We start from the raw sequence: 72,089 nt of genomic DNA, 5'->3' as shown, positions 1-72,089 counted from the left end.
AAGATTAAAGTAAAATGATAACATCAGTGTAGGTTTCAGTGCAATGTTGTAAACAGGCAGCCTGCTTACCATATTTTGCGTAGGCTAAATATTTGCATAGGATAACCCTTGCCACGGGGGAGGAAAGGTTACCCTTTAGAAAACATTTACTGTTCAAAACTGTAAATTAGAGAAAACAAGTTGTTGCAATTCATGTAAGAAATTCCACTATTTTCAAAACTAGCATTAAGAAAGTTGTCTTGAAATACAGTATCACATTTTCAAAGGCAAGGATTATTTTCGGTATATAATTCCAAAACAAAGCTACCAGAGACAGACCTGTGTGAGATGACAAAGGGAATCACACAAACACACACTGGAGACAGTTTCTTAGTTTCAGGTGCAATTTATTTAAAGTGATGAAATATATATTTTCAAGTTCACTTACAACAGAAACAAATCAGTACAATCCTGTTCAGATTAGTTGCTGTTTACATACAGTTTAACTCATAAAGTCTTCTAAAGGAATACATCAGTTTCTGGCAGCCTACACCACTGGACCTCCAAGTTAGGACTGTCTCAGACCTCTCAACTGTACCAGTTTTGGCACAATGTTCCTGTTTTCAGGCCTGATTTGACCATTCATATGATGTACCTATTTTTGGAGGTATGTCCCCTTTACACAGTTTTCTGAATCTCACCATCACTCAAGATTTTTGAAGCTGCTTAGCACACAGAAAACCACACTGCATGACCTACATTAGTACACTACATGTTCAAGTGTTACCTACATTAGTACACATGTTCAAGTGTTACCTACATTAGTACACTACATGTTCATGTGTTACCTACATTAGTACACTACATGTTCAAGTGTTACCGATAATTTAAGGAAAGAGGTCCCACATCTTACATCTTACATTTTCAGAAGCAAAAGTAAGTGACTTTATGAGGTAGATATTTGCAATGTTATTTAAATTTACAGATTTACTATGTGTCTTTGAAAATAGCAATAACCTTGATAATAGTTCCATCTCATTTTTGACACTCTCATTTTTTGAAGTTGTATTTCGGAGTAGTGTCCCACATTCCTACTGAAAGTGGGAAGCGTTATGCGTTATTTGGTATTCAGCTTTTGTGTTAATTAGGCATCCAGATTTTTTTTTTTGGGATGTACGTACCTTTCAAGAGCCCTTGATCCTATTTTCAGTGTCTGTAGGTTGAGAGGTTAGGCTGGCAGCCCTGCATCTCTTACTACATTCACACATATGTCCTTGGTGCTCCTTGAGTATCCACAAATAGACTATTGGCACTCCCGGAATAGATCCTCAGGTAGGTTTCTTGTAGTCCTCACCTCCTTTTGGTCAAGGTTTACCAAGTTACTTGTCTAGAAAATTCTTCTCTATGAGAGGCAAACACCTCTATGATTGCATGCTGCAGGCTTTGCACTTCACCAGATGATTCACATTACATAGCTTACAACCGTATTACACTGAATAGGTGTGCAGCTGTCAGGTTTTACTATAATGTACAGAGTATGCAACACCTCAAACAATGTCTCTAATTTTCTGTTTGTGAGTGCTCTATCCGAGCTTTTCTGTACATTTTTGTCTGTTACAGTTAAAAGCATGCTCGAGTCTGCTCCTTGATCTGTTTAAAACTTTCATTTAGTGGATACAGCTAGGAACTGTAATAGTGTGCATTACTATAATTGCTTTTTTTATTTAAATTATTAAATTGTAAACTGCTTTTTCATACTGAGACTTGTATTTTCTCTGTGGGTGCTCTTTCTATGCTTTTAAAGTGAGGTTTCTATGTTCTGCTCAGCTGGCATAATCTTGATAGAGGCCTGTTGTCTAGGCTGGTAGTTTTGTTTGAGTTTCCTGTGTTTCTGGCAGCCATTTTCTGCTGATTGTCTTCATTATTATTGAGACTAACAAGGCCTCCTGACCTTCTGTAGTACGAGTGATTGGGTAATAGCAGGTGCTGAGTAGTAATCTGATCTTCCAACTCTTCCACTCTTACTGCTATATAAACCCTGTGTCTTATAAAGGTTCTGATTGTATTGTCAGGCTCTGGATTGCATTGCATAAGTGGAAATTCCTTAAGATTCCAAGAGCAGGCTAAGTTATTTCTTACACTTATTTCACTGAACTGCACTTCTGAAACACTTATAATTGTGCTATACAGTTGATCTACTATATTTTTGCACTGTTATAAAGCTTTCTTTATTGTTTCATTGCATTTATGTACTGTTTTATACTGTTTTAACATTACTTAACTGTAAACTGCTTTTTCATACTGAGAGTTGTATTTTCTGTTTGTGAGTGCTCTATCCGAGCTTTTCTGTGACTTTTTGTCTGTTTACAGTTAAAAGCATTCTCGAGTCTGCCCCTTGATCTGTTTAAAACTTTCATTTAGTGGCTACAGCTAGGAACTGTAATTGTTCCTACCCACCCTTCCTAGTGTTGTGTTTGGTGGCTTTGCAGTTGCCTGCCCATACTGTATATTTGATCTGTGACACTCCTCCCAGTTTAGTGTCATTAGTTCACTCAATCTAATAGAGAACATTTGTGAAGGCCAACCCACTCAGATTCTTAACGTTGAATTAACTTCTGTTCCAGCTTTCTCCATTTCCACTTTACTGGAAAAAAAAATTCTAAGCTTGCTTCCCCCCTTTCCTGTGGCAGGTCAGATACGGATTTGCTGTGTCCAGTACTGTTTGTGAGCTCCTAAGCCCCCCCCCCACTTATCTGGGGTTAAACTATTCCTGGCGCCATAAAGTCTATTCTTCAAAATTTCCCTTGCAACTAGCCAGCTTTTTAATTTTAGCACTCGTCTGTTTCTTTGATCTCAGCACTTGTTCAGAACTCATTGTAAGCACTAAATAAGTTACAAATTACTACAGCACTCAACATTCCTCACTTGTCTAGAGGAAAACAGTTTTTAGTACTTAATAAATAAGCACCTATTCAGGCATGTCTAACAGTCAGCTCCCGGTGTTTTCTCCTGTCTACCTGATGAATCTGGGCATCTTGGGACAATGCAGCAATTGTCTCATGTACACAGACAACCCTCTCCTCCTACCACCCAACACTATGATCTGTGAGAGATGCACTTATATAGCCAGACTGGAAGCAAAGCTCTCTTCATCCAAGACTGGACTAGACAGTCAAAAGGAGAAGGTAAACACTTGCACCACACCACACTCATCACATAGTCCTTCAAAACCTACACCACCAAAACACACACATAGAAACACAAAACACACACCTACATTCACGGAGGCTCTCAGTACAAATCTGCCCAAACAACAGATACCTCCAAAGCAGAAATGCAAGCAACCTCCACCCCGCAACACAACCCAAATGACACATAGCCCACATACTCAGTGTGCCACTCAACTACAGCTCATAAGGCATAACGTACCCAACACTCTAGTCATAGGTGACTCTATAGTCAGGCACACTGATATTCCACTCACCAGGCTAAACAAAGAAAAAGTTGCTGTCAGCTGCCTGTCAGGTGCCAGGATCCGCCACATAAGGCACACACTCAGGTCACTCCACAACAAGTACAAATATGACTCTGTCATTGTCCGTGTTGGTGTGAATGACCTGAGATGTACCTCCCTGGACTACATGAAAAGAGACATGGAGGAGCTCTCCGATCTTGTAGCCCAGGCCAGTATGACCCTAGCCCTGAGTAGCATCCTGCCATCATCCAGAATGACACCACAGTACAAGGGCAAAATGATTGACTTTAACAATTGGCTAAGCTTCTGGTGTCATTCTAAGGGAATCTAGTATCTGTCTGCCTGGGATGACATGATCGACAGACCACGCTGCTTTGCCAGAGATGGCCTGCACCTGTCGCCCTTGGGATTCTGGATACTGGCAAAGGCTCTTGCCACCCCTATAGTGCCTTTTTTAGGCAAGGTTCAAATGACAAATTCACCACCGTAACAGGTACAAGCAAGCAAAATCTGAGGGTAATGCTACTCAATGCTAGAAGTCTAAACCTCAAAATGCACTCACTCGAGGCACTCCTTAAAATGGAGAATATTGACATCTGTGCAGTGACAGAGACCTGGTTCAAAGCTCCAGAGAGCACCCCTGCATTACCAGGCTATAATAAAGGTGGAGGCATGTCCATATTCATTAAGGATATCCACACCTCCAAGCTAGTTGCTCAGCATAATGCATCTGAGATTATCCAAGTTCAACTAACTCTGGGCAAAACCGCAATCCAGATTGTAGCTTGCTACAGACCCCCCACCATGCCCCAGGATTCCCAGTCCTCTTTTCTTGATACACTGGAAAATGTTAAGGTACAACCCAGCACTCTAATAATGGGTGATTTCAACTGCCCTACCATTAACTGGGAAAACTACCCATGTACCAACTCTTTTGCTCAACGTTTTCTGGAAATCATTAGTTCCAATGCTTTGGATCAACTTATCCACACCCCCACTAGGGGCAGCAATATCCTAGACCTGGTCATCACCAACATGGGTGACCGGTGTTCCACACCAGAGGTCAGCTCCTCGTTGGTCAGATCCGACCACAAGCTAATCACCCTAGACATCCACATCCCGCTCCCACCCCCATTAGGAAAACAACTGTAAAAAATTTCTCCAAAGCCAACTTCATACTTCTTAAGACAGAAGTGGCAAACTTCACGACACCCATGCAGATGGACAATAGTGGTACAACTGTTGAATCCTACACAAATGCATTTTAAGCACTTACACGAGTGCATGGATCGTGCTATCCCTAACAGAACCAAGATGCTATCCTCCAAAAAAAGGAAGCCAATTTGGTGGTCTTCTGCCATAAACAAACTCTACAACAGAAGAAAGAAACTGTTGCAAAAAAGAGTAAAATCCCACGATTGGAGGAACTCCCTGGTCAGCCTCAGTAAAAAGCTGGGATCCCTCATAAAATCCTCCAAAGCTAGTTATGAAAACAAAATTGCCACTGAATTTAAAGACGACCACACAGCATTCTATAGCTATGTCAAAAATCTCAATGGCAACACTCAGATCTGCTCTGAGTTACAGCACAATGACACTAAATATACAGAACCAACTGATATTGCCAACATCCTGGCAAATAGGTTCAGTGCTAACTTTACCCCCTCTCACCCCCTAAAGGGCCCATCTTTATACCGGAAGAATGCAAAGTTCCTGTAATCATGGCTGCACAGGTAAAAACTTCACTCTCCAAAGCCAAGAACACAGCATCCATGGGACCTGACAACATCCCAGGCTGCCTTCTACATGAACTACAGAATGAATTGGCACCCCACCCATTGAATGGCGCACCATGACAGTTATCCCACTCCACAAAGGGGAGGCCACAACAGAACCCGGGAACTACTGCCCCATTAGCCTGACGAGCCTCGTCTGCAAGGCCATGGAATGTATCATCATGGAACTCATAAACAAAGACATTGGAGATCTCCAAACTCTGGACCCCACACAGTTTGGGTTTGTAAAAGGCAGATCATGTCTCCTAAACCTGATAGACTTCTTTGAAGTAGTCACAAAAGCCATAGATAAGGGTAAGGTGGTTCACACAGCCTATCTAGATCTCGCCAAGGCATTCAACACCATCCCCCACTCTGGAATTATAGATAAACTCACTAAACTAGGTATAAATCCCTATGTCATATGATGGGTTGTCAACTGGCTTACTGACAGAACCCACACTGTCAAAGTAGCAGACTCCAAATCAGACTTCAGACCAGTGACAAGTGGAGTACCACAGGATTCAGTCCTGGGTCCTCTCCTGTTTGGTATCTACTTCTCTGAAGTACAGGCTAACACAGAAGGTCTTTGGCTAACTAAATTCGCAGATGACTGCAAACTAGGAGCCATAATTGAAACTCCTAACGATGTGGACATCCTACAAAAGGGCCTCACTGAGACAGATGCCTGGTGTCAAAGACATGGTCTCAAGCTCAATGCTAAAAAGTGCATTGTCATCCCCTTTGGTAAAAACTCTGTACCCATGAACTGCCACATAGGTGGTAGTCTACTTAACACCAAAAGTGTGATAAGAGACCTTGGGACACAGGTGGACAGTAGTGTCTCCTTTGATAATCACATCGCCACAGTGGTCAGGAAATCCTTCTACATGGCACACCTCATCACAAAAGGTTTCTCATCCAGAAAAAAAGAGGTCATTGTTCCCCTCTACTCATCACTCATTAGACCCATTATAGAGTACAATGCCCCTTTTGGTATGTACCTCACAAGACATCTACAACAACTGGAAATGCCACAAAAATACATCACAAAGAGGATTACTGGCCTCAAACAGATGCCTTACACAGACCATCTCAAAAAACTCCAGCTTTACTCCATCACATATCGCCTATTCAGAGGCGATCTCTGCCTAACATACAAAGCTATGTCAAACCCAGAGCTGTTGGAGATGCTCCACTTAAAGAAATCCCAATTCCACTGAGCTACACGCTCTAGGGACCTAAACCTTTTCACCACAATAAACAGAACATGCTGGAGGGATAGATTCCTGTCCCAGAGACTTCCCATACTCTGGAACAGACTACCTATCTATGTCAAACAGAGCTCCTCATTAACACTATTCAAGAAAAATCTTGATGATTGGATGGGTAATAGTAAATTCACCCCGGGGATCACTTCTGTGGTTCTGCTTGACAGGGGCACAGGAAAATAGTGTATTTTGAATTTTGGCGCCAAAAAGTTTATTTAAGTGCTGAGAGGTTTGTTTCAACTTGTTCTGATGAAGCTTGCCATTTAGCAACTGAAAGCGCTTAACCTTTTTGGATTATTCTGTGTTTCATTTAATAAAATTACAGTTTGGCTGAGGATTTCACTGGATTTTGAAGACATTTGTTTCATTTGTTCCACTGGCTTTCTAAAAAGTTTAACTGCTGAGAGTTTAGCTGTGGATATCGCTGGTTTTTGGAAGGCATTTGTTTTATTTGTTCCACCGGCTCTCATATATACTTTTCAGCTGCTGAATTGCCGGTTTCTTGGTGAGTTTCGTCTCAAGACATTGGGACTGTCAACGTTCTATAACCTTAAAAGGGATAACTCTTCTTGGTGACTGGGTGTTCAGATATATTATGTGTCTGTATAAAAGGGCAGGCTTTGCAAAAAACACATTTCCAGGTACCTTTATGTTGGCTCCGTGCACTATATCTACTAATAGTAAGGCCATCATGTTGACACAATAAGTGCTTCAGATTATTCTTGTTCCGAAATGCAAAGCTAGGTTTATCCCCCACTATGTTTCGTAATTTCTCATCCGAAGTTAGGACTGGCCAAAACTTCCTAATAGTATTGCAAATGAATCCATTATCCATGCTGTAAGTCAGTGTGTACCTCAAATTAGCTGAAGGCCTATTATCCTGTGGTTGTCTGGTCTCTTTATGCCTCCTATTAGAATATAGGGGATACCTCTTCTGTGTTCTGAGGTGCATGGCTTCTTCTCTACTCATTCTGGTATCTTCTTCCTTATATCTTCTTCGCTTAAGGGTGTTCACAAGAGTTTCTTTTTCTTTTAAGAAGATGTCATCTCTAGAACATAATTTGGGGATACGTGTGACCTGATTTCCCACTAAATTCCAAAAGATGTGCCTTGGGTGCATGCTGGTCTGATGTAACAAATGGTTTTGCCATGTAGGTTTCATGAAAATCATGGTTTCTATCCCTTTACCCGGGGTCAGACAAAGTTTCACATCAAGGAACTCTATCTCCTGTTTGGAGAATTTTAAGTCGAATCATAAAAAACTGGTTGTGTGAGAGAGAAACATGACAAATTCCCGTAGACTAGTGGCATCTCCTTTCCAGAGGAGAAAGACATTGTCCAAAGAAAGAATGGAACATAACAACCTATCTACCACAGGAGGAGTGGTTTCTGGCCCAGAAATTATAGTTTATTGGCTGTTTGGGAAGCTTTCCATCTCTTTCAACCTTCTGATTTAAAAGCCTGTGTTTGTGCTTGTTTCCTGCCTTTCCTGTAACTAGTCTAGTCCAGGTACAGATTTGCTGTATCCAGGACTCTTTGTAAGCTTCTGAGGCCCCCAAGCCTTTCCGTGTTGGAGGGAAGCTTTCTAGCTTATCTGTGGGAGTGGTAAGCATCAGGTAGCCTATCTACCACAAGAGGAGTGGTCCCTGGCCCAGAAATTGTAACTTTTGGCTGTTTGAGCAGTTTTTTTTCTATCTATTTCAACTTTCTGGTTTGAAAGCCACACTTGTGCCTGTTTCCTGCCATTCCTATAACTAGCCTAGTCCGGTTACAAAGTTGCTGTATCCAGGATTGTTAGCAAGCTTCTGAGCCCCCAAGCCTTTCTGTGTTGGAGGAAAGCCTTCTAGCTTATCAGTGGGAGTGGTAAGCACTAGGTAGCCTGTCTACCACAAGAGGAGAGGTTCTTGGCCCAGAAATTGTAGTTTACTGACCATTTGGACAGTTTGTCCATCTCTTTCAACGTTCTAGTTTAAAAGACCACATCTGCGCTTGTTTCCCATCTTTCCTGTAACTAACCTACTGGGTAGCACTAGAAAGCCTTAAACTGATACAAGCCTTCTAGCTTAGGAGAGAGACTTTGGAGTGATTAAGTATCAGTTTTCTGTACTTTCTTGCTGTAATTAACTGTTTTCCGCCTAAATGCAGATTTTTCCAGAGTTTATTGTGATTTAAAAGCTTGTTTTTTTCACATATTGTACTTATTTGACTTCCTGCATTTTTAAAAAGTTGTTTTTTTTTAAATAATCTGTTTAACTGTTGCAGGCTATACACTAAAGTGCAATAGCCTTTTCTGATCGTTTGTAGTCATTTAAAGCTGTTTTAAGTGTATTTTTTTTCTGTTTTTGCCTTATCTTTTCAAAACAAACAAAAAAAAAAAAAAAACAAAAACATTCATTGTTTCCCGCCTTTCTAAGCTAGTATAGTCCAGTTTTCAGGTTAGTGCTGAATTCAGGGCTGTGATACTAGTTTCTGAGTTGCCCATACCTTACTTGGATAGAAAGAAATTTCTCTGTTCACCTGTGAGAGAGGGGAGCTTTGAGCAACCTATCTGTCCCTGGAGGAGTGGTTCCAACCCAGAAGTTAGTAGTTTATTGGTCATTTTGGGTTAATTTCTATCTCTTTCATTTCCCTACTATAAAAACCATGTTTGCATGGTTTTGCGCACAGGGCAGTGCCAGTTTTCTATGGTTAAATTATTCCCGGCTCCACTAAGTCTCCTCTTCAGTTTTTCCCTTGAAACTAGTCTAACTCTCAACCTAAGCACTGAAAAAGCATCTTACAGCCCAGCACTTGCTCAGACCTAATAGCAAGCACTAATATACCCTGACACTGATTGCCCAGCAGGGCATGGCTCTTTATTCACCCCTCACCAACCAAGCGACTAAGCAGCTCACCCTACTATTCAGGCATGACCAAAGGGCAACTTCAGGTGCACTCTCCAGTCCAGCTGGTGAATCTGGGTATCCTGAGGCAATGTTACAACTGCTCCATGTACACAGACAACTCTCTCCTCCTACCACAAAACATTAACATATGCAAGAGATGCAGTTGTACAGTCAAACTGGAAGCTAAGCTGTCTCCACCCAAGACTGGAACAGACAGTCAAGAGGAGAAGGTTAACACTTGCATCACAACTCCAGCCGCACACAGACCTACTAAAACAGCACTGGCAAAAAATACACATAGATACACACAATCATACTCAGGGGCTCTAAATAAAAACCTGCAAAAGCAACAGAGACCTCCAAAGCAGACACCCAAACAACCCGCACTTCCCGTCACAAACCAGACAACACATAAAACACAAAATCAGTGTGCCGCACAATCACAGCCCTTAAGGTGAAATAACATACCTAACACACTAGTAATAGGTGACTCTATAGTCAGGCACACTGACGTCCCACTCACTAGGCTGGACAAGGAGAAAGTTACTGTTAGCTGCCTGTCGAGAGCCAGAATCTGCCACATAACACAAGCACTCAGGTCACTCCAGAACAAGTATAAATATGACTCTGTCATTGTTCATGTTGGTGTGAATGACCTGAGATGCACCTCCCTGGACTACATGAAAAGAGACATGGAAGAGCTCTCTGATCATGTAGCCCAGGCTGGTATGACCCTGATCCTGAGTAGCATCCTGCCCTCACCAAGAATGATACCTCAGTATAAAGAAAAAATTATCAATTTCAACAATTGGCTAAGCTTCTGGTGTCATTCAAAGGGGATCCAGTGTCTGTCAGCCTGGGATGACATGCTCGACAAGCCATATTGCTTCACAAGAGATGGCTTGCACCTGTCACCCCTAGGCTTTTGAATACTGGCCAAGGCTCTTGCTGCCCCCATAGTTCCTTTTTAGGCAAGGCTCAACAGTCAAACCCACCTCCATAAACAGCACAATTAACAAAAAAATGAGGGTTATGCTACTCAATGCCAGGAGTTTAAATCTCAAAATGCACACGCTCGAAGCATTCCTCAGTATGGAGAATGTCGACATCTGTGCAGTAACTGAAACCTGGCTCAAGGCTCCAGAGAGCACCCCAGCACTACTGGGCTTCAACTCATGCCACACGTTTTGGCCACAGAACACGGACCAAAACACAAAAGGAGGGGGTGTATCCATATTCATCAAGGATACCTACACCTCCAGGTTAGTGGCACAGCATGATACCTCTGAGATCATCCATGTGCAACTAACATCAGGCAAATCTGCAATGCAAATTGTGGCCTGCTACAGATCACCCTCCATGACCCAGGACCATCACTCCACCTTTCTGGAGACACTGGAAAACATGAAGGTGCTACCAAACACCCTGATATTGGGCGATTTCAATTACCCAAACATTAACTGGGAGAACTACTCAAGTACTAACTCCCCTGCCCAACACTTCCTAGAATTTATAAACTCGAACGCCCTGGATCAACTGGTCAACACCCCCACCAGAGGTTACAACATATTTGATTTGGTCATCACCAACATGGGTGACCGGTGTTCCACACTGGAGGTCAACCCCTTGCTGGTTAGATCAGACCATAGAGTAATCACTCTGGATATCCACATTCTGCCCCCACCCCCAATCAAGGAAACCACCATGATAAACTTTTCAAAAGCAAACTTCACATTACTTAAGACCGAGGTGGAAAGGTTCACAGCCCCCATGCTAAAGGACAATGCTCTCCAAGCTGCTGAATCCCTTACAAAGGCACTCTATGAGCTTCTGCAAGAATGCATGGATCGTGCTATCCCAAGCAAAACCATGACTCACTCCTCCAAGAAAAGGAAACCAGTCTGGTGGACCCCTGCCATAAACAAGCTATACAATAGAAGGAGGAAACTAGTACAGAAAATAGTAAAATCCCAAGAAGGAAAGACATCCCTGATCAGTATCAACAAGAAACTACAATCCCTCATAAAATCATCCAAGACTTGCTTCAAAAGAAAAATTGCCAAGGACTCCAAAGATAACCACAAAACGTTCTTCAGCTATGTCAAGAACCCAAGTGGAAACTGTCAGATCTGCTCTGAGTTAGTGCAGAATGGCACAAAATACTCTGAACTGACTGATATTGCCAACATTCTGGCAGACAGGTTTAGTGCAAACTTCACCCCCCTCTCACCCCCTAAAGGGCCCATAACCATACCAGAAGAATGTAGACCCCCAGCAATCACTGACACACAGGTTAAAACAGCCCTATCCAAAGCCAAAAACACAGCTTCAATGGGACTGGACGGTGTCCCAGGTTGTGTCTTACACGAGCTCCAAAATGAACTAACCCCTCACCTAAACACACTGTTCAAACTCAGCCTCTCTACAGGCTATGGACCCATAGAGTGGTGCAGAGCAACAGTTATCCCGCTCCACAAAGGTGGAGCCACAATGAACACCGGGAACTATCGCCCTATAAGCCTGACTAGCCTGGTCTGCAAGGCTATGGAGCATGGAACTCATTAACAGAGACATTGGGAACCTCCAAACATTGGACCCTAACCAATTTGGCTTTGTTAAGGCAGATCATGCCTCCTAAACCTGATGGACTTCTTTGAGACAGTTACCAAGGCTTCCGATGAGGGAAAGGAAGTCCACACAGCTTACCTAGACCTCGCAAAGGCTTTCAACACCATTCACTATTCTGGCATTATATACAAGCTCATCAGCCTGAACATAAACCCCTATGTCACGAGATGGGTTGCCATTTGGCTCACAGATAGAATCCACATGGTGAGAGTTGCAGGCTCTAGGTCCAACTCTAAACCAGTTACAAGTGGCATCCCCCAGGGCTCAGTCCTGGGACCCCTCCTGTTCGGTACATACTTCTCAGAGGTACAGGCAAGCACAGGAGGACTATGGCTGACCAAGTTCACAGATGACTGCAAACTGGGGGCCATAATTGACTCTCTGGCTGATACAGACATCCTCCAGAAGGGTCTCACTGAGACGGATACCTGGTGTCAAATCATGGCCTCAAGCTAAATGCCAAAACGTGCATAGTCATCCCCTTTGGAAAAAACAAAGTACCCGCAAACTACCACATACGTGGTAGTCCCCTAAATACAGAAAATGGAATAAGGGATCTCGGGACCCAAGTAGATAGTAATCTCTCCTTTGATAATCATATTGCCAAGGTGGTTAGAAAATCCTTCTATGTGGCCCACCTAATCACAAAAGGGTTCGCATCTAGAACAAAAGAGGTTATTGTGACCCTCTACTCATCACTCATCAGACCCATCATAGAGTACAATGCCTCATTTTGGATGTACCTTACAAGTCACCTGCAACAGCTGGAAAGACCACAGAATTACCTCACCAAGAGGATTTCTGGCCTCAAACAGATGCCCTATGCAGCCAGACTGAATAAACTCCAGCTGTACTCGGTTGCATACCGCTTACTCAGAGGTGATCTCTGCCTGACATACAAGGTCATGTCCAACCCAGAATTGATGGACATGCTCCACCTAAAAAAAAAAAAAATCCCTGAGAGCCACACGCTCTAGGGATCTAAACCTCACCACAACGATAAATAGTACATGCTGGAGGGATAGATTCCTGTCCCAGAGACTCCCCATGCTTTGGAACAGGATTCCAATCTACATTAGGCAGAGCCGCTCACTAACACTCTTCAAGAGAAACATTGATAAGTGGATGGGAAACAGAAAATTTACCCCGGGGATCAGTGCAGTGGCTTTGCTGGACAGAGGCATAGGGAACTAATGGCTCTGCTGGACAGAGGCACAGGGAACTAATGTAAAGGGGCAGCAAAAGCCAACACATTTTGGCTAGGCTTATAGATGCCCTCAAGCAGATAGCCTAGTACTTACCTATGAACCTATGAACCTAAGAGGAACCACCCCTGAACAGCATGATTGGTAAGAACACTGTTTAAAAGTTTTGCCTTGATGGGAGTGAATAAAGGATCTGAAGAAGGTTTTACTGAAAGCGCTTATCCTACATTCTCTTGATTTGTTCTGTCCTTTAAGAGTTTTATTAAATCACAGATTTTATCATGTCTATGGTGGTACGTCTACATTGTTTTTTTACTTTGGTTCTTTTTTGGCAAGGATACCTTCAGCAGTGTGAACTTATTTTTTGTTTCAACACTAAGGATCTAAGGCTCAACATCCTGCCTGTCTACTGAACAACAATTAGCAATAGTTAGGAATAACAATGCATCAGTGCTAAGGTCCCTATTATTTTAGTGAATGCAATGAATTGTGAACGCTGTTTAGTCAAACCTCATTACGCAAAATGAAAAAATAGTGAAAGCACGAAATGTGATTTTATTCCTAGGGACATTTTGGGTTTTCGGGGATTGTTGGTCAGTTATATACTGTTTGTAATTCAGTGCATTCGCATATATAATATAGACCCAGTGCTAAGCAACAATAACCCAGCCAGTAATAAGGAATAAGCATATCTCCAAGTAAGGAACAACAACAGTATGCCCAGTGTTAGGGAATAGGAACCTAACAAATGGTGAGAAACAACAAGAAATCGACTGCTGTTGTGGTGCAACAACTTCCTGAAGCAAGAATGATAACAACAACAGCAACATATGCAGTGCCAAAGAACAATAAAAGTGTACGTAATGCTAAGAGCAATCACCACAAACGCTCAGCTAAGATATAACAACTTCCTCCTGACTGATAAAGAATATACTGTATCTCTCAACCTCTTATTTTAATAAATCTGGACAAATCCTAAAATGATGGGGAGACAAAGACCTAAAAGTAGGGATGGATTTTAGATATTGTGCTTATTAACTTAGAAAGTTCCTTGAATAACAGGATTTGTATTAGCATGAATTTTACAAGGGGTATGAAGTCTGAAACTCAAATGTATGTCATTATTTAGTGACTTGAGTACTCAGAGATTTGCTAGAAACTCTCAAAATTTTATGAGGAAGAGACCAAAATGATGATGCAAAACTCTGGACAGGCCTGATAAGGAACAACAGGAATCTGTCCACTGTAAATGGTGAGCAAAACAACAGCCTACACATGGCTAATAAGCAAGAAATAAAACAAACAACAAATACAACAACCTACCCAAATAGTAAAAACATCTGCAGTGCAATGGGACAAAAACCAAGTTTCTATCATGCAGCAATTTGACACAAAAAACTATTTGTTCCACACTTCCTCAGTGCAATACATTATTTTGCAAAAAATGTTTTGTCTATAATGAATGCAAAGCCATTTGCTTAAACATTTTCCACTTTAAGATTAGATACCCTAATCACAAATGTGAACATGATTTTTCCTGCTCAAGGACACACAAGGAAAGAATCTGTCATTCTTTTTCTTTAATGTAATGAGGGACAGTTATCGTCTGCTAACATTTCTTATAGTGACCACTCGGAAACTTTGCAAAGAAACAATAGATAAGCAGCTAGACATTTGTGGTCGGCCTACATCTTAAAAACCAAATGAACATTTCAGAGTTGTTAACTTGCCTCTTATCAGAGTGATCTATGTTAGTTTAGATTTCACTTTATTTTTTGAAGTTTGCAGCATTCTACTACAATGTTTTAAGGAGGTGATATATATTACTTAGTTTTCCACTTGTTTTATTACACAAGGGACATACATCTGTTTTATCATTTGACGTTTGTTTTATTTTGTCAACTGCTACAGAGCTGAGGGGATGGGGGTGCACATTTGTCTGTTGCTCTTTCATAAAGACCAGCAGTTCTAAAGCAGATCTGTATAATATCAAGAAGGCTGCTTTCTACTTTTTATATGGCTCTTCTTGGTTACAGATTCTGCTTTTAGAGTGATGATCTCTTTTAAATGTCTATATAATATGCCTACAATTGTTTTCACATTACAGACACTAATAGGAAATAGCATTAGGAACAGACGAGAATTACATACACTAATGGGTATAATACAAGAACCTGATCAGCATTACAGACACTGATAGGTATACTATAGGGACTAGATCAGCATTACAGACATTAATAAGGATTGTATAAGGGCCTGATCAACATTACAGACACTAATGGGGATAGTATAAGGACCTGATCAGCATTACAAACATAAATGGGGATAGTATAAGGACATGATCAGCATTACTGACACTATTGGGGATAGTATAAGGACCTTATCAGCATTACAGACAATAATAGGTATAGTATAAGGACCTGATCAGCATTTCAGACACTCATAGGTATAATATAGTTTCATATGTTCATAGATTAGTAAGAGGCTAACTGCCCTTGTGAGCTATTATCAGCTTTGCCATTTATCCCTTGTGAGACTCAAACCCTGTACCTTGTATTTGCAAGGCAAACACCTTTACCATTAGGCCACCCTCCCAACCCTTATAAGGACCTAATAAGTATTACAGACACTAATAGGTATATTATATAGACCTCATCAGCATTACAGACACTAATAGTTATAGTATAAGGACCTAATCAACATTACAGACACTAATAGGTATATTATAAGGACCTGATCAGCATTACAGACACTAATAGTTATAGTATAAGGATCTGATCAGCATTACAGACACTAATGGGGATAGTATAAGGACCTGATTAGCATTACAGACACTAATGGGGACAGTATACGGACCTGATCAGCATTACAGACAATAATGGGGATAGTATAAGGATCTGATCAGCATTACAGACACTAATGGGGATAGTATAAGGACCTGATCAGCATTACAGACACTAATGAGGATAGTATAAGGACCTGATCAGCATTACAGACACTCATAGGTATAATATAAGGACCTCATCAGCATTACAGACACTAATGGGGATAGTATAAGGACCTCATCAGCATTACATACACTCATAGGTATAATATAAGGACCTAATCAGCATTACATACACAAATAGGTATATTATAAGGACCTGATCAGCATTACAGACACAAATAGTTATAGTATAAGGACCTAATCAACATTACAGATAATAATGGGGATAGTATAAGGACCTGATCAGCATTATAGACATTAATAAGGGTAGTATAAGGGCCTGATCAGCATTATAGACACTAATGGGGATAGTATAAGGACCTGATCAGTATTACAGACACTAATGGGGATAGTATAAGGAACTGATCAGCATTACAGATACTAATGGGGATAGTATAAAAACCTTTTCAGCATGACAGACACTAATAGGGATAGTAAAAGGATCTGATCAGAATTATAGACATTAATAAGGGTAGCATATGTACCTGCTTAGCATTACAGACACTAATGGGGATAGTATAAGGACCTGACCAGCATTACAGACACTTAAAGGGATAGTATAAGGACCTGATCAGCATTACAGACACTAATGGGGATAGTATAAGGACCTGATCAGCATTATAGACACCAATGGGGATAGTATAAGGACCTGATCAGCATTACTGACACTAATCAGGATAATATATGGACCTGATCAGCATTAGAGACAATAATAGGTATAGTATAAGGACCTGATCAGCATTAAAGACACTTATACGTATAATATAGGTTCATAGGTTCATAGATTAGTACTAGACTAATTGCCCTTGTGAGCCATTTTAAGCCTAGCCAATTATTCCTTGTGAGACTCAAACCCTGCACCTTGTGTTTGTAAGGCAAACACCTTAACCATTAGGCCACCCTCCCAACCCATATAAGGGCCTAATAAGCATTACAGACACTAATAGGCATATCATAAGGACCTCACCAGCATTACAGACTAATAGTTATAGTATAAGGATGTAATCAACATTACAGACACTAATAGGTATATTATAAGGACCTGATCAACATTGCAAACACTAATAGTTATAGTATAAGGACCTGATCAGCATTACTGACACTAATGGGGATAGTATAAGGACCTGATCAGCATTATAGACATTAATAAGGGTAGTATAAGGACCTGATCAGCATTACAGACACGAATAGGGATAGTATAAGGACCTGATCGGCAATCATGAATTGAATAATTTATATAATGTTGCTTAGGTTGTATGATGTATAGCAATATATGTGAAATATAGTTTGTTTATTTCACTTTTGTTGACCGGGAATGTCCAACTAGGACAGATCCTATTTTCAGAGAAGGCCTGGGGAGAAATGCTCCAGACGCATGTCTTTGGAATGTGGGAGGAAACCAGAGTACCTGGAAGAAGCCCACTCGAATGCAGGGAGGACATGCAGACTCTGCAAAGAAGGCACCCCAACCGAAAATCAAACTGGAGAACCTCTTCCTGTGAGGTGACAACATTAACCATTGCATCACCAAATGTTAATGTGTTAATTCAGTTTGATTGCTTTTGTATAAATGTAAATTTGCCAATGTCATAAGTGATAATTCAATAAAGGCATGTTTAAAAATGAAAGTAGAATTTAAAAATAGCGTAGAAATAAACGAAAAAGAGATATGGTGCAGAAGTAAGAAGAATTATTTGGAGGAACTGACAAAGGTTAAAGTATTGCAGTCCAAGGGGAATCTCACAGAACAAGAAGAGGTGCAACTGCAAAGAGCTACAGAGAAAATAACAGAGTATCTGGATAATATGCAGGAGGCTAGAAAGAATGCTGTTAAGCAACTGTTTTTTTTTTTTATATAATAACTGCAGGGGGCAAAACCTTTTGGCCCAGCAACTTCAGCAACAGAAAATAGAAAGAGTTGTTGTTAAATTAGGGAACCTGTAAAAAGAAAAATAACTAGAGATCCTGTAGCGGTATTAGAGATATTTTGGAAATTTTATGAAAAATTTGTATAAAACAGAGGAATATTGAAATCAAGAAAAAGCATAAATGTAAATATTTATGGAAGACGTAGCTATGCCAAGGTTAGAGGTAGATGAGACACAACAATTAACAGTTCATTTAGGAGATGAAATAAAAATGGCGATGTGTAATCAATCTGCAGGAAAGTCGCTAGGAATAGATGGCATTCCTGTTGAAACTTGGAATCTAGAAGGGAAGAATGTGATAAAGATCTGGAAGGTATCATTTAACAGGATTTTAAAAAGCCGAAGAACTAACTGGATGGAAGAAAGCTGTGGTAGCTGTAATACATAAAGACAGTAAAGACCCATCAGACCCAGCTTTATATAGGCCCATTTCAATTTTAAACCAGGATTATAAAGTCTGTATGTCTATAATAGCTAAATGAATGGCAAAGGTATTGAAAAATTGATAGATATGGATCAGTGTGGTTTTGAGGAGGGGAAGCAAACATCTGACAACATTAACAGAACAATGACAATCCAGAGAGAAGCAGAACGCAAGAAAAAATCCTGTTGATGTTGGGTCTTAATGCAGAGAAAGCCCTTGACAGATTAAGATGGGGTCTGGAAGCATTCGCATTCCTTGACACAATAATACAGTTAATTAGGAGAATATCTGAGGGATTGGAAACAAAAATTAAAGTTGGAGGGTTCCTCTCTGATAAGTTCTGTCTAAACAGAGGAACCAGGCAGGGGTGTCCTCTTTTCTTTTTGTTATTTGCTTTATATTTAGAGCCCTTGGAAAAGAAAATAAGGGACTTAGAAATTCATGGATATAATTGGTACGGTAATCAAGAAACATTAACTTTATTTGCAGATGATATTATTTTATATCTGAGAAAATGAGAAAAGGCCACCTCAGTGTTGCGGAACATTCTGAGACAGTTTTAAGTCTTTTGGGGATATAACATTAAGGAAGACAAAACAAAGGCTATAACTGTAAATTATATACCCACACATGAATTGTTTCTGCAATACCCATATTTATGGGGACATGACAAAATGAAGTATTTAGGAGTATGGGCTAAAAGGAATTCTGCTATGGCATCTAAGGATATGTGGGATGAGACTAAACAAAAGATAATACAAAAACTGAGAAATTGGGAACCTCTCATTTTTAGATATGGATAGCAAGATATAACCAGTGAAATTGTTTAACTCTCTTTTGTTTTATAAATAGGTCAGGTATAGTTTTATCAACCATAGGAGAAGTTATGGACACTAATGAAGACTTGAAGGATATTATCTAGGATGGAAAGAGGGTGAGGGTCAAGTGGGATAGGTTGATCCTTCCAATAACACAAGGTGGTTTAGTATTACCTGATTTGAAGGCATATTTTACAGATACACAGTTAAGTCTTATATGCATAACAGAAGCAGAAAGTTATGATTCAAACTGGAAAAGGAGGATGATGATGAAGCTGGGAGAAATTCAAGAAATAAGGAGAGAGAGCGGGATTCTGGATGCAGATCCTTAAGGAGAATAACAACAGTCTTATAGACTATTGTAGTTATAATGCAGCAGAAAGTATTTATTTATTGACATTTGATTACTGGGAAAGTCCAACTGGGTAGGAAACATTTTCAGAAGAGCCCCAGGGAGAAAAGCTCCACAGTATTACAAAATATTTAAGAACAATATTTTTACAATGTTCAGATATTATACAATAACATCTGCAGTTTAAATAATTATACAACTTAGGCATAACATGAAAACATTGGTTAAGAACGGAAACAAGTCATATGACAATGATGTCATATATAGAGAAATTTTAGCCAGTTTACAGAATAAGTAAAGGTAAGTTAGTATAATACGAACAGGAATTGCAATATGAAGTGAGAAAAGAAGCAGGTTTATGATATATTTAGAGAGAAAGTCGTGGAATAAAATTGATAGAAGTAACAAAGTGAGTGAAAAAGGGACAGTAAGGAGGTGTACGGTATAAACAGGTACTTGCTCATGTTTAGAGATATAGTTTATCCTGCTATTGAGCAAGAAGAGAACCAGCTTTTGGCTAGAAAGTCTTTCAGAATGGTTTTAAAGGACTGGGAGGGTGGTATTGATCTGAAGGATACAGGTAAGGAGTTCCAGGCCTTACCAACATGGTACAAGTACAGACAATGACCAGCAGATGTGATACGTTTGTGGACAGACAGGAGTATTTGGTCATTCAATCATAATTACCAACTGGAAACATAGTTGTGTAGAATGGTATTTAGTGCTGGAGAAGCAGATGGATGCTGGTTCATTTTATAGGTCGTAAGAAGCTGTGTACATGTTAGTTGATGGTTAGTTCTAGCCAATTTAGGCTTCTTAGTTCTACACAGTGGTGGGTTCTGACGGGGTATTTGCAGCAAATTTAGCGGCTTTGTTATAGCATTGTTTAAGTTTTGATTTTTGTGATGCCTGGTAGTTAGCAAGGATGGGAGCACCATAAAGAAGTGTGGGGAGGAGATAAGTAGTAGCAGGTTCATAGGTTCATAGGCAATTACAAGGCTAATGGCTGAACAGCCCTTACAAGCCTAGCCAGTTTTACCCAGATTTTACTCAATTTTCCCTAGAGGAAAGATAACAAGGGTCAGCAAGCAGAGTTTTGACAATTTTGACAAACTTCCTCTGTCCGTAATAGACATGGGCACCACCCCAAGAGTGAATTTCCAATTTCCCATCCATTGGTACAGACTGTGCTTAAAGATGGTCAGTGAACGGATTGCTTTACATGAGTAGGAAGCCTATTCCAGAGGAGGGGCAATCTCAGGGACACATATCTGTCTCTCCAGTATGATCTATTCATGTCAGAGATCAGGTTTAGATCCTCAGAGCGGGTAACCCTCATGCAATTAATTTTTCAAATATGCAACATTTTCATCAGGGCTAGTTCATTAGGGCTGGGTCAGAGACTGTCTTCTAGGTCAGGCATAGATCACACATCAATAATCAATAGGAAACTGAATACAGTGATAGGGCTTTTAATCAGGTTGTATATGACATGTTGGTTATACCCTGTATTTTTTTGGTGAGAAACCTCTGAGGACATTCCAACTGTTGCATGTGCCTGGCAAACTACATGCCAAATGATGCATTGTACTCGATTATTGGTCTAATGAGGGCCAAGTACAGTGGTACTACGACTGATGAGGGCCAAGTACAGTGGTACTATGACTGATGAGGGCCAAGTACAGTGGTACTACGACTGATGAGGACCAAGTGCAGTGGTACTACGGTGGCACTACCACATATTTACATGAGGGCCAAGTACAGTGGTACTACAGTGGTACTACCACATATTTACATGAGGGCTGAGTACAGTGGTACTACGGTGGTACTACCACATATTTAGATCTGGAGGTCATGCTCTTACTTATAAGCTGAGCCATACAGGAGGATTTCCTCATCGCCATGGACACATGGTGATCAAAGTTCAGATTATTATCTACCAAAGTACCCAGATATCTTAACACTGGATTCACTTTAATGAGGGTGCTAGTAATTTTGTAATTTGTAGGGGTATTTGATTTACCAAATATTGTTACACACTCTTCAATTTAGTTTGACGCTATGACTCTGACACCAATCCATACCTCTCAACTGTACTGAATTCTTCACTATTTACCAGTTTTAAGGGCAAAATAATATGGTGCCACAAATTTCCAAGTGGCCCTTTGATTCCTGATTTTTTTTAATTTTTATTTACAAATCATGCGAGCAACCAGTATGATTTAATCGTCCCCATCACCGACTCTGGGGTTCGTAATGTTATTTAGGAAGAAAATAAACTCGTGTGTGTTCACATTTAAAATGATCATCTTTAGAGTGATGTTTTTGAACTGAATACGATCCTGATCCTGTGGGAGGGGAGGGTCATTTACATCCGTAGTAATGAGATCAGCAATGCAAGTTTGATTTTTCTGGTTACGACTGTTTTGGTCTCATGCCTAGTACTTAATAGTGTGTGTTTTCAGCTTTGTTTTTGTGAACTTTTGAAAATGTTAGTCAGTAACATCCCGCAGCATGTGGTTTCATATGACAATGAAAATGCCTGAACAGTGCCATTTAAAACATTCCCTGGTAACAAGATACATTTAAAATGTGATGACAGATAAGAATGTGCAATTGTGCATGGCTGTAAATACAACAAAGGATGCCAAACTAAAACAAGCAAAATGCCATTTCACATATGTAGCCACTGTATGCGTTAACTGCTGACGACTGCGTGCACAAGTCAACACGTTTCCATAACTACACTACCGCTGTACACTAACTCTGCCATTACTCATGTAGGGTTTTAAGGAAATAAATAGATGAAAACCTTAAAACACTGTAGGCACTGTCTACATGCAAGGGTATATATGCGACTAATATTCTACAACTAACTGAAAACCAAAATTTTCAAAGAATAAACATTGTTATGCATCCACCAGACAGTGATTAACACAAAATTTAACAGTTTATGCACAAATTACCAAAACTAACGTTAAATTGCAGCTTCCACATAAACTGGACTAAGGCACTAGAAACTGACAAGTGCTCCTAAGGATATTACACATTTTTCCTACTAGACCACCACTCTTTTATGTTATATCTGTCCCACCACATGTATTAGGGAGAGGTGTGTTATACGAGGTGGAGTCAATAATGCATGCAGATATGGCATCCTGGAAACACAACAACATGGAAGTAGTGAGGGTTTTTTTCTTTTCTGCAGTGTTTCGATTTAGCACGTATGCAGTTGGTTGTTTCCCATCTGTGGTTAAATAAAACTATAAACAAAAAAAACTAGTAGGCAGATAAGGATCCAGCAGTAAAACAACTAATAACACAGTCCAAAAACAAAACCACTCAATCCACCACAGCAGAAAGGTATATAGCCATCACAATAAACAAGAAGAAACTGTGAAAAGTAAATAAAAATAACTCTTTAATAAATAAACAGGGTGATAAGCGCTTTTGCAGTTAAAAGGACCATTTCATCAGATCATTACAATACGTAAAATAAACCTATAAATATAAAGTCAAGTAACAACCAATTGACATGTGACTATTACTGCATGTAGATTGGTTGTTACTTGAATTTATATTTAAAGGTTTTATTTTACGTATTCAGTATATACCTTTCTGCTGTGGTGGATCGAGCAGTTTTGTTTATGGACTGTTAAATAAAACAAACTCTGTTTGAATATTATGATATCCTGTATGGCACGCAATTGTGAAACATACCCCATTTACGGCCTTTCATTTTTTTCCCCCAAAAGGTTCAGAACTATGCCTCACATCCCTTTTGTTTTGGGTAGTCCCACTAATAAGCTTCAACACTTCAGTGATGTACTAATGAACAGCTACCATCCAGTCACAGTAGGCAGTTCTAATGTTTTACTGCAATGAAATCTCTCGACTTCTTTAGACTTTGCTTTTGCTTCTCTCCCTGTGACCAAAACTTTGATTTTCCTTCGCTCTTGGTTTCAGTATTTCATCTCAATGTTTATGCTTTGAACTAACCCAGTCACCCCAGGATAACTTTCAACCTCTTTGTAAATAGAGCCCAAGAAATCTAGGCAAAGCCAAAAATGATAGGGGACAAAGGCCAGATATCAGACACGATATATTGCGATTATTAACTTAAAACGTTGATAGAATAGTAGGTTTTATAACAGCATACATGTTGTTATGGTTATGAAGTCAGAAACTTAAATGCCTGTCATTATTTAGTGACCTCAATCCTCAGCTGTTTGCCAGAAAAGCACATATTTTAAGAGTAACGGACCAAAATTACGAGACAAAAATCTGGACATTCTATGAAAATCTAGATTATTCATAATGATAATAAGAAACTATTCTCAAACTATACCATATCCGCTCTCGTCAACCTTAATGTATTCTTTACTACTGTTATTTCTTATTGTCTTCACATAAACTGCACCATTCCTTTTCTTACCTAACTAAACTTTTTTCCTATTACTTCACCATGCCAGTTATTTATTAATTTGCTTATTTGCTGTATATGATTGATGAATGAAGAGGTTTACCCGCAAAGAACCTACTTTCAGAAAGCTGGAAGTGAACCTCGAAATGTATAACACTAATAAACCATGAAAATCCTGAGAGAAATTCAGTGGATGGTAGAAATATATGAAAATACAAAATACTGCTAAAATTCTGTGATTGATATAAACAGGTAGTTCCATCTCTCTACTTCCTACTGGTCAGAATGATTTTAGTGGTGCATGAGTGATCACAACTGTCTTCTGTCAGTCATTCCAGCTGTAGACTTGCCTCGCAGCCTTTAAATGTATCCATTATAGCCAAAAACAGAGTGCATAGAAACTGCTATTTTGTATCGAATTTAATGTTGTTGCTCCCCCTCACACACATTTAAAATGTGCAAAGCTCTTTAAATGTAACCTCCATGCACATATCTTGACAAATGTTCAACAATTCACATATATGCATTTTGACATGTGCACACACACACACACACACACACACACACACACACACACACACACACACACACACACACACACACACACACACACATGCACGCACACACATATATATATAAATAAATATATATATTGACCTTGAGATGCTTTGCATATGTATATATATATATATATATATATATATATATATATATATATATATATATATATATATATATATATTTCAGGTAGTACAGTGATTGTGTGTGTTTGTGTGGTGGATGGTGTGTTTGTGTGTGTAGTAAAACCGCGAAATTCAAAACTTCCTGTATTTGAGGTTTTGAATTTCGTGGTTTTTACTTTTCGTTGTTTTGTGGATTCAACTTCTTGGGCTCGAGATACTGAAATTCGAGATTTCAGTATTTCAAGCTTCTGAAGTGAATCCATAATAAGGTCGTAAAATGTGACAGAGACAATGCCACATGAACTACTGCGCTGCCCTTAAGGCATTGAAGTGGTTCGAACTGCCTTACTGCTTATTACACACAGCTTATGTCCACACATATTATTCATAAAGCCGGTGACGGCCCTGCTTTTACTCCTATTCTCTATCAACGTTTTCTATAGTTATAGCACAGATTACTATATTATGATTGCTTATTTCACTAAAATAATGTACGTAATGCTCTGTGTAGAGATTCCTTTGCAGTAAATCATATCTGCATGGAATGTAACATATATGCATCACAGCTGCTCTGCAATGCGATTTGTCTGTAATAGTTTCATCATTGCACAGAGTCTATATTTAAATTTAAACCATGTTGCAGAAGTGCACCTTTACTTATGAATTATTCACAAGATCATAAACTCTGATCTTCACTATTCTCAACTAGGTGAAGTTGAAACTACAGCAGTATAAACATACAGAACATTATGAAATACTGCCTGTTTTTGCAATAGGTTTATAACGTTTTTTTTTTTTTTTTTTTTTTTTTTTTTTAAGTAACAAATCCAGATAAGGCAACAAACAACAAAGACTATGGTGTAGGTAAACCGGTCCTCCAAAAAATAAATCATACAATATCACAGTCAAAGGAGGCAGCGGAACACAGCAGTAAAATTCAAGATTTAATCCCAGAACAAACAGGAGAACAAACAGTAAGCGCTTTCGCAGCAGCAGCTGCTTCATCAGACAAATAAAGATCCAAACTGTCATACTTTTAAACAACAAAGCAGCCAATTAACATGCAAAAACAATTAGGAATTACCCTGGGAAACTAGGCAGAGGTGACAAGAATGATGTAATCTGAGATGATTCAGCAGTAACGTGTATCATCAATTTAAGAACTATCTCAGAGGGAAGAGTGCATTTTTGTATTTTGTTCTAAACCTGTTAACTCACCAGCACTTTGCCTTGCTCTGTAAGTAAGTTATTTAGAACATAGTTTCTCTTAACGATAGATAGGAATATGGCAAGATTAGTGTAGATATTTTCTGTATTTATGTGAGACTGTCCTACAATGTTGTTTTAAAGTATTTCCAGAGATTGTGAACTTTACTGTCACTGTGCTGAGTTAATGAGTATTGTCTTGTGCTTTTATTATGTATTATTAAATATATTTAAACCTTTAATTGGGGCTGGTTTGCTTACAGATATTTATGCTCTTAGAGTGCTTGCATTTATTTGGTAACACTGTACAGGCCACTCTAGAATAGCCTTAAAAGTTTGGTCACACTTACCATTCGGATAACAGTAACATTACACAGTAAGATTGGGCACCCTTTGGGAAGAGCCTTTATAGTAGCTGATAAGTGGTTGTTGGTGGCAGTGATAACTACCGTATAGTCTGGGCAGAAGGGGGCATAGCTAGTGAACCTGTGCCAGCCTTCCCCAGGAGTGTCTGTGTGTTTATATATAATTCAAATCTCAAAGTGTGTGTGAGTGTCAGCTACTTGGGCAAGGATATGAAGCACTGGTTGGACAGAGCGGGTGCTGGAGGTTTTAGCTTGACCACTTGGCTGAGACCCGAAACTTATAGTTGTGTCAGTGGGGAGTCTTATTGGGGATCTGGAGAGAACGAGAGAAACTAGCCCCAGACTGACTGTGATCTCTGTGTGCTCTTAAGGGAAATTGTACTTTACTGTGTGTGTACTGTTCATCCTCTCAATGTGCATATCCCTCACTGATGTTAGTGGTAAGGATTGAAGTTCCTTGATTACTGAGCCAGTGCATGGGTGTCACATACCCTTACTAATGAGGTGGGCCATGTAGAAAGCTTTCTGTACAAGGGAGGCAATATAGTGGTCAAAAGTCAGTTTGCTATCAACTTGGGTTCCCAAGTCCCTCACAACTGATTGCATGCTTAGTGCCTTATTATCAATGTGATAATTTGTGGGGATGTCATTCTCCCCAAAATGGACGTTGATGCATTTTTTGGCATTCAGTTTGAGGCCATGTTTCTGGCACCAGTCATTTGTTTGGGTGAGACTCTTGGAGGCTATCCACATCACTAGAGGAATTGATGACAGCACCCAGCTTGCAGTCATCTGCAAGCCTGGTCAGCCATAGCCCACTAGATTTGGCCTACCCCTCTGAGAAGTATATCCCAAACAGCAGAGGCCCCAAGACTGATTCCTGGGGTACACCTCCAGTTATAGGTCTACTACTTGAGGTGGCTTCCCCTATTTTGACTATGTGGGTTCTATCAGTGAGCCAGTTTGCTACCCATCTGGTAACATATGGATTGATGCCTAGTGGAGAAAGTATATCTATTATGATGAGTGTATAGATGTGTACATGTTAACATGGTTTGTTTTCTTTTTATGTAAATGTATGTTTCCCTGTATCTGAAGTGACAGTTCAATAAAGGCATTAAAAATAGTATATTCATCATTCTCTAAACATCACAAAGTACTTGGCTATGCCTCCACTGGCACCATGGTTAAGGTCATTGCCTCACAGACCCAAGGCAAATGGTTTGATTCTGACCTCTAGATATTGGCTAGGTTAAAATGGCCTTTCAGGGCAGTTAGACTAGTATTCACATAGGAACCTATGAAAACTCCCACTGTTTGTAATAAAAGACATACACATACATAAACAAGCAACAGCACGATTACTTGCATAGGAATGGATACATGGTATTAGTGAGTTCATTTGAGAGGGTGAGATTATAAAATATGTCTGCAATCTTGATTCTTCAATGTCTACACAATGAATTATGATCTAAACCGACCAAAATGGCACATCTTTTCATCACATTTTTATCCAGAAACTGCTGCAACATAACATTTGCAACACGTCAGCATGGATGGTACAATTTTAGTTTTTAATTTTATTTTTATTTTTGTTTTCATTTGTTACTCAGGGTAGAATAGTTATCCAACTGTGTGCCATTTCATTATTCAGCCTGGGAAGTAAAACCAAACAAAAAAGCAATTGTAAATTTCAGAAATGGAGAATAAAAATAAGGAATCTTTAGTAACTGGTAGGGTGATTAAGTGGTGCATTGAGTAACATTATTACCTCACAACAAGATGTAGTAAGTAACATTATTACCTCACAAGATGTAGTGAGTAACATTATTACCTCACAACAAGATGTAGTGAGTAACATTATTACCTCACAACAAGATGTAGTGAGTAGCATTATTACCTCACAACAAAATGTAGTGAGTAACATTATTACCTCACAACAAGATGTAGTGAGTAACATTATTACCTCACAACAAGATGTAGTGAGTAACATTATTACCTCACAAAATGTAGTGAGTAACTTTATTACCTCACAACAAGATGTAGTGAGTAGCATTATTACCTCACAACAAAATGTAGTGAGTAACATTATTACCTCACAAGATGTAGTGAGTAACATTATTACCTCACAAGATGTAGCGAGTAACATTATTACCTCACAACAAGATGTAGTAAGTAACATTATTACCTCACAAGATGTAGTGAGTAACATTATTACCTCACAACAAGATGTAGTGAGTAACATTATTACCTCACAACAAGATGTAGTGAGTAGCATTATTACCTCACAACAAAATGTAGTGAGGAACATTATTACATCACAACAAGATGTGGTGAGTAAGAATATTACCTCACAAGATGTAGTGAGTAACGTTATTACCTGACAACAAGATGTAGTGAGTAACATTATTACCTCACAAGATGTAGTGAGTAAAATTATTACTTCACAACAAGATGTAGTGAGTAACATTATTACCTCACAACAAGATGTGGTGAGTAAGATTATTACCTCACAACAAGATGTGGTGAGTAAGATTATTACCTCACAACAAGATGTAGTGAGTAACGTTATTACCTGACAACAAGATGTAGTGAGTAACATTATTACTTCCCAACAAGATGTAGTGAGTAACGTTATTACCTGACAACAAGATGTAGTGAGTAACATTATTACCTCACAAGATGTAGTGAGTAACATTATTACCTCACAACAAAATGTAATGAGTAACATTATTACCTCACAACAAGATGTAGTGAGTAACGTTATTACCTGACAACAAGATGTAGTGAGTAACATTATTACCTCACAAGATGTGGTGAGTAACATTATTACCTCACAACAAGATGTAGTGAGTAACGTTATTACCTGACAACAAGATGTAGTGAGTAACATTATTACCTCACAACAAGATGTAGTGAGTAACATTATTACCTCACAACAAAATGTAATGAGTAACATGATTACCTCACAACAAGATGTAGTGAGTAACATTATTACCTCACAACAAGATGTGGTGAGTAACATTATTACCTCACAACAAGATGTAGTGAGTAACGTTATTACCTGACAACAAGATGCAGTGAGTAACATTATTACCTCACAACAAGATGTAGTGAGTAACATTATTACCTCACAAGATGTAGTGAGTAACATTATTACCTCACAAGATGTAGTGAGTAACATTATTACCTCACAACAAAATGTAATGAGTAACATTATTACCTCACAACAAGAAGTAGTGAGTAACATTATTACCTCACAAGATGTAGTGAGTAACATTATTACCTCACAACAAGATGTAGTGAGTAGCATTATTACCTCACAACAAAATGTAGTGAGTAACATTATTACCTCACAAGATGTAGTGAGTAACATTATTACCTCACAAGATGTAGCGAGTAACATAATTACCTCACAACAAGATGTAGTAAGTAACATTATTACCTCACAAGATGTAGTGAGTAACATTATTACCTCACAACAAGATGGAGTGAGTAACATTATTACCTCACAACAAGATGTAGTGACTAGCATTATTACCTCACAACAAAATGTAGTGAGTAACATTATTACCTCACAACAAGATGTAGTGAGTAACATTATTACCTCACAACAAGATGTAGTGAGTAACATTATTACCTCACAAGATGTAGTCAGTAACATTATTACCTCACAACAAGATGTAGTCAGTAGCATTATTACCTCACAACAAAATGTAGTGAGTAACATTATTACCTCACAACAAGATGTAGTGAGTAACATTATTACCTCACAAGATGTAGTGAGTAACATAATTACCTCACAAGATGTAGTGAGTAAAATTATTACTTCACAACAAAATGTAGTGAGTAACATTATTACCTCACAAGATGTAGTGAGGAACATTATTACATCGCAACAAGATGTGGTGAGTAAGATTATTACCTCACAACAAGATGTAGTGAGTAACGTTATTACCTGACAACAAGATGTAGTGAGTAACATTATTACCTCACAAGATGTAGTGAGTAAAATTATTACTTCACAACAAGATGTAGTGAGTAAGATTATTACCTCACAACAAGATGTGGTGAGTAAGATTATTACCTCACAACAAGATGTGGTGAGTAAGATTATTACCTCACAACAAGATGTAGTGAGTAACGTTATTACCTGACAACAAGATTTAGTGAGTAACATTATTACTTCCCAACAAGATGTAGTGAGTAACGTTATTACCTGACAACAAGATGTAGTGAGTAACATTATTACCTCACAAGATGTAGTGAGTAACATTATTACCTCACAAGATGTAGTGAGTAACATTATTACCTCACAACAAAATGTAATGAGTAACATTATTACCTCACAACAAGATGTAGTGAGTAACATTATTACCTCACAAGATGTAGTGAGTAACATTATTACCTCACAACAAGATGTGGTGAGTAACATTATTACCTCACAACAAGATGTAGTGAGTAACGTTATTACCTGACAACAAGATGTAGTGAGTAACATTATTACCTCACAACAAGATGTGGTGAGTAACATTATTACCTCACAACAAGATGTAGTGAGTAACGTTATTACCTGACAACAAGATGTAGTGAGTAACATTATTACCTCACAACAAGATGTAGTGAGTAACATTATTACCTCACGAGATGTAGTGAGTAACATTATTACCTCACAAGATGTAGTGAGTAACATTATTACCTCACAACAAAATGTAATGAGTAACATTATTACCTCACAAGATGTAGTGAGTAACATTATTACCTCACAACAAGATGTAGTGAGTAACATTATTACCTCACAACAAGATGTAGTGAGTAGCATTATTACCTCACAACAAAATGTAGTGAGTAACATTATTACCTCACAACAAGATGTAGTGAGTAACATTATTACCTCACAAGATGTAGTGAGTAACATTATTACCTCACAAGATGTAGCGAGTAACATTATTACCTCACAACAAGATGTAGTAAGTAACATTATTACCTCACAAGATGTAGTGAGTAACATTATTACCTCACAACAAGATGTAGTGAGTAACATTATTACCTCACAACAAGATGTAGTGACTAGCATTATTACCTCACAACAAAATGTAGTGAGTAACATTACCTCACAACAAGATGTAGTGAGTAACATTATTACCTCACAACAAGATGTAGTGAGTAACATTATTACCTCACAAGATGTAGTGAGTAACATTATTACCTCACAACAAGATGTAGTGAGTAGCATTATTACCTCACAACAAAATGTAGTGAGTAACATTATTACCTCACAACAAGATGTAGTGAGTAACATTATTACCTCACAAGATGTAGTGAGTAACATAATTACCTCACAACAAGATGTAGTCAGTAACATTATTACCTCACAACAAGATGTAGTGAGTAGCATTATTACCTCACAACAAAATGTAGTGAGGAACATTATTACATCACTACAAGATGAGGTGAGTAAGATTATTACCTCACAACAAGATGTAGTGAGTAACGTTATTACCTGACAACAAGATGTAGTGAGTAACATTATTACCTCACAAGATGTAGTGAGTAAAATTATTACTTCACAACAAGATGTAGTGAGTAACATTATTACCTCACAACAAGATGTGGTGAGTAAGATTATTACCTCACAACAAGATGTGGTGAGTAAGATTATTACCTCACAACAAGATGTAGTGAGTAACGTTATTACCTGACAACAAGATGTAGTGAGTAACATTATTACTTCCCAACAAGGTGTAGTGAGTAATGTTATTACCTGACAACAAGCTGTAGTGAGTAACATTATTACCTCACAAGATGTAGTGAGTAACATTATTACCTCACAAGATGTAGTGAGTAACATTATTACCTCACAACAAAATGTAATGAGTAACATTATTACCTCACAACAAGATGTAGTGAGTAACATTATTACCTCACAAGATGTAGTGAGTAACATTATTACCTCACAACAAGATGTGGTGAGTAAGATTATTACCTCACAACAAGATGTAGTGAGTAACGTTATTACCTGACAACAAGATGTAGTGAGTAACATTATTACTTCCCAACAAGGTGTAGTGAGTAATGTTATTACCTGACAACAAGCTGTAGTGAGTAACATTATTACCTCACAAGATGTAGTGAGTAACATTATTACCTCGCAAGATGTAGTGAGTAACATTATTACCTCACAACAAAATGTAATGAGTAACATTATTACCTCACAACAAGATGTAGTGAGTAACATTATTACCTCACAAGATGTAGTGAGTAACATTATTACCTCACAACAAGATGTGGTGAGTAACATTATTACCTCACAACAAGATGTAGTGAGTAACGTTATTACCTGACAACAAGATGTAGTGAGTAACATTATTACCTCACAACAAGATGTGGTGAGTAACATTATTACCTCACAACAAGATGTAGTGAGTAACGTTATTACCTGACAACAAGATGTAGTGAGTAACATTATTACCTCACAACAAGATGTAGTGAGTAACATTATTACCTCACAAGATGTAGTGAGTAACATTATTACCTCACAACAAAATGTAATGAGTAACATTATTGCCTCACAGCAAGATGTAGTGAGTAGCATTATTACCTCACAACAAGATGTGGTGAGTAACATTATTACCTGACAACAAGATGTAGTGAGTAACGTTATTACCTGACAACAAGATGTAGTGATGTAGTGAGTAACATTATTACCTCACAACAAGATGTAGTGAGTAACATTATTACCTCACAAGATGTAGTGAGTAACATTATTACCTCACAAGATGTAGTGAGTGACATCATTACCTCACAACAAAATGTAATGAGTAACATTATTACCTCACAACAAGATGTAGTGAGTAACATTATTACCTCACAACAAGATGTGGTGAGTAAGATTATTACCTCACAACAAGATGTAGTGAGTAACATTATTACCTCACAAGATGTAGTGAGTAACATTATTACATCACAACAAGAGCTTGTTCATTTCAATTTTCAACTGTCTGCTATCTGTGCAGAGTCTGAATGCCCTCCCTGTCTTCTGATGGGTTTTCCACAAGTACCCAGTTTCCTCCGACATCACAAAGACATACAGTATGTAAATAGACAACTCTAAATTGCCATAGGTTTACAAAATGAATGGGGCCTGGTAATCTGCCAATCCCAATGTTCCCTGTAAATTAGGGATGGCAGCAACTTTTCAGATGGATGCCTGGAATGATGTGGACCTCATACCTACCAATGCTACATATATCCAGCAATCTGAAGAGAACTGCTGGCACCACTAAGCTGTCCAGAGGTGACAATGTCCTGAAAATCTCTATGACACTAAGTAGAAGTGTAAAGAGTACCTTCAGATCTTCTCAGTTGTCTCGCTGATATGAGGTATTTTTTTAATAATTTCAAGTGAAATGCGTAACGCTCAGGGAGATACAAATAGTTTGCATACTTTTATCTTTCTGCTCATGAGGAGACACATCTCAGTGTGGTGAGATGTCACAGGAAGCAGTGATATCTTTCTTCATAACTTTAAAACCTGTGTTGGTTACATCTCTGGTAATCATTTTAAGTAGAGTTGCTGCTACTGAGATTTGTCTGCATACATCAACTGGACATAAGCTGATTTAAGTATATTTCCTTCATTTTATTGTGGTTGTTATAACTTGGGGACTGATTTCTCAGATCTAGCTCTGTTGAAACTGTCTTGTGTGTGTGTCTGAAGCTCTGCACTAGTTGTTAAACTGCTCTGAAATTCCTTTAAGTGTTAATTAGCTTGGGGGGTTTTCTGATAACTTTAAAACCTGTGTTGGTTACATCTCTGGTAATCATTTTAAGTAGAGTTGCTGCTACTGAGATTTGTCTGCATACATCAACTGGACATAAGCTGATTTAAGTATATTTCCTTCATTTTATTGTGGTTGTTATAACTTGGGGACTGATTTCTCAGATCTAGCTCTGTTGAAACTGTCTTGTGTGTGTGTCTGAAGCTCTGCACTAGTTGTTAAACTGCTCTGAAATTCCTTTAAGTGTTAATTAGCTTGGGGGTTTTCTGATAACTTTAAAACCTGTGTTGGTTACATCTCTGGTAATCATTTTAAGTAGAGTTGCTGCTACTGAGATTTGTCTGCATACATCAACTGGACATAAGCTGATTTAAGTATATTTCCTTCATTTTATTGTGGTTGTTATAACTTGGGGACTGATTTCTCAGATCTAGCTCTGTTGAAACTGTCTTCCCCACCCCCCCTCCCTGTTCTTGGATGTAGTTTCAATTTGGTGGCTTTTGCAGTGCCCGCCCCACTGTAGATTTGATCTAGGACACTCCCCCAGTCCCTTCTCTTTACCGCATTCTCTCTAATAAACCCTTTCTGCACTTGCTTTTAGTCCTTTTTAATTTAATTACATTTTTTTCATACTGTGTGTGGACTAATATTGCTACATACTCAAGTGTGCCAGCTTGCACTGCATGTGAATTGTTTTATAGCATTTACTGTCTGTTTTTTTCCTTGTCGCTGTAAAAAAAAAAAAAAATTCTCTTGTTTTCCTGCCTTACTGAACTAGAGTAGTCCAGTTTCAGAGTTGCTGATCCCTGGGCTTTGTTTTTAGTTCCTGTTACTGATCCATTGCCTTATTAGGAAGGAGGGAAGTTTCTTTGCTTACCAGTGGGAGTGGGAAGCACTGAGCGGCCTTTCTGTCCGATTTGATGAAGTTTCAGCCAGAAACTAGTAGTCCATTGGTCGTTTTGGGCCAGTTCCTAGCTCCTTTCAGCCCCCTGCTATAAAACACGCTAAACACGCGTTTTCCAGCTTGTACCAACTCAGCACAGATCCTCGTGGTGGCCTGCAGAGTGATCCAAGCAGCAGAGAGCTAAAAGAGTGACTTTCTACCAGATATAAGTATTTTTGTGGCTTTCCCACTGTTATTAAGCTAGCGACTGCATTTCGCCTGTTTTACTGCTACTTTAAGTGATTTCTGCATTTTACACTGTTTATTGCACTTTAAGTTACTAATTGTTGCAAATTGTTTCTGTAGGCTACACACTAAAGTCGCTAGCCGATTTACAGCATTTATAGCATTTACTGTCTGTTTTTTCCTTGTCTCTGTAATAAAACAAAAAATCTCTTGTTTTCCCACCTTACTGAACTAGAGTAGTCCAGTTTCAGAGTTGCTGATCCCTGGGCTTTGTTTTTAGTTCCTGTTACTGATCCATTGCCTTATTAGGGAGGAGGGAAGTTTCTTTGCTTACCAGTGGGTGTGGGAAGCACTGAGCCGCCTTTCTGTCCGATTTGGTGAAGTTTCGGCCGGAAACTAGTAGTCCATTGGTCGCTTTGGGCCAATTCCTAGCTCCTTACAGCCGGCTGCTATAAAACACGCTAAACACGCGTTTTCCAGCTTGTACGAACTCAGCACAGATCCTCGTGGTGGCCTGCAGAGTGATCCAAGCAGCAGAGAGCTAAAAGAGTGACTTTCTACCAGATATAAGTATTTTTGTGGCTTTCCCACTGTTATTAAGCTAGCGACTGCATTTCGCCTGTTTTACTGCTACTTTAAGTGATTTCTGCATTTTACACTTTTATTGCACTTTAAGTTACTAATTGTTGCAAATTGTTTCTGTAGGCTACACACTAAAGTGCGCTAGCCGATTTACAGCATTTATAGCATTTACTGTCTGTTTTTTTCCTTGTCTCTGTAATAAAACAAAAAATCTCTTGTTTTCCGCCTTACTGAACTAGAGTAGTCCAGTTTCAGAGTTGCTGATCCCTGGGCTTTGTTTTTAGTTCCTGTTACTGATCCATTGCCTTATTAGGGAGGAGGGAAGTTTCTTTGCTTACCAGTGGGAGTGGGAAGCACTGAGCAGCCTTTCTGTCCGATTTGGTGAAGTTTCAGCCAGAAACTAGTAGTCCATTGGTCGTTTTGGGCCAATTCCTAGCTCCTTTCAGCCCCTGCTATAAAACACGCTAAACACGCGTTTTCCAGCTTGTACCAACTCAGCACAGATCCTCGTGGTGGCCTGCAGAGTGATCCAAGCAGCAGAGAGCTAAAAGAGTGACTTTCTACCAGATATAAGTATTTTTGTGGCTTTCCCACTGTTATTTAAGCTAGCGACTGCATTTCGCCTGTTTTACTGCTACTTTAAGTGATTTCTGCATTTTACACTGTTTATTGCACTTTAAGTTACTAATTGTTGCAAATTGTTTCTGTAGGCTACACACTAAAGTGCGCTAGCCGATTTACAGCATTTATAGCATTTACTGTCTGTTTTTTCCTTGTCTCTGTAATAAAACAAAAAAATCTCTTGTTTTCCTGCCTTACTGAACTAGAGTAGTCCAGTTTCAGAGTTGCTGATCCCTGGGCTTTGTTTTTAGTTCCTGTTACTGATTCATTGCCTTATTAGGGAGGAGGGAAGTTTCTTTGCTTACCAGTGGGAGTGGGAAGCACTGAGCAGCCTTTCTGTCCGATTTGGTGAAGTTTCAGCCAGAAACTAGTAGTCCATTGGTTGTTTTGGGCCAATTCCTAGCTCCTTTCAGCCCCTGCTATAAAACACGCTAAACACGCGTTTTCCAGCTTGTACCAACTCAGCACAGATCCTCGTGGTGGCCTGCAGAGTGATCCAAGCAGCAGAGAGCTAAAAGAGTGACTTTCTACCAGATATAAGTATTTTTGTGGCTTTCCCACTGTTATTTAAGCTAGCAACTGCATTTCGCCTGTTTTATTGCTACTTTAAGTGATTTCTGCATTTTACACTGTTTATTGCACTTTAAGTTACTAATTGTTGCAAATTGTTTCTGTAGGCTACACACTAAAGTGCTAGCCGATTTACAGCAATTACTGTCTGTTTTTTCCTTGTCTCTGTAATAAAACAAAAAAATCTCTTGTTTTCCGCCTTACTGAACTAGAGTAGTCCAGTTTCAGAGTTGCTGATCCCTGGGCTTTGTTTTTAGTTCCTGTTACTGATCCATTGCCTTATTAGGAAGGAGGAAGTTTCTTTGCTTACCAGTGGGAGTGGGAAGCACTGAGCGGCCTTTTGTCTGATTTGGTGAAGTTTCAGCCAGAAACTAGTAGTCCATTGGTCGTTTTGGGCCAATTCCTAGCTCCCTTCAGCCCCTGCTATAAAACACGCTAACGCTGTGAAGCTGATTTAGCTGAGTTACCACTGTTGCACACAAGAGCAGCGGCGGTTAAACAAGGTTAAACTATTTGGGCCATCTAAATTCCACTCTTCCAATTTTCCCTTAAAACTACCTTCCTCGAGCTGTACTGCTGATCTAACCAGCATATCCTATAACTGAAAAGTTCATCTCTACTTGATTCCCAAGTAGACTATTCTCTATCTGTAAAGCCTAGCACTTACTCCTACAGTACTTGCACCTTGATAAAGCACTCTTATTATAGATAGTACCCCACCAGCCTAAAACCCACTTCCCCCGGAGTCCTTTGAAAGTCTCTTTATCTACTACTTCTAGTATGTCGAGGATCAGTTGCTAGTGTCCTCTCCAGCTCAACTGGTGAACCTGGGAATATTGAGGCAATGTTACAACTGCCTCATGTACACAGACAATCCTCTCCTTCTCCCACAAAACACAAATACATGCGAGAGATGCAACTATACGGCCAAACTGGAGGCTGAGCTCTCTCAACATAGGACTGGCAAGACCAGACAGGAGGAGAAGGTAACCACACACAATACATACCCAGTCACACATGGTACCATCACAACTTCAAATCATACACATACTCACACAAAGACATACTCGGAGGCTCTGATCAAAATTTACCAAAACAGCAGAGGCCACCAAAGCAGACACCCAAACAACTACCACCTCACGACCCAACACATGCAACACATAGACCACACAGTCAGAGTGTCAAACAGTCACAGCCCTTAAGGCCAAACAAAATGCCAGACACACTTGTCATTGGTGATTCCATAGTCAGACACACTGACGTCCCGCTCACCAGACTGAGTAAAGAGAAGGTCACAGTAAGCTGCCTGTCAGGCGCTAGAATCCGCCACATAACGCAAGCACTCAGGTCTCTCAACAGCAGGTACAAGTACGACTCAGTCATTGTCCACGCTGGTGTCAACGACCTGAGATGTACCTCCTTGGACTACATGAAAAGGGACATCGAGGAGCTCTCTGATTATGTAGCCCAGGCAGGTATGACCCTGACCTTGAGCAGTATCCTACCTTCACCTAGAATGATGCCACAATACAGTGATAAGATGATCAGCTTTAATAATTGGCTTAAATTCTGGTGTCATTCAAAGGGGATCCAATGTCTGTCTGCCTGGGATGACATGCTGGACAAGCCACGCTGCTTCGCAAGGGACGGCTTGCACCTGTCACCCTGGGATTCCGGATATTGGCAAAGGCTCTTGCCACCCCATAGTGCCTTTTTAGGCAAGGCTCCAATTCTAAACCTACCACCCTAGAACACCAAAAAGGAAAAACTAAGGGTAATGCTGCTCAATGCCAGAAGTCTCAATCTCAAGATGCACGCACTCGAGGCCCTTCTCAATATGGAGAACATCGATGTCTGTGCTGTGACAGAAACCTGGTTCAAGGCTCCTGAGAGCACCCCAGCACTAACAGGTTTCACCTCATATCATGCGTTCCGGCCCCAAAATCCGGACAACACCAAGAAAGGAGGGTGTCCATATTCATAAAGGACACCCACACCTCAAGGTTGGTGGCAACGCATGATGCATTGGAGACCATCCAGGTGCAATTAACCATAGGCAAGACTGCTCTGCAATTTGTAGCATGTTACAGGCCACCCTCTCAAACTCAGGAACTTCACATGGCCTTCCTGAAAACATTGGAGGATAAATGTATCTCCAAACACCATCATACTAGGTGACTTTAACTACCCTAATATAGACTGGGAACACTACTCAAGCCCGAACACTCTAACCCAAAGATTCCTGGAGTTCATAAACTCAAATGCCATGGAACAACTAGTCACCATCCCCACAAGAGGAGAAAACATACTTGATCTCATCATCACGAACATGGGATCAAAATGTTCAACACCGGAAGTATACCCCTCACTGGTGAGATCAGATCATAAACTAATCTCGCTGGAGGTCCTCATCCCGCCCCCACCTGAAACAAAAAGACCACAGTGAAAAACTTCTCAAAAGCCGATTTCACACTTCTAAAAACTAGTGTGGTCTCCTTTAAGGCCCCTGAGCCAGTGGTAAACATTACTCAAACCGCTGAATCACTTACAAATGCCTTCTACCAGCACCTACAGGACTGCATGGATCAGGCAATCCCAAACAAAACTAAGACTCTCTGTACCAAAGGCAAGCGTCCAGTCTGGTGGACCCCAGCCATAAACAAGCTCTACAACAAAAGGAGGAAGCTACTACAAGATAGAGCAAAATCCTTGAAAGGTAAGACACCTTTGATCATTATAAGTAAAAAACTAAGAGCTCTCATAAAATCATCCAAGGCAATTTTTGAGAGAAAAATCATCAAGGACTCTAAAGAGAATCATAAGGCCTTCTTTAGCTATGTTAGAAACCTAGGAGGAAACTCCCAGAGATGCTCAGAATTAGTTCAAAATGATGTGAAAATTACTGAACCTACACACATTGCCAACATACTGGCTGACAGGTTCAGTGCAAACTTCTCCCCCCCAAAACGAGCGATATCTACTCCAGAGGATTGTAGCCCCCAAACATCTCCAACGCCCAGGGGAGAACTGCCCTCACTAAGGCAGAAAACACAGCATCCATGGGACCGGATGGTGTCCCCGGCTGTGTGCTTCATGAACTCAATGAGGAATTAAACCCACAGTTAGGACAGCTGTTTAATCTTAGCCTCACCTCAGGATACGTACCCAAGGAGTGACGCACGGCGACTGTGGTCCCACTTCATAAGGGCGGTGCCTCCACAGACCCTGGAAATTACCGCCCCATTAGCTTGACAAGCCTTATCTGCAAAGCCATGGAGAGGATCATAATGGAACTCATAAATAAAGACATAGGGAACTTGCAGACTTTGGATCCAACTCAGTTTGGCTTTGTCAAAGGCAGATCCTGCCTCTTAAACTTGGTTGACTTTTTCGAGACAGTCACCAAGGCCATTGATGAGGGAAAGGCAGTCCATACAGCCTACCTCGACCTGGCAAAGGCCTTCGACACAATACCCCACTCAGGTATCATCGAAAAACTCATCAGCTTGAATGTAAACCCATACATCACAAGATGGGTTGCAAACTGGCTAAGTGACAGAACCCACAGGGTCAGAGTTGCTGGAGCCATGTCAGACTCAAAGCCTGTCACAAGTGGTGTCCCACAGGGCTCAGTCCTGGGTCCACTCTTGTTCGGCATCTACTTTTCTGAAGTACAAGCAAACACAGGAGGGTTATGGCTGACAAAGTTTGCAGATGACTGCAAACTGGGCGCCATAGTCGAAAACACATCTGACACAGATATCCTCCAGAAGGGCCTCACAGAAATGGATAACTGGTGCCAGAGCCATGGCCTGAAGTTAAACGCCAAATAATGCATAGTCATACCCTTTGGGAAAAACAAGGCTACCCCTAGCTACCATATAGGTGGCAATCCACTGAGCACAGAAAAAGTCATCAGAGATCTGGGGATCCAGGTTGACAGTAGCCTTTCGTTTGACACTCATGTTGCTAAAGTAGTTAGGAAAACCTTCTATATCACCCACCTGATCATGAAGGGATTCACATCTAGATCAAGGGAGGTCATCGTCCCCTGTACTCATCACTTATTAGACCTATGATTGAGTACAATGCCCGTTCGAATGTATCTGACCAGACACCTACTGCAGCTTGAAAGGCCCCAAAAGTTCCTCACCAAAAGGATAAAGGGTCTCAAAAATATGTCTTATGCTGCCCGACTGAAAGAACTCCAGCTCTATTCAGTCTCATACCGCTTGCTCAGAGGTGACCTGTGCCTGACATATAAGGCCATGTCAAACCCAGATTTGATGAATATGCTTCACCTCAAAAATCTAGATCCCTCAGAACCACAAGGGCGGAGACTTAAACCTTGACACGGTTATAAATAGAACGTGCTGGAGGGACAGATTCATCACCCAGAGACTCCCTATGCTGTGGAACAAAATCCCGGTACATGTGAGGCAGAGCACCTCTCTGGTCTTGTTCAAGAGGAATCTTGACCAATGGATGGGAGATTGCAGATATACCCCAGGGATTACTTCAGCGTCACTGCTTGACAGAGGCACAGCAAAATGATAGGCATAGTTTTTATTCAAACTAAAGGGGTGGCGAAAGCCACATAACTATGGGCTAGGCTTATAAATGCCCTTGGGCAGATAGCCTAGTATGAACCTATGAACCTATGAACCTATAAAGTATGAAACAATTACTAGTTTCACCTTTATCTCTATTCTGTTATCTCAATTGTTTCTGCAGTCTCTCAACCTGAGCCTAGTGGGCCTTAACTGTTTTTCATTCTTGTGAAATAAAACTCCTATGTATATTGCAGAGGCTTAGAAGATCTGCAAATAGTGTCCTTCATCTCAGAGGATTATGGGTGAAGGGGAGGAGCAGCTTAGATAGCTTTAAAATATTGCCATAGCCAGGCTAAGTCCTGACAGTCTTAACCCTGAAAGTGATCATGATGATATTATGATCTTAGATTCATTGCTGTCTGTCTTACAGGACTGTGTTTTAATGACATCTCTCAGTTATGGCACTTTTCCCATTGCATCTTCCATCTGATGGAAGATCAGCAGACCCAGGCACTTTGATCAACTGACCCCAGCACTTTCAGTGCTGTCTCCCTGTGTTGTGGCTCAAAGCAGGTCTGATGATGGGGGTATGGGTGGGTCACCAGAGAGGGGTAACTCTGTCTCAGGTGGACACCCTTGTCCTTCTACCTGTTGATCAACCACAGATGGTAGTGGCTGCAGTGGAGAATGTGACTGAGCATTACATTGGACAATGCCTTGATCAGACAGAGGCTCTGCTACAGTGAATTTCAGATCTGATGGAGTTACAGGCCTTGATCATGAGGAAAACAAGGGGTTAGACATCATCTGGCAGTACTTACATGAGACCATCAGCTGGTGATGCTTTAGTGTAGGTATTCCTTTTGGGTACCTAGATGCCCCCTGTGGACAGCACCCTGCTCTATCCCATAACTGACGGGAGTCCCTTCTTAATGTTCCTTGTTCCATACCTTGTGTATGGTCTAACCCTCTCCATCACAGTTTGTTCAGCCAGTGTATGTCTCTACTCAGACTTTGTCACCTAATTCTTGTAAATACAAGAACCACCCCTATTTGTCTGTACTATTTTTTGTTTGTTTGGTTTGCCTCTGCACATTACACTATACCCTCTTTCCATGCCCTGTCTTCCTTCATATGCTCTAACCCTCATCCCTTTTCTCTTCATATAAATAAAGGGAGCTCTATCCCCACAGAATAAAGCTTACTGTGCATTTATATCCGTGTTCTCCAATTGTCCTTTCAGTTTCCTTTGTGTGTTTCTTTTTGATTGCTCTTCCTGCCATCCATATGATTATATACACCCGTTTTTCCACACTATTACAATGATGAGAATGGTCATGTGATTTCTGGCACCATTTATAAGACAGTATTCATACACTGCAGTTAACCAGAAGACTGCACTTTGCAGCGGTTACTGGCATGATGTGTCACATATTGACACAGACCATCATCTGGATTGCACATAAGCTATCCATGTATTACCAAGACAGTGTAGTTATGACACATGCTACTGTTGGATGTTCTTGTTACTGTGCTACAAACTATGAGAACTGCCTAGCTAACCACACCTACTCTGTTCTGGCTGTGGTGACTGAGCTATATGGGTGACTAAGGTTCGCTACTCTGAAGCACTGTGTTCCGGAAACTGATATCTAACAAGCATTTCTTGTGCTACACAATGTGGCATTATGTGTCCCATGCATGATTTTAAAACTTGCCGTTCACTTTGCCACCAGCAGGCAGAACTGATTTCAAACTGTGATTGAAGTGAAATGTTTGATCACTGTCCTGCAAATGTGTTTAGGACAAACTCACGTAAGTAAACTCAGATTTACCCAATTAAACCATCATGGAAACTGATGTCAGGTAGATTAGTAGCACTGTTGACTACACTCTGGTTTGAGGGAAAGCCTGGATTATTTTGAATTATTTGTCTCCCTGCAGGATTCTGCAGCTCTGCCTCTGTTATGTAGTTTGTATATTTCTTCCATACATTGAATTACCCTAACTTTGTGTCAGATAAGCTCTCAGAACGTTTGTTGCTTAGTGCACTCGGCCTCACATTATTTTTTTTATTCCCAGATTATTGATCTGGCATTTTTAGATTTATTCTTTTCCTTTCTTTAAGTAAAGAAACATTTTTCAAAGCTATAACAAATAACGGCTAAGAATTGTAGACTGGTTGCCTTGTATGAAGAGCTGAACAAGGTTCTTTGCATACCAAATAAACCTGTCCTTATACTTAGGTAAGGTACCTTGTATACAGGACCATCCTACCCCAATGCCTCCATAAGGTATCTTGTATCATTGTACCATCTGAAGAAGTCTTTGATTTGACAAAAATGCAGTGAGACATTAAGCGTTAATGTGTGTGTATTTGTACTTTTTATCGTGATTTTTACTTCTGGTGATATAAAGAGGTCAAAGCTCAATAAATTGACTGATGCCCTCTGAAGGGCTCAGTTTTTTTCTTTTTAGAAGTGTCACTAGCGGTTTAAGCACTTTCATCTCAATTTTTGTTGGTACCTTGTATACAGGACAATTCTATCTCAATATTTAGATAAGGTACCTTGTATACAGGATGATCCTGTCCTGATACATAGGTAAAGGTGTATAACAGTGTGAACAAGGTTAGTAGTTTTAACGTGAGACATCTCTCTGACAGAAGATACATTGGGAATTGCCTTGTCAAAAGGAATGGAGTGATGCAGTATTCCAAGATAGGTAAGTAACAGCTGCTGATACTGGAGTACTGATATTTACTATATTCTTTGCTGTCTGCTCCATATGTCTAACCCATCATGTTTTGATGGTATCCAGGACTTGTGGATACATTACTCCTGTCATTACTCAAGAACTTGAAATTTATGACTGACCAATTGTGATGCATTTTCAATGACTACCTCCTCTGCTGTATGGTGTCTAACAGAAAGAGGCTTGAGACACTACTTATGACAGTTTGACTTCCATCTTTTCACAACACAACTTCAAAAAAATTAGAATAATATGCAAAACACATCAAAAATGTAGCATGGCTCATGGGTGCTGGACTTCAGGACCCTTTCATTTATTTTATTTAATGTCAGAAAGGTAACTATTATTTTCAAACAGAAAGTAATAGTCAGCTTTCGGTTATTTTTTTTTCTGGGGATTAGAAGTCTGCACGTGTGCAGTTGCATGACCACAGCATAGTTCATAGGTAGGTAAGTAAGTAGTAGGCTACATACCCTTGTGGACTATTTTAAGCTTAGCCAAATTATTTTAGTGAGAACCAAACCCTGTACTTCTTGTGTATAAGCTAAGATTCTTAACCATTATGCTACCCCCAACACAAAGATCTCACGGCACCTATCGAAAATCATCTATTCTTATAAGTTCATAGGTAATTACTAGGCTAGCGATTCACAAGGATCTTTTAAGCCTAGCCATACTTCTCAAAGGTGAGAATCAAACTCTGTACCTTGTGTCTGTAAGTTAAACACCTTGCCAATTATGACAGACACCCATTACAAATTCTGAGGAGTTCTAAGAGCTATAAAAAAGCAAAATAAGCTAAATCAACATATTCTGTCGACTAGGCTGTTTACAAAGCCGCTTGGCCTTAAGCTTACTTCCAACGCAGAATTAAGTGTTTATGCCTTATTACGGGTGTTCGTGCCATTTTTGGATCAGCAGAGACATTCCTGCAAAAGCTGCTCATTGGCTCCAGTATGAAGCAGCAAGAAGACATTCCTATTGGCTCAGGTAATTCAGAGTAAAACAGTTTGCAGATGAATGTGAAAGAAGGAATTAACAAATGACATCGGAGGTATTAGTGCAGGTACAAGATATATATATTTTTACGAACACTATGTCTGTCAGTGCCAGCCAATGCTTAGGAAGGTAATTATTTTTTTAATGAGTGTGTGTGTGTGTGTGTGTGTGTGTGTGTGTGTGTGTGTGTGTGTGTGTGTGTGTGTGTGTGTTCGGTCTGTTTCTTGCAAAAGTTTTGTTTTTCTGGCAAATTAGTGAGGGTTGCAGTCACTAAGTAATGGCAGACATTTGAGTTTGACATAACAGCCTTCAGAAAAAGCATGCTAATGCAAAGCTTGTTATTCTAGCAACTTGTTGAAGTATACAAGGGCAGTATCAGTATCTAATTCTGGTCCCTTTTCCCTGTTATTATTTAGCTTATTTCTTGATTCTTGAGTTAAAAGGTTAAGAGGTATGAGGGGAGACTGCAATACGTTGCACACTGTATTCTGAGAGCTGTGAGCCGAAAAGATGCTTTCATATCTGGCAGTTATTTTTATACTTATTCATTGGTTTGATCACTGCCAAACATATGAGGTGTACAAGTGCCCATAATTGGTAATCACATCTTTGTCCATGTGTGTGTGTGTGTGTGTGTGTGTGTGTGTGTGTGTCTGTGTGTGTGTGCGTGTGTGTGCGTGTGTGTCTGTGTGTGTCTGTGTGTGTGTGTTTGTGTGTGCGTGTGTGCATGTGTGCGTGTGTGCGTGTGTGTGTGTGTGTGTGTGTGTGTGTGTGTGTGTGTGTGTGTGTGTGTGTGTGTGTGTGTGTGTGTGGCTATTATCTCACAATACTTGATTCTCTGGTAGAGTTTTTGTCTGATTCTTTCTGTGTGAAATCTCCTTTAAATTCCTGTCTCTGTATGGGATTTATCCAGGCGCTCTGGTTTTCTTCTCCAGCTTGTCAGTTGTATATGTGTATGTGACCATTTGTTACTCCATTCTAACATTGGAGGGATAAATAGCAGGTCACTTTTTATGGAGAGGTAGAGAGGGAGTGAGGCAGTTTTCCCAGAGAAGATTTATAAATCCTTGTAATTATTTATCTTATCAGTTTATTGGGAACTACAATTTTGTTAGTGTTGTATATTAAGCTTTAGACACGCCTTTATTTTCTTTGAAAGAAACAAAAATAAAGACTGAATTTCTTTCCTTATTTATATTTTTTGTTCAGTCCATCATTGGATGAGAAGGTGGAGAAAAAACTCTACAATGCACCTCAGAGCATCTAGAACCGTATAGCTTCTTGGAGCCTAGCAGCCCCTAAAGCACTGGCTTAATTCAGCTACTTCCTCCACACTTATTACAGTTGAGTCTTACAGTTACTATGTGTTAAAAGGAATAAATTACAAAACAAAAAGACAAAGTATGTTAGAACAAGATGGTAGAAATTCTTTTGGCTAATGTGCGGCCTTAAAGGGAGAAGAACAAGGGATGGGTACTGGGGAGGTGTTAAGGGACCAGTTTGCAACAGGGGGTCTCAAAGAGTCCTTACTCTAGGGCTCCATTTCACCTAAGGCTGTCCAAGTTTATTGCATTCAGACTTCTAAGATGTATATAGTCAATAAAGTGTTGAGAATGAGTGGCTACAGAGGCAGCCTATGGATGAAAGTGATTGACCCCATTTGTTGTTTGATCAAAGGTAAAGGTCATTGACCTGTCATAATATAGCCCCACCCCATTCCAATTAGCCTAATCTATTCAGTTGCTTCTTGAGAACTATATAAAGGACAATGCTAAGATTCAGGGTGAGGTCATTGATGCAGTGTGAGGTCATCGACGCAGTGATTGAGCAGTATGAAGTGAAAAATTCACTGATGCGGGAAAATGATTTATTAAAAACAAAGACAGTAGCCACAGATACCAGAAGGGAATTGATGGAAGTAGCTCTTTGTGACCAAGAAGAATGAGATAAACAAAAGAATACAAGCATAGCAAGGATTCCAGAAAGGCTAGAAGAGACTTTAAACCTTTTGCTCAGAAGCAGTTGTCTACCTGGGTAAACTTGCCAGAATTAGACATTACAATGCAAAGGGTGACTAGAATGGCTTGGTTTCCAGGCAGAGTACCACTTGGCAGGCCAAGACAGGTAACTCTAAGGTTCACAACATTTGTATTTAAAGAACAGATCCATTCTCTGCTGTGGCAACTACGTCAGATACTGTGCTGAGGTTCAGATCAACACTGAGCAGAATTACTCAGTGCAACTCAGGAGAAAAAGGCCTTCTTTCATCCTGGCCCAGAGACTGGCAAAGACTAAGGGAATCAAGTTTAATATGCTTTACCCTGCTAGGATGTAGCATGTCTTAAAACTTATCAAAATATTTACATTCACAATGTGGGAGATGATGTTACAGAGATGAGCATGAAGGATCAGGCTAGAAGCACAGAAGTGCCGAGCAGAAGGCTTTTCTGATATTCAGGAAATACCAAGCACTGCAGGATATTGTTGATTCCAAGAAATGTAGGCAGGATAAAAGAGGCAATGGTGAATGAATTCTTGAGACTTTGTGTAAATAGTAGTATAAAAACTGATGTAATAATTTTCTCCTTGTTTATAATTTGAAATATTATATTTTTGGCAGGTAATTACAACGTAAAATAGTTTGTTGATATCAATCTACTTATAATATCCTATCCACTTCATTTTAATTATCTTGCAATGTGCTTTTGCTTCAGCTGGGATGGTCATTTTCTCTGTGATACAGTACTGTTGGTTTGGCCTGATAGGGGGAGGGCATAGAATGAGCATTTGAGAGTTTTAGTTGATAAAGTTATGCCAAGGGTTGTTAGTTTTTTCTAAGATAATTCCTTTATTGTCTTTAAGTTACTAGTGATGAGTCTAACAGGGAGTAATCCTCACTGCATGTGAACCAGGTATTGTGACCTCCATTTTATTTGAGTTAAGGCTCCTTTGTGTTAATACTGCTGATGTGGTATTATCCAACTGACAACATGCCTGTCACTTGCAGGTCCTGTTTGGGAGGGGGGGGTATGTACCATTTTAAACTAAAAACTATAAAAAGCAATTTTGGAGAGCAAATCTGAGGTCCTAGAGGATCATTATATGAGGGGTAGAAGGGATCAATAACAGGGACAGGACCAAGGAATGTCAAACTACTTGACTGAAAAACAATGAGGAAGGGGCAATGCAGAATTGTTGGTGCTCAGTCGGACTGCTCTGGATCTTAGGTCAATGTGATAAGTTGTTCCAGTAACAGAAAGGCTTTCAGAAGTAAAGCAGCAAAGTTGTACCAATAAAGCAGAAGGTGCTGGGAAGTTAGCACCTGGACAGGTGAATGGACAGGCAGCTCTGAGGGATTCTCTCCGTACAGTTTAATAAAGCCGAAGGTGCTGGCAAGTTAGCACCTGGACAGGTGAATGGACAGGCAGCTCTGAGGGATTCTCTCCATACAGTTTAATAAAGCAGAAGGCGCTGGCAAGTTAGCACACGGACAGGTGAATGGACAGGCAGCTCTGAGGGATTCTCTCCGTACAGTTTAATAAAGCAGACGGTGCTGGCAAGTTAGCACCTGGACAGGTGAATGGACAGGCAGCTCTGAGAGATTCTCTCCGTACAGTTTAATAAAGCAGACGGTGCTGGCAAGTTATCACCTGGACAGGTGAATGGACAGGCAGCTCTGAGGGATTCGCTCCGTACAGTTTAATAAAGCAGAAGGCGCTGGCAAGTTAGCACCTGGACAGGTGAATGGACAGGCAGCTCTGAGGGATTCTCTCCGTACAGTTTAATAAAGCAGAAGGTGCTGGCAAGTTAGCACCTGGACAGGTGAATGGACAGGCAGCTCTGAGGGATTCTCTCTGCCCTATCAACTATAAAACAGTGAGAATATCTAGACAGATCAAGCACATTTTGCTGTGGGCCAAAATGTGTAGAAATTGTCAGGTTCAGATTGGTGGAGTTAATACTGCAGAAAAGAGATTAGGTGAAAACGGGATCCTTGCAGGAGACCCACCACCCTGTGGAAGAATGAAATGAGGTTCAGGTTTGTTGGTATAGCGATCATACCTCTCAACTGTACAGATTTTCACAGAATGTCCAGATTTTTGCCTTATATTTTTGGTCTGTTATTCATAAAATTGTGGTTTTCTGGCAAATTAGTGCCAAATCATTAAAAACTTAAGTTAAAAAATAATGACAGAAATTTGAGTTTTAGACTACATACCATTCAGAAAATTAATGCTAATGAAAAAACTGTTATTCTATCAACTTTAAAAGTTTATAAGAGCAATATTTAAAAAATTGACCCTATTTGGGGGTGTTTGTCCACTTTTATTTAAATCTCTGTCCAGATTTCTTGCTCTAACAGGTTGTGATGCATGATAGCGATCTATCATGGCCCTTATTTTATCTAGTTATATGACTAATGTAGAAATGAGAGGGTCACCATATCTAAAGTAGATTTCAGACAAATACATCAATTTCATAAAACAGAAGAGGAGGAGGGTTCAGCATCTTTTATTTATAATGACATAAGCAGAGGAAAGATAAAGGCAACACATTGCTATATTGTGACGAATGGAGGATGACAGCGGCTGAAGGAGAAGGAGTTTAAGGATCTAGGATTAGGACAATTTGTGACCAAGTGAATCCTTTATTCAGTATCATCATATCATTATAGGAGGAAACATTGTTCTCATCGTAGGCTTTCTCAGGAGACAGGAAAGAGAAAAAAATAGGGAGATGTTGGGGCATCAGGAATCCCGCCTTGGGAAGTCGCATACGCAAATCCTTCTGGTCAGGTGTAAACATGGGGAAGAACTTTAGCTCTAATTAAGGGGCAATGCCCTCAACAACAAAGGCACTCAAGTTGTATATAGCTAGTAGAGGGCTTTTCTTCAGGGGGGTTACATGGATGCCGGGACTGAAATCCTGGGACCTGAAGGTCTGGTCTTGATATGTCTTTGGCCTAGTAAACCTGGTTCTGAAAGATAGGGTATGGTTTATCTGAGGAGACAGGAAGCAGATTTAGCAGATTTATAGGAGGTGCACATGACTGCAGGGGAACATCAGAAGGTATTAAGAAAAGGTACTACAGTACTGGCATATGATTCGTATAGGAGAGGGTTAAGATGTGTCGTATTACATACTAGGATGTGTGCCCCCCGTGAGACACATTCGACATACAGTGTGGGTGATTGGTGTCTGACTATATGGAAAGGATCTATTAAAAGAGTGAAGGTGACAATAGCAGGATTGTACTTCCCACCTGGAGTGAAAGACTAATATTGACTGCACCCCTTAAAATAGTGCATTTCCAGGAAGGAGGTTTGTTCATTAGAGGGATGGCAATATGATTATAGACAATAACAGGTGAGTGGATGTATACTGGGTCTAAGGTGTATGAAAAACGAGAAGAACGTAAAAAGGTTATTACAGTTCCTGTGATTGTTTGATGTTTGCAACTTAAGAGAGACATGTAGGAGGAGAGGGATTGACCTATAACAGTCCAAAGTGGGATAACTGGTCAAGAATATATAAAAGTGTATGCTTAGAAGGAATAAAAGGAGGTGGCGAAATCAGTCATGGTGAGACTTATACTGTACTCGGATCATATTCCACTGCAAGTATTAATGACTGTAAAAGGAAAATAAATGGTTATGGATACTTGAAATTCCCTATGAGTTGATTAAATAATAGGGAATGTCCTTGCCACTTAAGAAGTGAAACAGAGAAAGTGATAGCAGAGGAAAGAGTTAGGTAGAGCAGACGAACATCAATCTGGAGCTAAGATGAGGAATAAGGCTGAAGATTTGTGAGTATATAATAAATAGTAATGAAGATTAAAAGTGCCCCACAGCAGAGATGGACAGCAGAATCATAGAGAAGTAAAAGGTTGACCGAGGATGAAAAACAGGACCTACAAGAGTAAATCAAAGGTGTTCAAAGGGAGGAGGATGACACAATATGGGTGCTATGGAACATTTTAGGGAACTAGAGCTAATAAAGAGCACAAGGACAGTGAGGGCCTTAGCTGCTAGGCTTCATCAACAAAAATTGAAGAGAATAATATGAGGTTAAGAAGGAAGTAGCCCAAGAAACAGTTATCAGGGAAGAGTGGATTTTGAAGGTTTTCAGGTATTACCATAAGGGTTTATATGTGAGAGTGTAAATAAAGATAGCTATGAAAATAAGGTTATGACTTTATGGGGGAGGTAGCCTTGCCAACAATAGCTACAGACATAGCTTAGAACTTTAGACATGAGTCACGATGGACTCAGGAAGAAGTAAAGGAAGTTGTAATGGAGCAGAAAACAAAAACAAACACCAGCTATTGATGACCTTCCTATTGAAATTTGCATGATTCTAAGTGAGACTGATACCATTATGGGTAGAAATATTTAACGGAATCTGGCGGGGGGCACAACTGCCAAGATTAATGGGTCAGGGAATAGTAATAATAATATATAAATAAGAGAAATCCCCACTGGAAACAGCGTGCTATAGACCAATAAGCATTTTTAACTATGATTATAAAGTATTGATGTCAATACTAGGAAAAAAAGCTATCAAGTATGCTTCAGCTGACTGACCTGGGCCAGAGTGGCTTTCTAGAAGGTAGAAAAAGCCTTGATAACATAAGCCAAAAATACATGATGCCAAGCAAGCTGGCGGGTGAATAAGTGTGTTTACAGCAGACTCAGAAAAAAACGTTTAATAGAACAGAGTGAGAATACCCCATCATGTTACTGTCATGTTCAGATTTCCTAACCAGTTAAAAGATGCGCTGAGAAGGGTCTGCAAGGGTACTAAGGCATAGGTTAAGGTTGTCAGACAGGCTAAATATAAGGTGGGGATGAGGCAAAGCTGCCCACTATCCTGATCCTGGTTATCCTCTATCTCAAACCCTTGGCTACCAAAATTAGGCAATCAGATATACAGAGTTGTAAGTGGTTAACAACAACAGCTCAAAATAGATTTATATGTGGATAATGTTCTCATTACTCTGATTAAACCAAAGACAGATTTAATTAAGCTCTTGCAGATTCTTAAAATATTTGGGGCAATCTCTGGATCCAAAAGTAATGGGTGACACAGTGGTGCAGTGGTTAATGTTGCCACCTCACAGCAAGAGGTTCTCTGGTTCGATTCTGAGCTGGGATGCCTTATTTGCAGAGTCTGCATATCCTCCCTGCATTCCCGTGGTTTTCCTCTGGGTACTCCGGTTTGTTCCCACATTCCAAAGATATGCATCTGCAACGTTTCTCCTTGAGCTTCCACTGAAAATAGGCTCTGTCCTCGTCGATCTTTCCCACTTAACAAATGTTAAATAAAATAAATATGAAGGAAAAACTAAAGCAGTGGGTATAACTATAGAGAGAATAGAGAGATGGAAAGATAAAATACTTAGGAGTCCGGCTTGGAAGCACATAAGAGGCATCCAGAGATGCAATTTATAGGAGGATAATAGAGAGTGGATATATGCCAGTCTTAAAAAATGGGCTCTTTTGAATTTGGATTTGGAGTAAAATGTTCAGGTAAGTCACTGACAGGTAATATCACACCTGTTATATGTCACCAAGTCCTGGACCTGCTTTTATCCTCATCTGTTTGGTTATTGTAACTGCCACCAAACTAATCCCAGCTCCTCCCTTTTCTTGGAGTTACTATGAAACCTAATACACCATAAGGCTATTTTATAAAGTGTAAGATTTAAAAGTTAAAACTCTCCACTGTTAAATCTAATGAAACCTTCAAACAAAAGTGCTTATCTAAGATAAATTAAGCCAGATTGTTTCAGAAGAATTGGAAGCCTCTGACTTATCTTGTTTTATTTTGTTTTGGTATGGCACTAAGTAATGTTAGATTATTTGCTAAGCTGTTCTGTATATACTTGGTTTTGATTGTCTGAGATGCATGTTAGCAGGCAGTGCACATATGTGTCTAAAAAGAGGATTATTTCCCAGCATTAAGTTCCAAAACAGACTAAGACTGAGGTTAGCACCAACTTGGAAATATACCCTTCTGTTGATGTTTATGGTTATTCCTACTTAGCAGCCCCAATGGATGTGGTAAGTAGGTAGGTGCATAGAGTTACCTGATATGGACCCCTTAATGCTGTGAGCTGGACATTTATCAGACAAATAGAGCAGGAATTCTCTTACTCTGTTTTTTTCTTTCCCTCCCTTTGGAATCAGTTCTACCTGCACCACAACAAAGGAATCTGGCACATCTAGTCAAAAGAATATTAATATAAGAGCTACATATGTGACCTTGCCCTGTTTGACTGCTATCACCGTGCTGTTTACCTTTTCAGGACGTTTAATTTCTTTCACATGTAGCCTCTGAGTTCTTCAGCTTTCCCTCTTCTATCTTTTGTCAAAAAATCCTAGAGCCCATTTGTTCATTCTCAGGTAGCCCTATTAACCCATCCATATACCCCAATAGCAAGAGGCAAGTGGCAAGGAGTGGACCAGGTTGTCTTGTGGAGTACCTACCCATCTCCAGGTGGAGTTCCCCTAAAGCATCTTGGCAGGACCATGATCTCTAATGTGTGCTGCCAGCTGCCACCTTCCATATTAAACGTCCTGCCTTTTTGTATGTGCAGCATATCAGCACATTCTCTGTAGGGTTGTACTCAACAGATACAGCACCCATTGCACCCACTTGGTATCAACAAGTGACAAGCCTCTGCTATCCCCTCATGAGGATGGCTTAGCCAGCCTCTAAGTGAACATAGGCTGTCCAGGCCGTAGTCAGGATGTTATACTTCTGTGCTACCACAGCCATATAATAAGGCAAAAGTTCTTGTTCAGTCCTGCCGCTCTGCATGACGGAAGCTTTTCTGAGAGAATGGATTAAAGCTATTCCTTCAGAAGAAATTCTAATATAATATTAACCTTGCAAACAACTGAAGCCTTCAAATAAACAGGAGTATTTTTTTTCAAAATGTGCAGCCACTGGGGATGCACAAGCCAGTGCATTTCTTTGTACCGGTCCCAAGCCCGGATAAATGGGGAGGGTTGCATCAGGAAGGGCATCCGGCGTACAATTTTGCCAAATCATACATGCAGACAACAGTACAGATATACATACCGGATCGGATGAGGCCCGGGTTAACAATGACCGCCACCAATATTGTTGGCCAACAGGGTGCTGGCAGAAATTGGGCTACTGTTGGCCGAAGGAGAAGAAGAGGGGGAAGGCATGCCTGAAGGCAGGTAAAGGCTAGGACTGTGATAGTGATGGTCGGAACTTTGAATGTTGGCAGTATTACTGGTATAGGGAGAGAGCTAGCTGATATGATGGACTGAAGGAAGGTTGGTATATTGTGTGTGCAAGAGACCAGATGGAAGGGGAGCAAGGCTAGGTGTATCGGAAGCGGGTTCAAATTGTTTTATCATGGTGTGGATGGGAGGAGAAATGGCATAGGCATTATCCTGAAGGAACAGTATGCTAAGAGTGTTTTGGAGGTGAAAAGAGTGTTGGATAGAGTGATGTTTATGAAGCTGGAAATTCATGGTGTAATGATAAATGTTGTTAGTGCATATGCTCCACAAGTTGGGTGTGCGATGGATGAGAAAGAAAAATTTTGGAGTGAGTTGGATGAAGTGGTAATGACTGTACCCAAGGGTGAGAGACTGGTGATTGGAGCAGATTTCAATGGGCATGTTGGTGAAGGGAACAGAGGGGATGAGGAAGTGATGGGTAGGTATGGTGTTAAGCAAAGGAATGCAGACGGTCAGATGGTAGTGGATTTTGCAAAAAGGATGGACATGGCTGTGGTGAATACGTATTTTAACAAGAGGGAGGAGCATAAGGTGACATACAAGAGTGGAAGAAGATGCACACAGGTGGATTATATCTTATGTAGAAGGGCTAGTCTGAAGGAGATTGGAGACTGTAAAGTGGTGGCAGGGGAAAGTGTAGTTAGGCAGCATAGGATGGTGATTTGTAGGATGACATTGGTGATCAAGAAGAGGAGGATGAGTGTGAGGGCAGCACCAAGGATCAAATGTTGGAAATTGAAAAAGGGTAATTGTGAGGTGATGTTCAGGGAAGAGTTAAGACAGGCAATGGGTGGCAGTGAAGAGTTACCGAATAGCTGGGTAACTACAGCAGAGCTAGTAAGGGAGACGGCTAGAAAGGTGCTTGGTGTGACACCTGGAAAGAGGAAGAAGGACAAGGAGACCTGGTGGTGGAATGAAGAAGTACAGGCGAGTATACAGAGAAAGAGGTTGGCGAAGAAGAAGTGGGATTGTCAGAGAGATGAAGAAAGTAGATAAGAGTATACGGAGACGAGGTGCATAGCAAAGAGAGAGGTGGTGAAAGCTAAGGATAAGGCGTATGAAGAGTTGTATAAAAGGTTGGACACTAAGGAGGGCGAAAAGGACCTGTACCGATTGGCTAGACAGAGGGACCGAGCTGGGAAAGACGTTCAGCAGGTAAAGGTGATAAAGGACAGTGAGGGAAACGTACTCACAAGTGAGGAGAGTGTGTTGAGCAGATGGAAAAAGTACTTTGAGGGGCTGACAAATGAAGAGAATGAGAGGGAGAGAAGGTTGGATGATGTGTGGATAGTGAATCATGAAGTGCAGTAGATTAGCAAGGAGGAAGTAAGGATAGCGATGAAGAGGATGAAGAATGGAAAGGCTGTTGGTCCAGATGACATACCTGTGGAAGCATGGAGGTGTTTAAGTGAAATGGCAGTGGAGATTTTAACTAGATTGTTTAATGAAATCTTGGAAAGAGAGAGGATGCCTGAGGAATGAAGAAAAAGTGTTTTGGTACCAATTTTTAAGAATAAGGGTGATGTGCAAAGCTGTAGTAAAAACAGAGGGATTAAACTGATCAGTCACAGCATGAAGTTATGTGAAAGAGTAGTGGAAGCTAGGTTAAGAAGGGAGGTGATGATTAGTCATCAGCAGTATGGTTTCATGCCAAGAAAGAGCACTACAGATGCAATGTTTGCTCTGAGACTGCTGATGGAGAAGTACAGAGAAGGTCAGAAGGAGTTGCATTGTGTCTTTGTGGATTTAGAGAAAGCATATGACAGGGTGCCTAGAGAGGAGTTGTGGTATTGTATGAGGAAGTCGGGAGTGACAGAGAAGTATGTAAGAGTGGTGCAGGATAAGTATGAGGGTGGTATGACAGCGGTGAGGTCTGCGGTGGGAGTGACGGATGCATTTAAGGTGGAGGTAGGATTACATCAAGGATCAGCTCTGAGCCCTTTTTTATTTGCATTGGTGATGGACAGGTTGACAGACGAGATCAGACAGGAGTCCCCGTGGACTATGATGTTTGCAGATGACATTGTGATCTGTAGTGAGAGTAGGGAACAGGTGGAGAATACCCCTGGAGAGGTGGAAATATGGTCTAGAGAGAAGAGGAATGAAGGTCAGCAGGACTAAGACAGAATATATGTGTGTGAATGAGAGGGAGGATAGAGGAATGGTAAGGATGCAGGGAGTAGAGGTGGCAAAGGTGGATGAGTTTAAATACTTGGGATCAACAGTTCAGAGTAATGGTGAGTGTGGAAGAGAGATGAAGAAGAGAGTACAGGCAGGATGGAGTGGGTGGAGAAGAGTGTCAGGAGTGATTTGTGACAGACGAGTACCAGTAAGAGTGAAAGGGAAGGTCTACAAGAGGGTAGTGAGACCAGCCGTGTTATATGGGTTGGAGACTGGCATTGACAAAAATGCAGGAGTCAGAGCTTGACGTGGCAGAGTTGAAGATGTTAAGATTTGCACTGGGTGTGACAAGGATGGACAGGATTAGGAATAAGTATATTAGAGGGTCAGCCCAGGTTGGAAGGTTTGGAGACAAAGCCAGAGAGGCAAGATTATGTTGGTTTGGACATGTGCTGAGGAGGGATGCAGAGTATATTGGGAAAAAGATGCTAAGGATGAAGCTGCCAGGTAATAGGAAAAGAGGAAGGCCTAAGATAAGGTTTATGGATGCGGTGAGAGAGGACATGCAGGTGGTTGGTGTGACAGATCAAGATGCAGAGGACAGGAAGAAATGGAAACAGTTGATCTGCTGTGGCGACCTCTAACAGGAGCACCAAAAAGAAGAAGTTTATTTTTCAAAATGTTAACAGTATTAAACATTGCAAATGATAGCAAATAAACAAGAAACGGACGTTGAATCAGGAACCAACTTAGAAAATAGACCAGGATTTTATTGAGTCAAACCACTCAAAACACAAAAAAAAACGTAGCAACAAGCAAGAGAATCCACCACACATTAACGCTCTTCAGTAGTACTGCGTTTTCGTCACAACCAGCTGGACTTCATCAGATAATACTAATGCATCATATTATTACCCCTTTTATATATATCTCAATAAATAAATCAATCAATTAGTGCATTAAAAAATTCATTTTAAAAGATTTTTTAAAAAGATATTCCGTATTAATTTCATGTATTTGTAAATGAAACCCCTATTTCACATGTTTGTACCATTACAAGAATACAGTAAAAATTATATATCATTTGATGTGTGAATTTTGAAATATTTTAAAACATTAAATGAAATATAAAACAAATTATTGTGTTTAAACCACTGAATCCCTTGTCCTTAAATGCCATCTAGTGACCATTTCTTTTATTGCAACAAAATAAAAAGCATTCCAAGGTTAAACATCTCCCTTGATGAAGGTTCTTTAAATGTATTATTCACCTAACTTTTACCATATACAATCTACCTAAAAAATTAACTACATAAACTTATAATACCAGTTTTAAAAAAATATTGTGAGTAAACTTCAATATAACTGTTTATAATTCATAAAAAACATGTTAAAAACACTTGTTTAAAATAAATTGATGTTGTCGTTATTATAATTTAGCTGCTCTTAACTTCAAAATGGGTATAATGCTGATATATTCATTTAACCCTGGTGGATTATAAGCTTCAAGGGTCATTTGCCACCACAATTCTCTGTAATCTAACATTTCTTCCCAAGGTCCACCTCTTATATATTTTTCTGTATGTTCTAATACGGAGAAACTAAAACTGGTTTGAGTGCATTCCTTACTATGCTTATACAAGGCATTAGTTTCTTTACAATTCTTCATATCGTTAAGGTGCTCATAAATTCTCCTCTTTAGTTTCCTTTCGGTTTTCCCTACGTAGAAAGACTGGCATTTTGTACACACTGCCAAATAAACTAAACCTGAGGATTCACAATTGTAAAAATATCTATCATTAACAATAGTTTTACTTCTACTACTTATATTTATAACATTACTATTGGATACATAGGTGCACTGAGCACATCTTCCACATTTATAAGTGCCTTTTCTCTTTCTATCCTGTGGATTTAAAGAATTTTTTCTTTCTAATAAATTTCTTATGCTTAAGGAATTTTTATATACAATTTTCACTGGGCCATTACTTCCAAAATCTAGTTCCATTAAATTCATAAATCTATCCCACTCTTTATTAAAGATACTCCTTATTTTACTGTTAATGGTGTTGTATTCCAGTGTAAGAGCTAGGTGTAAATTATCCTGTTTTTTAATGTTTTTCATGTTGGGACCTACTTCTTTCTCTTTTCCTTTACCTATAACTATTGGGGGAAATTTAGTTCCCCTAGCTTTTACCACCTCTTCTCTAATTTCCTTAATAAAATTATTCGGGTATCCCCTTTCTTTAAACATATTCTCTAGCAACTCACATTCAATAAAAAAATCTTGATCACTACTGGTCATTCTACATCCTCTCACAAACTGACCTTTAATGATGTTCTTTTTAACATGTATGGGGTGAGCACTATCAAAGTGTAAAAAGGAATTACAATAGGTGGGTTTTCTATACACTCTAGTTTCTAGGTGACTATCTTTCTTATAAATTTCGATATCTAAATATTGTACATCATTAGTAGATACCTTATGAGTGAATTTTAGGAAATTGGAGGTATTATTAAGATATAACAAAAAAGCATTTAAATTTTCCTCACCTCCAGTCCAAAATAATATAATGTCATCCAGAAACCTACGATAAATCACCCAGGAGGACTTAAATTCACTTTGTAAAATGTATTTTTCCTTCCATTTGGCTAATACCAAGTTAGCATATGTGGGGGCACATGCTGCCCCCATAGCTACTCCCTGCACTTGTTTAAAGAATTCTCCATTAAAAAAAAGAAAATTATTATGCAGCACCATTTCCATCAGCCATACACTCACTATTTTATCTAATATAATATAATGCTTCGCCATATTTTGTGTCTTATATTTTTGCACCTGCAATTAAGTACTAATAACATAAAACTTTTTTATTACTTTTTACTAAGCAATTAGCATTACTAGTATCAAAACATGTGTTTTATCATTAAAATCATGCATTCTGGCATCAGAAATGTTATTCGACAGTTCCTGTGTTGCAAAAACTAAATTATTGTTCAGACATGTTTGCTGGTTACATCTGCAAACATTCTGGACTATAACATGCATATATTCTTACTCTCTGCCTTCTCACCACTATCAGATTTCAAGAGCTTTCTTTTCATAATGGTATTAATTCTGTTTTATCACAAAGCAATTATTCTGTATCTGAACAGCACAAATACTTTTGATTACTACATGCCATTCATAAGCATCACACCTCCACATTTTATGTAGCTCTAAATTAGTTTAAAGTGACACAACATAAAATAATAACTTTTTGTACACGATGTAACCAACCTTGATCATTCGGCATTAATCCACACAATAACACAAAAGTAATGCTTACTTTAAGGTGGGAAGTTTCAAAGCCCCCATGCTAAAGGATAACGCTGTCCAAGCTGCAAAATCCTTTACTAATGAACTCTACGGTCACCTACAAGAATGCATGGATCGTGCTATCCCAAACAAAACCAAGACTCACTCCTCCAAGAAAATGAAACCAGTCTGGTGGACCCCTGCCATAAACAAGCTATACAATAGAAGGAGGAAACTAGTACAGAAAAGAGTAAAATCCCAAGAAGGGAAGACATCCCTGATCAGTATCAGCAAGAAACTATGTTCCCTCATAAAATCATCCAAGGCTAGCTACAAAAGAAAAATTGCCATGGACTCCAAAGATAACCACAAGGCATTCTTTAGCTATGTCAAGAATCTAAGTGGCAATTCTCAGATCCGCTCGGAGTAAGTGCAGAATAGCACAAAATACACTGAACCGACCGATATAGCCAACATCCTGGCAGACAGGTTCAGTGCAAACTTCACCCCCCTCTCACCCCCAAAAGGGCCCATAACTATACCAGAAGAATGTAGTGCCCCTGAAATCACAGACACTCAGGTTAAAACGGCCCTCTCCAAAGCCAAAAACACAGCATCAATGGAACCGGACGGTGTCCCAGGCTGTATCCTACATGAGTTCAAAGATGAACTAACCCCTCACCTAAACACACTGTTTAAACTCAGCCTCTCCACAGGCTATGTGCCCACAGAGTGGCGCACATCAACGGTTATTCCACTCCACAAAGGTGGAGCCACAATGGACCCCGGGAACTATCACCATATAAGCCTGACTAGCTTGGTCTGCAAAGCTATGGAGTGCATCATCATAGATCTCATTAACAGAGACACTGGAAACCTCCAAACACTGGACCCTACCCAGTTCGGCTTTGTTAAGGGCAGATCATGCCTCCTAAACTTGGTGGACTTCTTTGAGACAGTTATCAAGGCTATAGACGAGGGAAAGGTGGTCCACACAGCTTACCTAGACTTTGCAAAGGCCTTCGACACCATTCCCTACTCAGGTATTATAGACAAGCTCACCAGCTTGAACACAAACCCCTACATCACGAGATGGGTTGCCAACTGGCTCACGGACAGAATCCACATGGTAAGAGTTACGGGAGCTAGGTCTGACTCTAAACCAGTTACAAGTGGCATTCCCCGGGGCTCAGTCCTAGGACCTCTCCTGTTCGGCATATACTTCTCAGAGGTACAGGCAAGCACAGGAGGACTATGGCTGACCAAGTTCGCAGACGACTGCAAACTAGGGGCTATAATTGACTCTCCGGCTGACACAGACATCCTCCAAAAGGGTTTCACTGAGACAGATACCTGGTGTCAAAACCATGGCCTCAAGCTAAATGCCAAAAAGTGCATAGTCATCCCCTTTGGAGAAAACAAAGTACCCACAAACTACCACATAGGTGGTAGCCCCCTAAATACAGAAGACATAATAAGGGATCTGGGGACCCAAGTAAATAGTAACCTCTCCTTTGATAATCACATTGCCAAAGTGGTTAGAAAATCCTTCTATGTGGCCCGCCTAATCACAAAAGGGTTTGCATCCAGATCGAAAGAGGTCATTGGGCCCCTCTATGCATCACTCATCAGACCCATCATAGAGTACAATGCCCCATTTGGGATGTACCTTACAAGATACCTGCAACAACTGGAAAGACCACAGAAGTACTTCACCAAGAGGATCACTGGCCTCAAGCAGATGCCTTATGAAGTTCGACTGAAGAAACTCCAGCTGTACTCGGTTGCATACCGCCTACTCAGAGGTGATCTCTGCCTGACATACAAGGCCATGTCTAACCCAGAATTGATGGACATGCTCCACCTAAAGAAAACCATATCCCCTCAAGCCACATGCTCCAGGGATCTAAACCTCACCACAACAATAAATAGGACGTGCTGGAGTGATAGATTCCTGTCCCAGAGACTTCCCATGCTTTGGAATAAGATTCCAATCTACATTAGGCAGAGCTCCTCGCTAACCCTCTGCAAGAGAAATCTTGACGAGTGGATGGGAAACAGAAAGTTTACCCCAGGGATCACTTCAATGGCTCTTCTGGACAGAGGCACAGGGAACTAATCTAAGGGGACGGTAAAAGCCAACACATTCCGGCTAGGCTTATAAATGCCTTCGGGCAGATAGCCTAGTACCTACCTATGAACCTATGAACCTATAAAAAACACTTAGTTATTTATTCTCTGATGGATGAATGTCCTGGTTTTAACAGCTTATTGGTTACCACATGAGTCTCCATTATACACTAAAGAGATACTCATTTTTAAATCCTGTTCAGAATAAGAGCTCATAGAATGATTGAAAAATTATTTTTCAGACAGAATTATATAGTGTCACGTAAATCTGATATGTGACATTTTAGAAAATGGGTAAAAGAGATGATTATTAAACAAAAAGAAAACCCAGCAATATCAATGTAGTTAAAGAGAGATTTAATAATGAAAACAGTAGTAAAACAGAGAGGGAAATACATCACACGTTTCTGACATCTGCATGAAGTAACTGATTCAAAAACAAGTGGTATCCTTGAAGTGATCAACTGTAAGTATAGGATCTACAGTATCAAAATCAAGTGGGGAAAGAGAGTAACCAATCCTTTTCTTGTTTTTAAGGGACTAGTATTTTTACAGGACAATACAGCAGTTATTTCACTTTCTTGGTCTAGCTTTTATCACCTGGTCACCCACTGCTTCATTGTCCAGCATTTATGTTCGCATAAGGAGAGCACCGATCCCAAAAGACAGAATATTTTTGAACTAACCGTGTACAAGAATAAGGACCATTTTATTACAGCCTAAATTTCCACGGACAAGGGACTGTAATGCCAGACTAACCAAGTCTGGATGCAGATATTATTTGTGATTTTACAGTTGCACAGTTGCAGTTTAAGGGCAGTAATTGCTTCCTTTATCACAGGTAGCTTATGCTAATGAATTGAATATCTGCACTCAAAATAACAGAATAGATGCAGAGGTTTTAGATAACCCTAGTGTCCTTATGAAGTTCAGGGCAATGAAGATGCAAGGTGATCAGGGAGGGGGTCTTTTTCTAGCATTTCTTATCGACTGCTGTTACTGTTTATAGAAAGGATGTTTTTCTTTAAAACAATGTCCAGTACTAGCATAACTACTAATCAGGGACGAATCTCAACAGAATCAGGGCCATATCCAGAAATAATCAGAGACAATCAGAGACATGTTTAAAATATTAGTGCTATTAACTAGAAACGTTTAGATAATAAAATGATGTGAAATAATATGCATTTTCTGAAGTAAAAAAACTATAACTGTAATTATTGTCATTATTTATTAAGTGTAATTCACTATTTTCTGAAGTAAAAAACTATAACTGTAATTATTGTCATTATTTATTAAGTGTAATTCACTATTTTCTGAAGTAAAAAACTATAACTGTAATTATTGTCATTATTTATTAAGTGTAAGTCACTATTTTCTGAAGTAAAAACTATAACTGTAATTATTGTCATTATTTATTAAGTGTGAGTCACTATTTTATGAAGTAAAAAACTATAACTGTAATTATTGTCATTATTTATTAAGTGTAAGTCACTATTTTCTGAAGTAAAAAACTATAACTGTAATTATTGTCATTATTTATTAAGTGTAAGTCACTATTTTCTGAAGTAAAAAACTATAACTGTAATTATTGTCATTATTTATTAAGTGTAAGTCACTATTTTCTGAAGTAAAACACTATAACTGTAATTATTGTCATTATTTATTCAGTGTAAGTCACTATTTTCTGAAGTAAAACACTATAACTGTAATTATTGTCATTATTTATTAAGTGTAAGTCACTATTTTCTGAAGTAAAAAAGTATAACTGTAATTATTGTCATTATTTATTAAGTGTAAGTCACTATTTTCTGAAGTAAAAAAGTATAACTGTAATTATTGTCATTATTTATTAAGTGTAATTCACTATTTTCTGAAATAAAAAACTATAACTGTAATTATTGTCATTATTTATTAAGTGTAAGTCACTATTTTCTGAAGTAGAAAACTATAACTGTAATTATTGTCATTATTTATTAAGTGTAATTCACTATTTTCTGAAGTAAAAAACCATAACTGTAATTATTGTCATTATTTATTAAGTGTAAGTCACTATTTTTTTCTCCAAAAGTCTCCAGTTTTAGGAAAGATTTAAGAGGGAAAGAGTTAAAATTTGAGTCAAAATCAGGGACAGCTGAGAGATATGATACTAATAACTTGAACACCTTCCAGTGCGTAGGGGCAAGATTGCTGTCACTTACCAATTCTCCACACCAGCACCTCTTCATTATAGGCAGAATGAGAGTTTTAGGTGGCAGGCAAATAATGAGGCTCAGCTCAAGGAAGTACATTAATATTCTAATATTTTATCCTCAGGCAGTCTGATCACTGCCAAATCCTAAGCTATCTGCTTACTTGTCCATTTGTTCCTTGCCCCCAGAATTCCTTTCATAACTGTGTACCCTGACATTGTCTGTTTTATATGCATGCATTCAGCTACTGACAGAAACTCACCACCTGCATTATTTTCATTGTGTTTTTCCCCATATGACATAATATGGTCATCGGTACATCAGATGGTTATTCCAGCAACCAAACTGCAACTAGGCACAGTAAAACTATTCCCAAAAATAAAGAAGTACACAAGCATTTTGCTTTTTTGATGCTTTTGAACTAAAAATGTATATATTTTATTGACTACCCTGAATGCAATACAAGAAAAAAATATTTTTCAAAATATACACACTGGCAAGTTGTTTTGAAATACTGTTGTGTCATACCTCTCAACCTCTTAATGCACAGACCCTGGACAAAGCTTGACAACATGGGGGTCCAAATAGGGACATATTTTGAATATTGTTCTTATAAACTTAAGAGAGTTGTTAGAGTAACAGAATTTGTTTTAATATACATTTTCTGAAGGATTAGAAGTCTGAAACTCAAATGTATGTCATTATTCAGTGACTACACTTCTGAGATCATCCCAGTGATTTGCCAGGGAGAAAGAGGAATAGGCCAAAAATATGAGCTGATTATCTGGACATTCTGCGAAAATCTGTACAGTTGAGAGGTGTTCCCCAAAATGAAAGTGTCAAAACAGTTCAAAAGCTGAAGGTTGTTCATTTCATAACATAAGTGTAAGTGAATTAAAAGTTATCAAATAATATTTTAAATACTTAGTGTTAAAAGAATGAAAGAATAAATCACAATTCTGCAGAAGTGCAGACAGAACTGTTGTTAACTGCATTAAGTGGTTCTTTAGAAAACATGAAGGTACATGGACAGAATTTAATGATTAAACCTAATAAGGCAGTCAGGCATTTAAGCAAACAGTGATTATCAGATTTACTGGGAAAACATGTCTTCATATGAGAAAAAAGGCCATTACTGCAGGCTAGTAAGGAAGATTACATACTGAACAAGGGTGTTTGTACCCGAAAGCTTTGTTTTGAAGCGTATTATTAAACTTTTTATCCTTCGACGTTGCTGGTTTGGTCTTTGCTTTCATTTTTTGCCTGGGACTAGCATTTACACAAATTGTCTACTTGTTTTGGTGTGTCTACAGAGAATAATCACACCTGCTAATGTTATTATTCTGTTTAAACTTCTTTTGTTTTGCATTACGTACTTACATTTCACATACTCAATTCAAAGAACACCCACAGAAGTCCTTCCCACTCAAGGGAAATGAGTTTCATATCTGATTCTGACTCTGACGATTTTCTTTCACTTGGGCAGTTACATCATCAGTGGAAATGTGTTCTGGGTATTTTCCCAAAACTGACAACAGTTGAGTGAGTTCACCCTGAAATTTTATTAAACAGTAAAACTAAATGCAACATGCATTTATTTTTCTATTAAAAATATTTCAAATCAGACTAAAGCCAAACTGCTCATGAAATGATGTGCAGTTGTTAGTTTCTGTAATGTACTTGCTCTTCAGAGAGGAGGTGGATATGCTGTTAAAGTGGGGATATAGATGTGATATTACTTTACAAAAATCAGTGGAGGTAGAAAACAGCAAAGTGTTGCCTTGTTTACCATATATTACTTATGCAAAGGCAGCAAAATATTCTTAGTAGGGCACAAATTGTTTCCAAACATCACACTACATGCACATACTTATGGCAGGTATCTTCAGACTGTAAAAAGTCTGAAAAAGAGTCTGACCTTGCTTTTTTATCTTTGTTTTCCAAAAATATATGGAATGTTATAAACTGTGTAATATATGTTTTCTTAACTAAGGGCAACAGGTGACACTTCGTTTTAACCAAACAAAAACAAAAATACAAACGTGCTACATGACAGATCGACATTCCTAATGTATGTGTGTATTGGGCATAACACTAACTTTAGGGCAAGCACGGCCCGCTACAGCGACCACTATTTTCTGTTTTTACTGCTCCCCCAATCATCGTTGAATTGATTTGCTAGATCATGTACAAAATACACAAAATAAACGGGACAAATCTGTTAGCTGAATGGAGGAAAACTAGTTTGCTTGCTTGTTTTTGTGTGTTTGTTTGCTTAAATATTTATTTTGCTCAGCTACAGCTAACTTCAGATTCTCTGCATCACCAAAATCTCCATTCTGTTTGGCCACCATAGGTTTGTAGGTTCATAAGTTCATAGGTTCATAGGTGTTTACTAAACTAACGACCACAAGAGCCTTTTAAAGCCTAGCCATGCATCCCAAATCCCTGATGAATTCTGGTTCACTTGAGAAGTGTAAGCAAGGCTTGGCTGGGGCCTGGGAGATGATCCATTTACAGGCTGCCTGTGTCCATTAGAGACATAGGTGCCAAACCAGGGATGAATTTCCTGTTCCCCATCCAATTGTCCAGGTTGCACTTGAATTGGAGGAACTCTGCTTCATATGGGTGGGGAGCCTGTTCCAGAGATGGGGTAATCTCTGGGATACATACTTGTCTCTCCAGCAGGTCCTATTTATATCACAGGCAAGGTTTAAGTCTTTAGAGCAGGTAGTTCTGGTACTGTTTGCTTTCTGGATATGCAGGAGGTCCATCAGAGTGGGGTCTGACAATGCCCTGTATGTCAAGCATAGATCTACCCTCAAAAGCCTGTAGGAGACAGAATACAGGGATAGAGCCTTAAAGCAGTTTGCATAGAAAATTTCACTTAAGCCCTGTATTCTTTTAGTGAGGAACCTCTGTGGACATTTCAGTTGTTTAATAACATAACAAAGGGGGCATTGTACTCAATGATAGGTCTGATGAATGCTGAAGACAGTAGAACAATGACTCCTTGGATTTAGATGCCATACACTTTGTTTATAAGTTGTGCAAAATAGAATGATTTCCTCACTGTTGTAAACATGTGATGGACAAGGCTAGATTACTATCTATGTGTGTCCCTAATTCCCTGACTAATGGGTCCACTCTAAGGGGTGTGTTGTCAATATGATAGTTACCAGGGATGGATGACTTCCCAAAAGATACTATTATACCTTTCTTGGCATTTTGTTTTAGTGCATGGCACTGACACCAGTTGTTTGTCTGTGTTAGCCCCTCCTGGACAACATTTGTGTCGGTGTGGGATTCAATGACAGCTCCTAGTTTGCAATCTTCTGCAAATTTAGTCAGCCAGAGACCACTGACATTGGCCTTGATTTCAGAGAAGAAAATGCCAAAAAGGAGCGGTCCAAGGACACCAATTGTTGAATGCATACTCTGGATATGTCCCTTCACTGGGTGGCCTCATTTCACCAAATGGAAAGACATCTCTGCCACCAGACTATGAATACTCCATGACTGGGGGGAGGGGGGGGCACAGCAGAGATGCAGCAGCCATCTGCATCTTTCTAACAGGTGTACTCAGGTATGCTGACTTACTACATGTAGAATGTATGCAGCGATGCAACAAGGAAGCCACTGCACCATATGGTTCATAGGTTTATTTCAGGCTAATGACCACCAGGGTATTTATAAGCCTAGCCATGCAACCCTACCCAGTTTTGTCCCAGAGTACCTTGGGCACCTATATGGTAGGTGTATATTAGCAAGGAGGTAGTTAAGGGTTATGTGGGGGGGGGCTATGTTTGTTGATGATTAATTTACTTACTGTCAACTTCTGTCCATCAGAGACTTGGGGGCCAGACCAGGGGTGAATTTGCGATTTCCCATCCAATCATCAAGGTTTTACTTGAATAGGATCAGAGATGAATTCTGCTTCTTGCTGAAAGGAAGTATTCCACAGTGCTTGGATTCTTTGAGACACATATCGGTCTCTCCAGCATGTGCTACTTATGTTACAGGCAAAGTTCAGGTCCTTATATCTAGTGTTTCTGGTGCTATTTGTTTTGTGGATGTGCAAGAGATCCATCAGAGCTGGATTTGAGGATGCCCTAAATGCCAGACCTAGCTCACCTCTCAGTAACCTGTAGGAGACCAAGTACAGAGATAGGGCCTTAAAGCAGTCTATGTAGGACAGGGTATTCATATCTTGGATTCTCCTGGTGAAAACCTTTGAGGGCATTACAACTGTTGCAAGTGCCTGGTAGGATACTCTGATGAGGGCTGAGTACAGTGGTACTATTACTTACATGAGCCTGGATGCCATACCCTTGCTTATGAGTTGGGGCAATGTAGAATGATGTTCTTACTATCTTCACTACATGTTGGTTGAAGGCCAGATTACTGTCTACATATGTTCCCAGATCCATAACTACCATGTCATATCGTAAGGGTATTTTATCAATGGAGTAATTAGCTTGGATGTAAGATTTCCCAAAGGGCACTATAATGCATTTCTTCCCAGTGAGTTCTAATCTGTGGCTTTGGCAGCAGTGGTTTATTTGTGTACATTCTTGTAGGATGTCTTTGTCCTGGGGTGAATTTATGATGTCTCCCAATTTACAGTCATCTGTGAACTTGGTGAGCCAAAGGCCTTTACCATTAACCTTGACTTCCAAGAAGTAGCTGCCAAACAAGAATGGGCCAACACTGAGCCCAGGGGTACTCCACTGGTGACCAGTCTCCTGGTGGAGGTGGTCTCATCATTCCTGACTTCTTGTATTCTATTTGTGAGGCTGCCAGCAATTCAGTGACTTATGCATGGATTTATGCCTCGCTCTGAGAGTCTGTCAATAATACCTGAGTGAGGTGCTGTATCGAATGCCGTTGCCAAGTCAAGGTAGGCAGTATGCACAATTTTCCCCTCATCCATATTCTTGCTGACCCTCTCAAAGAAGTCTACCAAGTTGAGTAGGCAAGACCTTCTCTTAACTCAGCCAATGGGATGGGTCCGGTGTCTGTATATTGCCAATGTCCTTGTTGATCATTTCCATGATAATTCATTCCATGGCTTTGCATATAGGACTTGTCACACTGATGGATCTTTAGTTTCCAGGATTAGTTGATGGTCTATCTTATGAAGAGGGATGACCATTGTGGCACTCCATTCACCTGGCAGGTAACCCATTTTGAGGTTGTAGCTGAAGATTTCCTCAAGCGGTCCTGCTATGTCATGTTTTAGGCTATTTAGGAAGCAACCAGGTATATTGTTGGGGCCCTTAGCAAGTGCCAGCAGGATCTGGTCCTTGTTGATTTTTGGGGGGATATGCTAGAAGGGATTTTACTGAGGGTAGTGGGGGAATGGTGGTAAAGTTGGAACTAAATTTATCAGCCAGTAGATTCACTATATCACCCTGGACAGTGAAGGCTGTGCCATTTATGACCAGTTCTGCACTCTGCTGAGTTCCCTTTACTGTAAGTCTAGGTAAGAACTGTGAGTCATAGAAGGTGACCTATGGCTGGACAAGACATGATAAGGAACCTTGTCTATGAAGACTTGGATGTGGCTGAACTCCAGGGCATCATCCTGTTTAACAGAGCTGGAGTTGTATTTGTTGCTAATGTAGTTTGTGATACCTCCACCTTTAGCCGCTGTCTGTGCTGCTGTTGGCCTAAATGTGTGGATGGCACTGTAGCTTTGCACTGCTGGACTACTTTCTGTGGCTTCAAACCAAGTCTCGATACAGCACACGTCCACATCCTGAAAGTGAGGAGATCTTGTAGGGTGTGGACTTTCTTGTTTAGACTCCTGAAATTGAGCAGCAGCACCTTAAGGTTGCTTTGAGGTTTTTTTTTTTTTTTGCTATGATAGTAGTTTTGTCATTTTGACATTGCGTAAAAAAAGACTCTAAGGGGATGGATAAAGTTTTAGCCAATTTCTGAAAGCCCAGGGGGGAACAGGTGTATCGCCCTAGAGAGACACCAGAAACTAAGCCAGTTATTAAAATCAATTTTCTGTTCATAATGTGGCATCATCCTCGGTGAAGGTAGAATGCTGCTCAATGCCAGGCACATACCTGTCTGACACATATTTGATAGATCCATAAGTGTCATTTCATATAATCCAGTGAAGTATGTCTTAAGTCATTTAAACCCACAAGGACTATGATAGAATCATAATGGTACATGTGATGCAGTGACTTGACTGTGTACACGATATTGCAGATCCTAGTTCCAGAAAGGCAGCTAACAGTTATCTTCTTGTCCAGTTTGGTGGGAGGGGCATCTGTGTGTCATACAATAGAATCCCCTATGACAAAAGTAGGAGATAAAGTGTTTACTTGCCCTATGGGCCTTGTTTTTGGGGGATCACTGGGTGCAGGCTTATGTGTGATGTTAGTTGTTGCTTTTCATGTGTGCATTAGTGATTGCTGAGGATAGGTGCTGCTATCTGATGCCTAAGAAGGTCTTTGAGATTTGGGAAAGTTTCTTTTAAGTGCCACAACATCAGAAGGTCTATGTATATGGAAAGTGTCATGTGTGAAGGATGGGGTAACATGGGCCTTTTACCCCCAGTCACCATATAAAATGTCACCTGCTTCTGTCACAGTTCAGATTTCACCACTGTAGCTTATGTTTCAGGCTTGTTTGTCAACCCCCCACACCCTGTCCCTCTGAAAGATGGAGCAGGCATTGGCACTTCATTTTCCTACCACCCATCATTGTCTGTTTCAGCACCTGGGCCATAAAATAAACCTATGTCACCTGGGTCAATGTCAAGGTGTTATCCTTCAGCACCATGGAGGTGACTGAATAGGATGAAGCTCTAACTTTACAAGAATTAGTAACATCTGTTTTCTGTTCCAATTCCACTGCCTTAAAGGCAAAAATAAGTAGCCCATAAATTAATCAGAATATGACATACAAGTACATTTAACATATAACTACAGCTCATCCATCTAATTAGAATGTAACATGCTTAAATAAAAGCAAATGCATGATTTTAGTGACCACTGCTTAACATATCTAATTCCCTAAGTTGTTTAGTGTACCAAATAGCCATTGCACTATTCAGCATGCCTGGTGGCTCCTGGTTTCTGCAATGTACAAACCAGCCAACAAGAGTCATTGGTCCAACTGGTCCCTGCAGTCCATAGTAACACCACATTTGTTTAGCATCAGACGGGCACAATAAGTTTAGCTAATGTGTCTTTTTAATTGTCTTAATATCCTCCCTTCCATTCCTACCTTACCTTTACCCTTTTGTTAACTGTCCCATACCCTTCTGAATGCATCTGGAATGCTTTCTCCACCTGCATTTTGCAGTCTATTTCACTGATCTCAAACCACCTGTGTGAAATGTACTTTTGGAAACTGAGGGACTAGTTTGTCCCTAATAACCTCCTGTTTGCATACCTTCCTACCTCTCTGTCTTTCTTGCTCAGGATGATCCCATCTCTTCTTCCTAAAATGGTCCTCCCATCTCATCTTCCTGGCATGGCCCTGTGCAGCTGTGTCATGTCCCCCTGTGTCTTCTGACATCAAGTGAGAAAAGCTCCAGCTTCTTTAATCACTGGTCATATTATTTCTGCAACATCCTAAACAGCTTTCTGATGTCTTTTTTCTGGATGCCTTCCATCCATGTCATGTCCTTTTCCCTGTGTGGTGTCCA

This window comes from Protopterus annectens, chromosome 10.part0, assembly GCF_019279795.1.
Source record: "Protopterus annectens isolate FY-2018-M chromosome 10.part0, PAN1.0, whole genome shotgun sequence".
Taxonomy (NCBI): domain Eukaryota; kingdom Metazoa; phylum Chordata; order Ceratodontiformes; family Protopteridae; genus Protopterus; species Protopterus annectens.
Note: the sequence above shows the minus strand (reverse complement) of the source record.